The 72089-nt window shown below is 38.0% G+C and overlaps 1 protein-coding gene across 4 annotated transcripts; it reads right to left on the bottom strand.

Annotated features, from left to right (window-relative positions):
- Positions 1–34460: 34460 nt before the first annotated feature.
- On the bottom strand, positions 34461–65457 carry Nmdmc (NAD-dependent methylenetetrahydrofolate dehydrogenase). 4 transcript variants are annotated; one of them, XM_083141524.1, is made up of 10 exons: positions 64630–65457; positions 64224–64265; positions 58341–58531; positions 56096–56205; positions 53648–53813; positions 47904–47996; positions 46017–46124; positions 43907–44032; positions 38270–38441; positions 34461–36995 (listed from the first exon to the last, which is right to left on the bottom strand). In XM_083141524.1, exons 1-9 carry the CDS (start codon positions 64731–64733, stop codon positions 38272–38274), a joined length of 1110 nt encoding a protein of 369 aa, XP_082997650.1. In that variant the 5' UTR covers positions 64734–65457; the 3' UTR covers positions 34461–36995; positions 38270–38271. The 4 variants fall into 4 exon arrangements, with proteins under 4 accessions (XP_082997650.1, XP_082997651.1, XP_082997653.1 ...); XM_083141525.1 differs by having other exon boundaries at positions 58341–58525; XM_083141527.1 differs by lacking the exon at positions 64224–64265 and having other exon boundaries at positions 58341–58525; positions 65198–65456.
- Positions 65458–72089: the final 6632 nt, after the last annotated feature.

Genomic DNA, 72089 nt, shown 5'->3' with positions numbered 1-72089 from the left:
AATCCGATTAAGATTCGTTGGTGAAAACAGACACCGGCGCTTAGGGGCGAGGGGGCTATTTGGCTACTTTTGCCTACGCACTATGCTATACCTTATCTACCAAGGGATATCATAAATTACGCAAACGTTTACAAGAAGTTCATGATACGCTGGATTATATCACAATAATAACAATGATGAAAATTCCATGTTTGTCAACGATAAGGAGGCTCATATCGTGGGCTTCAAAATGATTGATTGGTATATTTTACTTAGTTTTTCTTCCACTTTTGGCTAATCACGAAGTTGAGGATGAGTGATGATATGATAAAAGGATACTCACAAAGAACATCCATGCTCAGGCCGGAATTCAAACCCCGGGACCCCTGGCGTCGAAGGTGTTTCGCAATGAAAATTAATTTAGAAATTGCGTGGAAATTGATACTATAAATGTCGACGGTACAAGCGTTACCCAAAGTTACTTCAATGGATTTTCACAGAACATGGACGAACGAATCAGAATTATTATTTACCTTTGGTTTTCTTTCTTCTTCCACGTAAGCAATCAACAAGTCATTTAAACACAAGGTTGACGAGTGCTCTAAATACAATTAAACTTTTCGCCAGGATTTACATTATGTGATATAGAACAAGTCATTCGTGTCGGTGTGTCTAGTGTTTGGCCCTTGGTTATAATTGAGGGATGCATTTTTAAATCTGTAGCTCTGAGCTGGTGCGTGAAAATTTAACTATTGTATTTAAGCAAGGCATACGGAGAAAATGACTCCCAGATTAGCATCTAAATAGTTTTTGGAAGGAGATTATCTTTGTTGATTTGAAAAGACGTGAAAGTTTTGCTGACAACTTTTGTTCCAGATGCCATATCACGAGCTTTGTGTGACCATGTACTGGAAACTGATATTGACGACAACAGATTCTTCTCCAGAAATGTGATCCAATTTTTCAGGAAGCTCCGTCCACTCTACAGAAACCTATGAGGGATTGTTCTTCTCCAATACACACTAATTAAAGTGTCAAAGCCGGTTTAGTTTGACATTTATATTCGAATCAGAGCAAGAAAATCCACCAAAAAGACATTCATAACAGCTAAAGTGGTAGTATTATCACTTAATCTCGTTGGAATCTCGGTCTGGCTGTTCTTTGTGAGTGCCCCCTTCACCAATTTCATCACATCATCACTCACCCTCATCTTCGCGATTAGCCAAAAGTAGCAGAAACACGAAGTAAAATGAACCTAGACAATCAACCTATCTAAGTGTGAAGTAAACTCAAACGAACAAACGGAATTGATTTCTCCAGAATGCTAATATTCTTGTGAAAGTTTGATGTTGCAGTAATGCACGAAGCGAAAGAAATATTTTCAGCATGTTGCTTGCAGGCGCGAATGGGAGTGGAAAGAAGAGTTTACAGGATTCTTGTTGGCAAACCTGATGGTAAGAGACATGTAAAGGAAGACCAAGATGAGGATGGAGGGATAACGTTGAGATGGACCTAAAGGATATCGGTAAGGATGCAAAGATTGGATTGATCTTGCCCAGGATAGGGACAGATGGAAGATTTGTGTTGCTGCAGCCATAAACCTTCGGGTTCAAAAGGGTTAGAGAGTGAGTTAGTTAGTGCTTACAGGCAACATTAAATGAAAGAAGCAGTATTGCGTCAGACAATGTTCATCTCGTCTCCTTCTCGTAACTCTTCAGCTTACTGGGGAGTAGGACGATGCACAGACAGATAAGGGTATATAAGCCCTTATCTGTGGTACACAGTCAGAATGGGCCTGGTCAAAGCGTGGCAGCACCCCTGTTGTGTCCCCACACTTTTGATGGGCAATTGCTCTCCCATTTAAATACATGGGGAATTTTATGCTGGACGTGGTGCTATTACATTAAATTGCAAGTTTAATTCCATCTTAACCTCAGAAATTATGTCGGAATATCATATATAAATTAATCAGTGCTGTGAAACTAAGGATTTTAAAAAGACGATTTACATTTTTTTTCTTTGTAATTTGGGTAGTTTCTCCGATTCGTACTCCCGCCGTTGAATTGTGAAACTAAGGATTTTAAAAAGACGATTTACATTTTTTTCTTTGTAATTTGGGTAGTTTCTCCGATTCGTACTCCCGCCGTTGAATTGCACATAATCGCAAGAGGAAACATAAAAGCGTAGTGTAAAAATATATTTGTTTTATTATAGACCCACGGCAGCTAGGGACGACCAAAATTACGTCACGTCTAGTGCTCTTTGTGCATAAACATACTATATTTAGCCCATCTGAGCTACCCTGCCGTTCCGCTTTAATATATTCATTTTATTCTCGAGAAAATGTAATTTTCGGAAACTTATTACTTGCTACATAATCTTAAAGGTTTGCCAAAACACATTTTTGTTATCGATTTACACGAGAAATTCTTACCTTCGTTGAAAATAACGTTTGAATAGCCATCCTATCGCGCTCCAATGTAAAGCTTAGAGCAACCAAATGACGAACGAAATTCATTAACGACACAACAGGGGTGGCGCCTCTAGCGGAAAAGATTGGCAGTGAACAGCCCCATTGTAGTGTCATTTGGGTTGCCTACGCACAAGGCGTGGGCGCCCAGATATAGAGGGAGTGGTTCACTTGAACGCTCTTTTAGCATACGCTACAATCCAGAAGTGTCCAAAGGCTGTGCAGTGGTGGAAAAATGTTCTTCCCCATAACACTTTAATGGCAGTAAATAATTCAGAAGGGTAGGCAACACACATTTCACCTTTAGGTGATCGGGTGATTTTGTCTGTCTCAAGAGCAACTCGTCTTTCATGCAAAAGCCAACAGGCACAGGAAACGTAGCAAAGTCACGTGACTTGTCAAGTGAAATGTTGTTCGTCAGAAAATTGCCTGCTCTCAAACCATGTCGCAGAACCGACCAACAAGAGCTACACTTTATAAGTCCGAAAGTGATTCGCTTAAAAACGCTGAACGAAACGTTAAAATAATTCTTGCCTTAATTACAAAGGCTACTATACTACTAAATGTGCGCGGTAGCTCGGTCGTTAGCGCGTTTGATTAGTATGCGAGAGATCTGGGTTCCATCCCCGACTTGATTTACGATTCTTAGACTGCCCTTGTTAGACAGACAGTATGGTCAAGATTCAAGGTTCCTTATAAAACGTTAGGTTAGTATTAGCAGATGTCGAGAGAAATCAATGAGTATAGATTGTTGATTAAAACATTTAATCGGATTGGCCGCTCGAAACCGACGATATTTCATATTCATAGTTCTGAGAATAGTTTATATGTCAATTGTTGATTTTTTTCAATTGTTTCATCTCCACAGACAGTCGGACGTGAAAGCCAAAATAATTTATGTTTCGTTTATCTAGTATTTACTAGGTCTTTATTAGTAGAGAATTTTAGATTATCTTATTTGCTAGTTTCCTTAACATCGACAGATCATAGCCTCTCACAGCTAGATGGACACACTGATTGAGTGGATGTTTATTGCGTTGCGCTATTATTAGGTATGTTTATAAGTTAACAAAAGTTTGTTTTTATCGCTCTTGTAGTTTCCGAGATATTGACGCTTGATAAGAGGAACAAATGGACAGACGGACAGGTGGGGAGAAGGACATACCGTAACGACTAGGCACATAAGAGTACTCTTTTTAGCTTTGGCTGGTCAGTACCCTGAAAGGAGAATAACAACATTTGCGTACATCAAGCAGGGGCGATTTTGGTGCATTGGGAGCGAATTATATTCTCCTCCCGAGCGTAGAAATCTCCAGCGACGACTCTGATTGGAAAATCTACACGAATGATGGATCAATTTGGAAATCAATGAATTAAGAAGACCCAAGCGCCACTAAACGAGACGCCGTGACGGAAGGTTAGGTCAGTTACGTGCCTGAATGGGTTGAAAGGATCCCACCCCCGCTTTGGAGGGAATAGTGGGAAGAGGCTGATGCCATGTGTAAGCGTTGCCTACGAAACCACACACCCATTCCGCGAGTGTCACGTGCGGAGGAATTCCAGCGGCTACGACTTCTTTAACCGAAAGAAAACTAAATTATGCGGGGAAAATAAAGCAGCCTGGAGCGAGGAATTGGAAGCACGCATCAGAGGATAGAAGAACTTAGCAATGTATGTAATAACACAGTACACTGCACAGGTATGCTCGCTGTACTTTTCAGCCATAGCTATTAGAGAAAAGGTTGGTGAAATTCTATTAAGAAATAGCCATTTCATTAAAACAATTTCGTTTAACAAAATGTTAGCAAGTAATTTTCCCCCCCCGAGTCCTTTTTATGGAAATCAGGGCGTCCCGGATATCGCTGTAGTGGCATGATGTCTTGTAATCAATGGATCCCGGCAGTCGTAACAGGTTAACACGCTCTGCGCTCCCCGCAACTTTCAGTTGTGCGCCCCTACTCGTTTTTTTTAAAAAAAATAAAAAGCCTTCCTTTCTAAAATATTAATTCACGCCTAAATTTATATGACAATACAACCCCCTATACGCCTTCATGGCGTGGTGCTATGCACAGGGGAACACTTTTCTTCTTTAATACATGCATGTAATTTGAATCAATATAAAAACTGGTACGAAAGATTAAAACACATTCGGGTCTGGCCTCATAATACAGCATTTTTGCCTCTGGTCTGCGGTTTTTGGTTGTTTTTCAAAAAATCATAGAAAAAATATTTTTAATTTGTTTTTATGTACCACATATTTCTTAAATCTGCAAAACATCCTCTTTTCAATGAACAAAAATTTGTTAAATTTTCTTTTCATTTTCAGACATTTTTGAATATTTTTTCAGCAATGTTTTGTGAAAAAAAGTACAACATTGTAACAAATGTTAATATAGAGATTTTTTAAGTTCGTAATCTGGAAATTCCAATAATTAACTACATAAACTATCAATACATCTTTTCAATCTTGCACAAGAATACTTCTTAAGTGCACATAACAAAAAAATAATTACAAATTACAGGTAATTAGATTTTTTATGAAAAAGTGGCTGCAGGACAGGACCAGACAATGTATCAGTTGGTTCTGCGTCATCTGTAAAAATTAAACATATAAATAAATAAACTAAATAAATAAAATAAATTTTCATTCGGCATACACTATACAAAATAATAAATGTAAAAACTAAAAATACATCAGTGCATGTAGGAGAATCAAGCGAGAGGCAAGATGAATAGACCCAAAAAAAATTACCTCTTCTCACTTCATTCATAAAATACTGGAGTTTGCAACACTGTTTATATTGTCAACAATTAATTATTACGAATATAACCTATACCTTCCAAATCTTCAAATTCATCTGCATCATCAAAATCGTCGTTAACTTCAAACTCTGAGGCGGAATCCTCTAAGCAGTCTGGATCTAACGACGCCATTCTAAACAATGCAACGTACATCAACCCGACAACAAACAGTCACAGGTGCGAGATAAAAATAGCACATGAGTCACTTAGCGGTCGGAATTTCAACATAGGGGCTTGAATGAACACGCGCATGGGACGAAGTACGAGCATAGCCCGTCGTTCAATCGGCAAAGCGATTGCATACCGCAGGACGGGCTATGCCCGTCGTTCGTCCACATTGACTTTAAGTGCACTGCGGGCTACGCCCGTCGTGAGACCCCAATCTCTTTAAGACAACAGACCAACTGTAAAAAAATATGTGAAAATACATGAGTTTTAAGATGTGAGTCATACCTCGCTAACAAGTCTATGATGTCTATGTCTCCTGAGACCCAAACTACAGGTGCAATGGCGGCGATTAGGGGGGCAGTTGCCGCCCCCCACTCTTCTCCACATTTGCCGCCGCACTATGCTAAACCTTATCTACAATGGAAAATATACTGTCTTTGCTCCCCCCAGTTTTGGCACCTTGCCCCCCGGTTATGGAACCCAATCGCCACCACTGTGCATGTGGATAATGTTATTATTATTACATCTAATATTATTTTAATGATTTCGTACCACCCATTCAGACCTTGTTCTTGTTGCAACATTATTTGAATATCTTTATGATTTTCCCAGGCCTTATATTTCATACATGGATTCAAGTGAATTCAGTACATTTCGTGTTCTTCGTTTCTTTTACTTAATCCTTTACAATCATTCATTTTCCGTTTCACCATGCATCATTAAAGTGTTTATTAAACCTATCGGCAAACAACCAGCACGGCTCACAATAAATAGCGCCTAAAATAGATGACTAGCATAACCAAAATATCTCTGATTATAGTGCTAGCGTAATAATAATAACACTGGGGAACAGTGAAATTGCGGCACAGTGTTTGAGAGCTAATTTAGGGCGATTTCATGCTGCTGAATAATGATATAATAATATATTTCCTGAATTGGCTCTAATTTATGAAATAAATGCAACTAAACCAAAATGGCGGAAACATAAGACATACATATGAATGAACTTCCCACAACAATTTAATATTTCTTTTTGTGATTACAATCATTTACATGATTTTTTTGTTTCACTCCATGTCATGGGCACTCTAAATTTGAGTCCCTTTCGTCCGCCTTGGCCCCAATAACGAAGTGATTCCAAACAAGTTTTGCAAACTATATGTGGGACCCATTTTTTATTCTGTTGTCTTAGATGTTTGGCAAAATAAGCCTGATACAAATCTCTCACTACATCCGTGATATTTCTTCTCTGTGATGGTAGACAATATATTCCACATATATAGCAAAAAAATTTGGGTTATTGAAACACTTACTACGTGAGGAACTCATATTTCCAATGTATTCACATTAAACGCATTTCGCTTAGTTATAATACAAAATTCAACATTAAGAGATATATTGCCTATCAATGCTTCATAAGTTGCCTAGCAACAATTTACAAATAAATAAATACGTTTCTTAATGCGAATTTCAGCCCATTATCAAATTTTGATATTACCGAGAAAAGCGAGTTAGTAATTCCTCCTACATTTTCCATGGTGTGTTTATTTTTATAACTGGAGTCAATTCAACTGAACCAATCATACAATTGGCAATCACAGCTGTTTTGTGTGCTGAAATGTTATTAAACTTTATGCCACAATGTGTAATCCGAGGTTGAAATATTCAGTTAATGAAGGTTTTCTTCTAATCTGGTAATTCACTTGCTACTTGTCTGGTGATTTAACATTTTCTGTTTGGAGTTGTAGGGGCATAAAATATGCGTTTGGTTAAAAATATATATAACTTTTTGAACTATCGGTCTATATAATCTATCATTCTTAATGCGCCCTCGAAGCTCGTGCGCCCCCCGCACGAGGACAACCCGCCCTTCAGCAATGGTGTTCATTCTCTGTACAGCCAGCTCAGAAAGAACTCCTGCATCTAATCCGATAATGCAGTGCTACGCAAGGCAGTCCTGGCTAGTAAGAAAACATGTCCGAGGCCTCATTTTCATCCACACTGCCCACCTGCTTATCGCTTGAACACGATTCAAACAAGACCTTGAACGAACTCGATAAACACAACCTACAGGAGGAAGGTGGAGAGGGTGTTTAGATTTGCTGATATTCACTGAGAAGCGTGGATTTCCATTCGACAGCCGAAGGCATTACGTAGTCGATTTTCAATCTTGCCCCCGAAGTTCCCGGGTTCGATTCACGGCCTGCACATTGATGTTTTTTGAGAAGTTCCCTTCGTCAATTTCATTTAATTATTATCCATCCTGATCATCGCGTTAGCCAGAAGTAGTAGAAAAGTGACCCTATATAACCCGAAACACAAATACATTAGTGATGCGGTTGCAGATATATTCACATATACAGGGTGATTTCGAACTCCCATTACAAACTTAGGGAGGTGAATCTAGAAGGAAAAACAAGCCGAAAGTGCCATGTGGCAAAATTACGAAAACGGCACCGTGTGGCTGCCAGAGCGGTGAGAAAATCGGTTCACACCTCTTTCAAAGAGCAATAACGTCTGAACCACGAAAGATACGAAGATCGGCTCTGGCGGAAGTGGAGGAAGTCGTATCCAAACAATATCAGGACGTTGAAATTGCGGCGCTTTTCGTAATGCGCAAGGGGAATCCCCAAAGGAAATGGGGAATCCCCACTGCATGTGAGTGGAAACTCGCGCAAAATGGAGAAAGACGACGAGGGAACATGCTGTCACAGAACGGCCGAAAAGTGAAAGGTGACGGAGCTGGCCACGGAACAGGAACCCCTCTTGCTATCCACCTTTCACGGAACGTCTGACGCAGGCGTTCACGAACAGTACGTTCAAAGTGAGATGGAGCTCCATCATGTTGGAACCACATACTTTGACGAAGATCAAGTGGGATATGTTCCAACAACGCGGGGAGGATGAAGATACGGGCCTATTAGATTTTCGCTTATAACTTTCGACTAAATCGTTTCCGGACCAGGGTTCCTTATCTCAAATTGATACATGTGCCCTTCTCCATCATCCCTGAAGTTTGTATCATCCCGGAAACACCCTGTATATGTTTGTGAGTGTTCCTCCACCCATACCATCTTATAACCATTCATCCTCATCTTCGCAATTAGCCAAAAGTGGCAGAAAAGCGAAGTCAAACTAAAACAATAAATCCAAAATGGGATCTGAACCATTTGTATCAACTTAAATGTTTCTATTTTGACCAACCCAATGCTTCTTACTAGCGAAGATCGTATCATTTTAGAACACCGAGAAATTGTGGTAATGCTACTTAGCCTTAAGATAGAGTGCGAGCAAACGGGTAAGTCTTGCCGGGAATATCCCTCCCACCAGACCCTGGCAATAGAAGCATATTTCCATCTCTGTTAGGGGATGATATCCCTCCTCTTCCAGTAGGAACAGAGGTCGTATTTTGAAAATTCTCAATTGCAAACTTGTTCACGAAACAAGTGCCTTTTTGTGTTTTCAATCGTCATTATTTCAAGCAATGACAAGACTTGGAACGAAAATTATTCATTTTTTTTTTTGTTAGTGATTTACGTGCTCTGGATTTCAAACTCGCGGAACAAAACAAATGACTTCACAAATTTAACAGGGAAAAGACAAAGAAATCCTGAACTATCGCTTTGAGAATCTCTGAGGCTACACTTAATTCATATTTATATAGTATATACTGTATATGATATATCGTTTACGAAAATCTTGTCCCCCCACCCCCAACTGTATTTGAAGTCAGAGATATACGGATGATTCTTTCCATAATAAGCAAAATATATTTTTCGGGAGGGACGAGCCATATCTCCCCCCCCCCTCAGTACAACAGTGTTGTTACACCCAGAAACAGTTTTCAGTTTGAAGCTATCACGTTCCTGCAAGGACCTTATAATAATTAACATACATTAATGTAACTGAAATGAAATTACATGTGTGAAATATACTTTTAGGTTGGCATTAATTTTCTACGTGTGGACCCCTCCCACATTTTCCCCTTTCGGACGTGCATGTTTGAAGTCTATGTCATTTTCGGCTATTTTACGTTGCTTTTCTGCCTCTTAAGTTGAGTGATAAAATGGGCGATGGGACACGCACCATGACACTACCAGTGGTTCGAACCTAGGGCATCTACAGGGTGTCCCACGAACGGCGCAACTGGGAATTAAGAGTGGCGTTACTTTGTAACCGAAACCTGTACATACATAAGTCATACACCAAATGTTAGCCCTGTCCAAGTAGATAGTTTTAAACATAGAAACAACAAACGGGGTGCAGTGTTGTTCATGCAGTGTTGCCAAATGTAAGTGAAAGTGTAAATTTATTTTTCCACAAAGCATGGAAAATTGCATGTCAAACATTCTTACGGAAATTTGGACGTCAATTTCCACCTTGGGTAGGTGGACTATTTCGCCATCTATAGTGCAGAGAAGAAACCCGATCGTTTTCGCGTATAGCCAATCCTGAAATGCCTCGTAAAGGCGTACCGGTCCAAATGGGTGTTTTAAAAAAATTATGAGGTACAGTGGCAACACTGTTGATGTTTGAAGGCAACAAAAGGTGTGTTTAGTGATGGTCTATGACATGGAAATACTGGAAACAGGAAAAAAAGAAAATTAAAATTATGGTGAAAAAAGTGTTACTTACCTACTCCTGGCAACCATGCAATGCGATAAGAGCGCCCACCGCACGAGAACAAAAGAATCAGTTAGTTGTGTACTCAGAATTGTTTGAGCCGTGCATTTCGCATTGTTCGTAGGGGAAGATTAGAATTGTTCTGTGAAATGAAGTACTCTTTGGAAGAGAGGGTGTTCATTGTGGAACATTATTTTTGTACAAAATCGTACGCTAGTGTAAAAACTGTGTTTCGCGAGAAATATCCGAATAACACTGTTCCAGAAAATTCGACGATATATCGACTTGTTTCCAGATTTCGTGAAACAGTATCAGTTAATGACAAACCCTACCACAGACAACCACCAGTTTTGACACAAGGTGTGCTGCAGGATGTGGAGCAGAGAATATCACAATCTCCCAGGAAATCTGTTCGTAAACTTGCTGCACAGTCAGGTGTATCAAAAACAACAACTCACCGAGCGTTAAAACAATTGCACCTACGTGCATATAAGGTACAGGCTGTGCAAGAACTGAAGGAAGCAGACAAAGGTGCACGTGTAAGATACTGCCAGTGGTTTAGAAATTTTATTAGAGACAATGGTGTGAATATTTTGGATAAGGTTTTTTTCACGGATGAAGCATGGTTCCACTTAAATGGATATGTCAACAGTCAAAATTCTCGACACTGGTCAAGTAACAATCCCCATTTGTTACATGAACAATCACTTCATCCACAAAAGATCGATGTGTGGTGCACGATTTCGCGGAGAAAAATAATCGGTCCATTCTTTTTCAACACAACAGTTGACGGAATAGTTTATCGTGACCTTATCACACAGTTTATTTCTCTGTTGGAACGTGATGAACGTGATTGTTGGTTTCAACAAGACTCCGCAACATGTCACACGTCTAATGAAACTTTAGACATGTTGGCAGCGTTTTTTGGCGATCACATTATAAGCAAAAACTTATGGCCCAGTCGCTCCCCGGATCTGACGTCTCCAGATTTTTTCTGTGGGGTTATTTGAAACAAACAGTTTACATTAATAACACAAGAACACTTGATGATCTAAAAATAAACATTTGCACAGCCATTAACAATACAGGGTGGCTCAATAAGTCACTTAACACCCTCAGTACAAGGCCACTGCAGCGCGCAACATGGAAATGGTGATGACCAATCGTTATCAGGCCAAGGGGGAACCACATTGACGCCACCCACACGGTCGGCGGCCATCTTGATGTCCGCCATCTTGAATTCAACTTCAGAATTTTAAATAGGAAGGGGGTCGTGCGACATATCAAAATGGGCTAGAATTTCACGAGAAATGCAACGATGAAGGTTTTTTCGACGTATCTTTAACCAGTAAAACGTTATGACTGAATTCTTGTACCAATTTGCTCCTTTTCGAGGTGTTAGAAAAATGCCTTCAAATTTGTTTAGCGCATCGGTAATGCATCGAGATCAACGTGACGTCTATGGAGAGACGTTCGCATGCCATTGCACATTATTTTAATCGGATGCATCCATGAAGAGCTGTGCATTATGAATGGTTGTCGCGAATAATTTACAGTGTGACGCTTCCATTGAATTAAAAGTCCTTCACAGTGACAAGGCTAATGTTTATGTTCATAAGGAAGTTTATAAACAGAATATGTGACCCTTGTCATCTGATAACTAACTTTGGACAAAAACTGGTTCATAACGTTCCCATAAGTGTTCTGGTGTTCTTCCCTATTGAAAAAACTCTGTAAAAAGTACCTTCTTCCATAAGCAAGGATGAAAAAACTGTTTATTTAACAAATCCAAGTAGCCTTAAGCATTTAAGGTTCCGTTGATGGAAAATTGTCTAACCAATCGTGTTCCACACAGCACGCCACACCATTAACTTACCAACACTAACCATTCAGCTTTGATCTGTCGAAAATGGGTTATCAGATAAAAAACATCGAATATTCTTTTTATGAACTTCCTTATGAACATAAACATTAGCCTTGTCACTGTGAAGGACTTTTAATTCAATGGAAGCGTCACATTGTAAATTGTTCGCGACAACCATTCATAATGCACAGCTCTTCGTGGATGTATCCGATTAAAATAATGTGCAATGGCATGCGAACGTCTCTCCATAGACGTCACTTTGATCTCGATGCATTACCGAAGCGCTAAACAAATTTTAAGGCATTTTTCTAACACCTCGAAAAGGAGCAAATTGGTACAAGAATTCAGTCATAACTTTTTACTTGTTAAAGATACGTCAAACAAACCTTCACCATTGCATTTCTCGTGAAATTCTAGCCCATTTTGATATGTCGCACGACCCCCTTCCCATTTAAAATTCTGAAGTTGAATTCAAGATGGCGGACATCAAGATGGTCGCTGACCGTGTGGGTGGCGTCAATGCGGTTCCCCCTTGGCCAGATAACGATTGGTCATCGCCAATTTCAAATTCCATGCCGCAGTGGCCTTGTACTGAGGGTGTTAAGTGACTTATTGAGCCACCCTGTATAAACCAATCAACCTTGCATGAAGTTGCTTCCAACATGATAAAACGTGTTGATGAATGCCTCAGGGAAAATGGTTGTCATTTTCAACATCTTTTGTAAAGCTACACTGCCTGTTACGCGCATCGCATGGTTGCCAGGAGTAGGTAAGTAACACTTTTTTCACCATAATTTTAATTTTCTTTTTTTCCTGTTTCCAGTATTTCCATGTCATAGACCATCACTAAACACACCTTTTGTTGCCTTCAAACATCAACAGTGTTGCCACTGTACCTCATATTTTTTTTAAAACATCCATTTGAACCGGTACGCCTTTACGAGGCATTTCAGGATTGGCTATACGCGAAAACGATCGGGTTTCTTCTCTGAACTATAGATGGTGGAAATTGACGTCCAAATTTCCGTAAGAATGTTTGACATGCAATTTTCCATGCTTTGTGGAAAAATAAATTTACACTTTCACTTACATTTGGCAACACTGCATGAGCAACACTGCACCCCGTTTGTTGTTTCTATGTTTAAAACTATCTACTTGGACAGGGCTAACATTTGGTGTATGACTTATGTATATACAGGTTTCGGTTACAAAGTAACGCCACTCTTAATTCCCAGTTGCGCCGTTCGTGGGACACCCTGTAGCTTTGTAGCGGATTACGATGACTCGGCCATAAAAGCAGGAGAAATTTCGAAAATAATCGGCAGCTATTCAGTATGAAGAGTTAGTGGAGGTCGACCTAGCAAGCTGTGGAAAATGGAAGATCGGAATGGCCAAAGATAAATCACTTTGGAGTCTTGACCTTGAAACATGTTTATCTCCCTCCGCCCCTTCTCTTTCAACTGATTTAAAACTAATTTTTTGCTCAAGGTGACTTGCAAATACAATTATGGGATTAGAGAGAAAGTTCTTAATTTGCTAATATCGTAAAGCATTATTAAACTAAACTAATAACGATTGTTATAACTTTTAACTTACTACCCAGCTACCCCTGTGCATACGCTTATGAACATTAACTGCTTACGAATTAGCGGAATGTCTCAAGCTTGCTTCTAATAATACTTTCTTAAAGTAACCGAACAATGGGTACATTTACATTACTCAAAGAGTAACTGTTACTTTCAAAATTACTTTGTTGTAAAGATATAACTCGTAGAATCGTGTTGCATGCATGAACAGTAAACGGAATGTTCTTTTTATTACTGATGATGATCTTTAAAAAAAATAGTATAAATATTCATTAGATGATGAACCCAAGGTTGCCAGATGTTTTATATTCCGAATATGTTTTGTAGAAGTTTATATTTTGTATCAATATAATACATGTACTGGACACTGTTTTGTGTTAGTGTAAAATTTGTTCCTGTTGATATATGGCAATCCTAAATAAAATCCAAATATGTTAAAATATGAAAACATTGAGGCAAGAAAATTCACTGAAAACACTCATACTAGAAAGAATCACATTATGTAAAAATTTGATTGTAGCAAATGCATATGGCTATATGAGCATTTACTTATTACTAGAAAACTGTAATTTAGTAACTGTACAGTACGTGTTAATTACGTTACTCGTTATCCGAAAAAAAGTTGTAAAAGCAACTGTATCTTGAACACCAAAAAGGGGAAAACGTTTGCATGGTTGAAGATCATGTTGTTTATGACCATTTCCTGTATTTTAGCTCGCTGAGAAGTGTGATGATGAAGTAAAGTACTTCTGTTACCTTAGCCTGAAGCTGCGGGCTTCGAGCAAGCAAATGTTGCATCCAACACGACAATCCAAAATAACGCCACACGGCATGTTACCTATACTGCTTCATAAAAACAAAATATCAATGACAAAAGTCAATAAATTTACAAAAATATTAACTACTTTACATTTAAACGTATTATAAAATAAAGTAAGTCAAACACGAAGGCCTGAGAACATACGAAACCAAAATAGAAGTGAAACTATCGTTAGGAGTTTTAGATTTATTGGTGTTTATAATTTTACGCTGTTAGGTTAGGGGTTTGACGCTGGTAGCTGTTTTCGACGATTTTGTTCCTTGTGGTGCTATCATTTGCAAGTGTTCATTCCCTATTTGAGTGTGCATACCGATTTTGACGAATAAAAAGCAGCGAAAGTACTCAGAGATAGGTTTCTACTTATGCGGGCTGTACTTTGGGATCAATTATCTTAGTTATTTGTGGTTTCCGCGCCCTCAAATACATGTTGCATTACATAGAACATCAATATATCAATTGAAAGAGAATGCAACATAATTCTGGAGAGGGTACAATCTGTCCAGAGTCCCATCGAATTTGAAATTCCTAAACACAGAGTTCTAACTAGATTCTCGAAAATGCTAAACACTACTTTTACATACATAGTAATAATAGTGCACTGTGCATTACTTTACCTCCAAAAGTTTCCAACAACAACACAAACCCATTCGATGGCAAAACTTCTTGCAAGTTCAAAACACACCAAAAAAAAAGCAGTGAAAATGAAATCGTATAATCTCACTCACCTGTTGCAAGCACAGACAATAAAAACACAGACGAGACGTTCAAGCACATGTTGGTTGTCACTTCACGCGCGCCCTCTGTTAACACGGTTCGAATCACCCCGGACAATGAAACCAACTCGCGGCCGGTTGCTTGCGGACTGAAAATCAACGGAAGTTGTCCTTTTAGACGAGGCGAAAGTGGAATGACACGGACGCAACGATCGTGGTTCAAGTTAGGGCGCATGTCAGAGTCGGAATCATGCGAATCTGTAACATCTCTCTCTCGCTCCCTCTTTTACACCCACGAGGGGAAACTGGAATGACAGCCTGCACTTCACTGTCCCTGTCACAGATTAGAAATAGGTCCCTGTCGTGGAGTTTGTTTTGGCCTTCATAAAACGAGAGCTTGAGTGCAAATGTTGGCCTACCGCAGTCATACGGGACCTGCCTTGGGCCAAAGGTCACAAGGAAATACACTCTTGTAGAAAACCTAGAGTTACCAAACGTCCTCTTTTCTTTTGCCTGGACATGTCCTACATTTTAGCCTTATGTTCGGCGTCCGAGAGGAATTTGAAAGATATCATAAATGCCCTACATTTTGAGCGTCACTTAATATGGATTAGGAAAATAAATGTTCCAGTTGAACAAAGAGAAATCATGCAAGTTACAAGTCTATGAACTGTACTCCCAAACTCAATAGTGAATTTATTTTGATTTAGTCATTTCCCCCCTTCCCCCCCCCCCAAAAAAGAAAAAGACGGATGCAATTAATGAACAAAGTTTTGGGGTAACTGTTCAATGACTGAGAGGAAATTCTTGCTTTGGAATATATACTTATGGAATTAATTATGGAACTTACAAGGTGTTTCCCATACATATTCAATATTTTGATTGTAAAGCGGGGAAGGGGTATACAGAACAAATATATTGAACTAAAAACACCCCAAATGAAACTTCTGGAAACATTCCAAGTTATGTTATTGATTTCCAGGTCATAATGTTAGTGTTGAGAGAGTACTTTCATAAATATCAACACAATAGACTCGTGGTAGAGTCTACTGATTCGGCATTGATTGACTTGGTGTTTTAAGTCCACTTTATGAACGGTAAGGGTAATCGGGACTGAACCTACAGTTTAAAGTGGGATCCGAACCATTAAGAAATCATGAAGTGTGTCAGTTTTACATTGTATTATTTAATACGAATGTTTTGGGTCCTACATTTTGGGACAGCATGTACATCCTAAGTTTCCCTTGTAGCGATCTGCATGGGAACCCTAAGAAAACATCATGGTGGAATATATATTTGTGTCCATGGCCGTATATGAGGGGAGGGTTTAACGGATATTTTGCATTAAATACATAATCAATAGTTCATTATGTATTACTTCGAAGAATTTTGAAAAATGTATTTATTGTTTATTTATAATGGATGGTCACATATTCTTTAATCACAATAATGTTATTTTCTTCATAACGTAAGCACGTTTCAGAATTTGTTATGGGAAAATATAGGCCCTCTTGTAATTGGCAATAATTAATTATAGGTAATCTCAAAATGTTAAAAAAGTTGATAGATTTTTTCAAAAGTTGAAATCAGGAATACGAACATTATGACGAATAAAATGTCGGTAAAAATTGTTTAAAGGTGCGGTTTCGTTTGTGCTATGGTCGCATGCGATGACTGCGTGCAGTCGCTACACACATACACGTCAAAATGGAATTCACCAGAACTGGTTTCGTTTGTGCGTCGAACGCTAGAGAATGCATGCGGCTGCTGCAACGACTCCTCTGGGAGCAGACAGCCTGCAGCGATCGCTTGCGTTTCAGTAAGTTCTTGTGTTCCTCGACTGCGCAACTTGTTTCTATATCTTGGAAGAATGAGTTTCTGCAAAGAGGATGATTCAATACCCATAGAACTGGTTGCAGTTCAACAGGAGTTATGCTATCCCTCTCACAAGGACTGTACAGATGTGGTGCTGAGGGTAGAACATGTGAATAGAAACTACTCTTACAGGGAAACAGTTTAATTAGTGGCCCTGACAGAATTTCCGCAATCTACGAAAATATTATTTTAACATAGTTACACATTTCTACATATTCCGGTGATTTATTTACATATTTTGCAAGATTTGGCTACATAAAAATGCGACCCTTGGAATGAGTGTTGATCGACGAGAAGATGAGGTAGACTTATTTTACAAGAGTCTGGCAACGTCAGTGAAAAAATTGACACGGCATTTAAGTCACAGGCAAAACTTAAATCCCTGCAACATTGGGAAATGAAGCCACTAATGAGACGCCTAGTGTGGAAAATATTGTTTATATCAGAATCCACAAATGAGTCATTCCATATGAAATCAACACAGCCCACAACCTGACCAACTTCGTTTTTCATGAAATTTGGGGAGTTGAAACTATGCATGGAACTTAGTAAGTATGAAAATTTTGAGTCTCGTGCGTCTTGTAATTGTTAAATTATTCAAGGTCAAAGTTAGCAGAAATTGCCCTTTTTGCGCTCGCTTAGCTATACTAAATGTGCTGTAACTCCGTCCCTATGTCGCTTAGAAAGCTCTTATAAAACTTATTGTACAGGGAATTGAACAAGCTTTTTAGTGATTTATAATAAGCCTACCTTTGGATAAAAATGTAATTTTGTCACGTGACCTTAACCTTTGACCTTGAATATCTCAAAACATGTCATCACCAAAAATCGTGAAAAAAATATATTTGGTCCCTCTTGCCATACTCTAAAACATATCAAAAAATCATTCTGGAACTGCCATGGGATCAGAAGATACAAAATAATATGTGTAACTATGTGACTGAGAAAAGCTCCATTACATGAACTATGACGAGTCAAATGTCCCTTAACACCCCCTACAAAATGTAAAAAGTAGTTATCCTGGGTATAATTGGTCATGGAAGAAATAGGTTAGGCACAAGGAGATCCCTAGCCGTGTGTGTCAAGCGCAGGTCCGGAATACTGTTGACCGCCATATTGAATTCAACGCAAAAATTTCAAAGGAAAGGGGGTGATGTGATATATCAAATCAGGCTAGAATTTCACGAGAAATGAAGCGGCGAAGGTTTTCCAAACGTATCTTTAGCCAGCAAAAAGTTATTACTGCATGATTGTAACCATTTTCTCCTTTTCGAGGTGTTAAAAACAAAGCATTAGAATGTTCCTAACGTGTTAGGAACTCATCGAGATCACGCTGACATCTTGGGAGAGAAAGAAGTATACGCACCATTTCATATGACATTTTTGCGACATTCACTAAATAGTTGAATAGTGAAGAATATTGGGAAAAGTATCTCAAACAATGGACATTTCCACTTTGACATGGAAAACGTTTTAAATCCATCCATTTTACAGATAATGACACAAACATGGGATGTGCAAAATATCTCGGCGATATTTGTTTTGGTTCTCGAGAAACACGCCTTCAAACACCGCTGAAATTCACCACCTACGTCACGGATTTGAAAACGTCCTCTCCACAGACACGAGGTCCTCTGACGCCATCACATACAAATGCGTGCAGGCAGAGCTTCTGCCTATGCTTCTGCTCGTCCCGTCAACTTACAAAGCATGAGCCGCGGAATCGACGGCAAACTCACTTGTTAGTGTGTAAAACAAGTATCTTGCAACTTCCAGTGCAAAAATCTGTGCTCCATTTCTTGGAGATGAATTATGCCCTAGCAGTATAGCAGTATTTACTATAATTCAGCCATTCGGTAGAGGGTTTTCCCATTAGGGTGACAAAGCAAACCTTGTAACAGTCAATGGCTGAACACGTGAACAGCCTTGTTCATTGCGAATACATAGGTTGGTTCTGACTGGCAAGAACTTAATGTTATAGGAATGCCTTTTCTGGAATTACAATTATTTTCGTCATAATATTTTCTTCGCAAATTTTAAGATAATACTTTCAGAACACTGGTTTACACGCCAATTTCTGCAATATAAGAGGTGATACGGTATAAAAAGGTACGGTGTTTTTTAATTTCCTGCAGTAAATGACAGTTTTCTTCAGTTAATATATATTTTGCAAATTTTTGTATTTAGCCTAAGCCCCGCGAGAGGTTAACCTTGCAGCAACTTTTCACATATATAGACCCAAACGTGCGCGCAGAAAATAGTTCCGCTGCAATACTGCGGATTTTCTCACTGTCTGTGATATGAACAGCTCGGCGGTTAAGGTGAGACTGGCACGGGGATGCTGAGTGCCGCTCTACAGTGGATTAATACATAAAACCTGCTGCAAACTTAACCTGTCGCGGGGCTTACTTTTACGTCGCTTTTCCGTTCACTTTGTTTAACCGCAACGATGAGAACGCATGGTTAATTTAGTATGTATCTTCTCTAACATCACATTTCTTCCCACTTTTGGCTAATCGCTCCAATGAAGATGAATGACTACAAGAGTATTCGAAGTCGGGGTGCAGTAGTACACCCCCCCCCCCCACACACACACACACACTACCACCAACTGCACAATCTAAGTATCACCCAACCTGCCACGATACGAGACGAACTTTTTCTTCTGTCCCATCTCATTTCGAAAACATTCACTTGTCCCATCTCCTTTTATGAGACGAGACGGAAAATGTCTCGTCTCGTGAGCAACACTAACATTAAGAATAGAAGCATCCCCTCTGCTGTCCCCAAAGTCTCGAGCAAACATCCTCCCATGTAACAATTTCCAGTTCAATGAAATGTCACTCACAACGAAACAGTCATGCCCAGGTCGAGAGTTAAACCTGGAACATGCGACTTCCTCAGATAAATCATGAATTTTGTGTATAATCATTACAACGCCAGTTCATTCCTGGTAATTCTGAATCTGCAGTTTGGTTTGCATATATAAGCAGGATAATATTCAGTTTTCGAGGGCTCGTACCGTCGAAACGAGGAGTCAAAAAAAAATTAAGAAAGTTTTTTTTTTGTATTTATAATGATGCATACGTTGTTAATTCTATATTTTTCGAGACTTGAGACGAGAACGAGAATTGCCCTTCCAAACCGAGACGGATGTTTATAAATCGAGACGAGACTGTCAATGAGATATTTACAAATAAACACGAGACAGACATTTACAACTCTCAACGAGAACGAGACCATGTCTCGTCTCGATAGGATCCTTAGTGGTGAAGTTGTGAACCAACTAATTAATGCGTTCGGGGTAACGAGATGAGGCGGCTTTTTTCGCAGAACAAAATTCAAAATATATCGTACCATTTCAGTATGGGATATTGTTATACACATGGGCCTATATATAGTTCACGGTGGGGGGGGGGGGGGTGGATCAACTTTTGGTATGATTAGGGTTGCTTTATTTCGTAAGTAAAAATCCAGGACACTGCTGGCTGGAAGCTTGTTGGGGAGCATGGGGGGAGGGGGTGCTGGACCCGACAAAGTTGTGTTTGTAGTCACGAAGTCATGCTACTTAGTATTGATACTTTTCTGTTCATCTTGTGTCACTACGTTTTTAAGAACCAAATATCTTTAAGATGACTCGAGGGGGGAAAAATTACTGATTTGACAGTCTCAACGCAGTTTCTTATCGCAGAAATTACGAAACTTTCAGGAAATTGCAGACATTGGTCTGCAGTCCCATCTGGTGTGTGGAATTACGAAATTTCCTTCCCATCCGTATCCCGTCCTATTCGTCTCTAATTTAAGAGAATGAAATAAGTACGAAGAAATTTTTATGAACAAGCGGATAGAACAGGTAAATCTGGTAATTTTATTGAACCAAAAAAGAGGGGGGTTGGACCCGTTGAATCCCCCTTAAATACGCCCATGGTTATACATATTATTTCCTTGTAATAATTATATATAGACTAAGTATAGATATGTACTGTGCAACTAATGTAATCTTCTCAGTGTATTTTCTCTTATCTGCACAAAAATATTTGATCATAATTTGCGCAACAGAAATGGAACACAAACTGAAATTGCTTTATGGAAAAGAAAGTTAAATAGGCTTTATAAATAAAGTGAAGAATGTGAAAATTCTTATTTTGCACTACGTAGGTTACGGTAAATTTCGATAAATATAAGTTTAAAAAATATTTTTGAGTGTCTGGTCAGCAACCAATTTTATAAGCAATATTTTTCGCATGGCCTGAGAATACACACGCAGCTGAACCCTTTCATTTATCTTGCACGTGAGCAGCACTGATATTTCATAGAAGAATGACCATTACAAAGCATAGCTTTCCTTTCTCCTATCGCTCCTTCTTCCATTATTTAAATCGGTACAGATTTGTAAAACTGCTGCACGTGTTCTCTCACCGTGGGCTACCCATCCGGAACTGGACGCTCGAAGCAGACGACAAACGAGCCCTCTCTAAGGCGTGACGTATTAACATGGCGGCGGCGTGTTTTCAGCGCAACGCTAGCCTCGCAACTTTGAAAGTCTCGTTTCTGCCTAAAACTGGACGCAGAGAAACGCGAGAACTTGCAGGGTTCATTTTTCCAGGGTGTAGTTTTTAAAATTGTTGTAAAAAAAATTGAGTGGAAATGTCCATTACGTGACACTTCCTTTCACATGAAAAATTCTTGAGTGACGAGGCTAACTTTTATGTTCACAGTGAAGTTAATAAAAAGAATATGCAATACCTGTGATTTGATAATCTACAGTAGACAGATCCCAGCCGAATGTTTTTTGCTGGTAAGCTAATGATGATGTGGTATAGTGTATGGAGAATGGGAAAAGTTGGTCCATATTCAACAACGGAACCTTAAATGGTGAGGGCTTCTTTGATTTGTTAAAAGAACAGGTTTTTCATCCTTGCTTATGGGATATGGCACTTTTCCAGAGTTTTGAAACAGGATAGAGTATGACCACACTATGTGGACATTGTTTCAAATTCTTCATGGTAAATTTCTAGGTAGATTGATGGGCAGACGGGGATCTATTAAAAAGCCTGCACATTTGAAGAGAATGGTGCATGCACTATAAGTCCGTGATATTGACCATCTGAGAGAAGGCATAGTTGCTGCTTGCGATGATGTTACACCTGCTACATTGCCAAATGTTCTGTGTGAATGTGAGAGACGTCAACGACTGTGCTCACAGAAACATTGACAACATTATAATGTGCATATATCGTAAGTGAAAGATATGCCTATAACTTTTTGCCGGATAAATATACGTTGGAAAAACCTTCGCCGCTTCAATTCTCGTGAAATTCTAGCCTGATTTGATATATCTCATCATCCCCTTTCCTTTGAAATTTTTGCGTTGAATTCAGTGGCGTGGCGTGGGATTTTTAAAAGTGTTTCCGGTTATCAGTAGGACATTTAAGGGAGGAGCCGTAAGACTTGGGCGCCTCCCCACCTCATCCCCCTCCCCCCAATGTCTTCCAAGTAGTTCATATAATATTAATCTGGTACGTCTGCAATTCAGTACTAGATTTTGGTAAAGTTATTAATCAGGAAATAAAAATGTTGACATAAGGACTGAAGTGAAATCGTAAACATTGGTTGTTGACACAATAATACGTAATTTGATACTTACAGAAACATCGAAGGCTACTTATAGAGCAGATCAATCCGACGACTCTTCTTTGAAAATAGTTATATGATGCTGTGGTCCAAGGTTCGAATCCTTGCTTGGACATGGGCGTTTGTGATGTCTATTCATCAAATTTCATCATATCATCACTCATCCCCATCTTCGCAAATTAGCCAAAAGTGGCACAAGCGAAGTTTGATTTTGATTTGATTTTAGTTTATTTTACTTCGCGTTTTGTGCCTCTTGGCTAATTTGCGAAGATGGGGATGAGTGATGAAATGATGAAATTGATGAATGGACATTCACAAACAACCAAGCCCGACCGGGATTCAAACCCGGGACCCTTGGCGTCGCAGCGCGATGTGCTAACCACTCGGCCACAGGGCCGAGCACACAAGCGAAGTAAAATCAATCAAATCAAATCAAAAAAGTTCTATGATGCTGTCATAAAGTGAAGTTTTTCATTTGAATTTTAATTTTTGGGTGCGTCATGGTCATGGTCCATGTTATCCACACCTTTTTTCACCCGAAAATAGAGTACATGGCCAACAAAAGAGTTTCGACAACTGCGCACATCCACATAACCACGGAAAGTCGTTATACCACGAAACATTGAAATGTCGGTCATATCCAGCAGACGACTTGGTTTTTAAATCGTTCAAAATAGGCTTTGGCCTCCCTTTCGCCACAATTTCGCTTTTTTCTGCAAAAGAACGAACCAAAAGATCGCTTCAAAATATCTTCTATCGCACAATTACACACACTGTTCAGATAGGATGAACCCGCCACCTCGGAACTCGGAGCAAGCTCCATTCCGCTTGTTAATTAATTGACAATGCCCGAAAACAGCATAAAGACGAAAGACACCACTCACAAAACTCGCACTGCACAGTCCCTCCCGCAAACCGTTGTTTACTTTTGTAACACGTGAAGCACCCTCCTTGCCCCCTCCCCTCTCAGCATCGGCGCTTCCCCAATATTTCCTTCGGAACCTGCAAGAACTCCAGTTCTACTAATGTTGCCATCTTAGTTCTTTTGAAACCAGATTTGCCCAAATGGCGAAACTTTTCGTTTCAAATAAGACGTATGTATGTAGAGTAGATGTAGTCTTCATCTGTTTCCTAACTACTCCCACTCCCATGTTTCGCTAAATCCACTGAAATCTCATTTCTGACACCACTACTATTTCGTATATTTTACGTCCCTTGCTACCTTTAAGGCTTTCGCTTTATAGGATAATCGTGACGATGAGGATGCATGGTGAATTATTGAAATAAAATTATTATTTCTTTGTGTATGTAATTATTAATTTTTATAATTATGTAAGTAAAATAATAACAACAAACATTGAAATAACAATTTCTTGCTGAGGATTCGAACCTGCGACACCTGACACTTCAGAGCGTGCTGAGATAACAATCGGGAAATTATGCTTGTAAGTAATGTTTTCACCCAAAAACAGTTCTACCACCTCAAAAACATTGCTTCAATCCGAAATTATCGCATTCCTGCGACAACGTATGTCAATCTCAAGCGACCCTTTCAACAATTATTACAAATTCCTGTAATCGAAATAATATTATATGTGTGAAATATAGAATTCTAGGTTGACATTTTAGAAGGACAGCAGACCCCTTGATCATGCCCATCTCTCTCCTCTCCTTCTCGCCCATGATGTCGAAGAAGGACAAAGAGGACTTTCGTAATCGCTGATATTTAGAGTAAATACAAAATATCACTTGGTAGTTTGATTTTTTTAAATTTTGATTTGGCGATTTAAGTCCACTCATGCACAGTAATGTTAATCGGGACAGTTTAAAGTGGGATCCGAACCACTTGTGCCTCCACCGGGTATCGAACCCGGGATCCCTTGATTACAAGGCGGCGACGCTATCACTGCGGCATCGTTCCCCAGTGTGACTGGACACCTTCAGAGTAAGATAGACCCGATTAGGTGACTTAGCTCTTTTCTGTCAATTGAATATGGCAACACTGATCTGTTTCCGGTAAGTATCACCGGCAACTGCGGCGGCTAAACAGTCATGCCATTAACCCGCCTCCTCCTCCCGCCGAAACAGTCTTTGCCGCGACGGAAAGTCTTCCTTGCGTGGGCTCAGGACCCTTTCCTCATGTTGCTGTGGAGGGTACCGGATCAGTCCTCCTGTTCGCTTTTGCCGGTGTCAGAAAAAATGTCAGTCTGCAATGTTTACTTTACGACAATATTACCAGTTTATGTACGTAATAATATAGACGGTGTTAAAGGTGGAGCTACTGCGGAGCATGCGCACTCGTCTGGTCCCCCTCGAACATCCGGTTACGCTTAGGATGCTATGGACGTTAATATGAAAGGGCAAAGTGGAGATTCGTTTACATGGAAATAGGGTGTCAGCTGTGTAGCATATGGTTGCACAGTTCGATCGGGAACAAATTTATTGAGTCAAGTATCACTTCGTAGGTTTCTGAAGGACGTAGAGACACGAAACCTGTTGATACAAGCAGAACGAGAAAGGACTGGTACCCGGAAAGGATTTTTAGGACTTGCATTTTGTTACAAACATGTTGATCGTTTATCTGCATATTGTGTTGTGGTGAAAAACACGCCTGTTAGTGAGGTTTCAAACCGAAGCGACACGCAACAACAGTGGTTCGTACGGAAGTGACAAGCGACACAGGCCCATTTAGTCTATAAATAAGCATTTACCGCTCATGGGAAATCAAGTCTCAGGCGGCACAATACACGCCATTGAGAATCTGAGCGACACGTGCAGCTTGTCGTGTCGCTTCGGTTCGAAAAATGTCATTGATCACTGAGGATTCACTTTATTGTAAGTGGCACGGAGATTACACACCGAAGCGACAAGCAACAGTCCCTTTACTCTAAATGAAACAATTCATCTTGCATACGAGTACAGCAGAGCGAAGCGACACGATGTATGGTACTGAGGAAACAACAGTCCAGTCCAAGCGACACGTAAGGAAGCTTTCAGACTGCAGCGATACGTGTCTCTTGGAAATCAATATTAAAAAATAAACAATACCTTCCGAACGACAAATTACAGGTGTCGCTTGTCGCTCGGACTGGGAACGCTTTATCAATACCGTGCATTGTGTTGCCCTGGCCTGTTATTTGCGCAAGCGTGACTTGTGAATGGTTTGCTATAGATCGAATGCTTCTGTGCGAAACCCCGATATCACTTGTCGCTTCAATCTGAAAACTCCCTTGTTGCTTGAAGTAAATTCATGCAAGTGAAAGTGGCATGCCATATCATAGGTTTTCCCTAAATCGCTCAGGCGGAAAGACCACGTTGAAAGCACATATATTTACTAGCATTTGTTATGTGTCATTTCATTAGTTCTGCAGATATGTTGGCAAAGTTTCACTTAAGCATATTTTATAATATAATAATATCACTTGTTTTATAGAATTATATTTCCCTCACTTTTCCATTTAGAAAATAATTCAATATATCTAAACGTTCGTCGTGCGTGTACATGAGATACTTGTATCATATGCTTGTATGTACGTAGATTCTGTGATACGTAGTGTGCTATACAACTGGCGGCCACAAAGAGACGTCATATTTTAATAATCTGCTCTGCAGTTGATCATCCGACGGATTCTAGACTTCCACTCCTTCATAGTAGAACTTTAACAAATACCTTTCTTGACTATCGTCGCATAACTAATGAAAACAAGTGCTCATTTCTTACTTCGTATGCTGGTGAATCTGCACTGGCAACAACGGGGACTGGCCTAAACCGGAAGTTCCGGGGGGACCGGGCAAGACCTCACCAATGTTTATGTTTACATTTTTAACACGGTCTATTTTAAGACAGGTTCTTCAATTCTTTATATTTTGGTGTTACCTGCGGTAACAGCGGCTACATGCACGCCACGCCTCTGGTTGAATTCAATATGGTGGTCAACAATATTCCGGACCTGCGCTTGACACACACAACTAGGGATCTCCCTGTGTCTAACCTATTTCTTTCATGACCAATTATACCCAGGATAACTCCTTTACATTTTGTAGGGGGGTGTTAAGGGACATTTGACATGTTTCACATAGTTACACATATTATTTTGTATCTTCTGATCCCATGGCAGTCCCAGAATGATTTTTTGATATGTTTTAGAGTATGGCAAGAGGGACCAAATATATTTTTTCACGATTTTTGGTGATGACATGTTTTGAGATATTCAAGGTCAAATGTTAAGGTCACATGACAAAATTATATTTTTATCCAAAGCTAGGCTTGTTATAGGTATATCACTGAAAGGCTTGTTCAATTCCCTGTACAATAAGTTTTATGAGAGCTTTCTAGGCGAAATAGGGACGGAGTTACTTTGACCTTGAATAATTTAACAATTACAAGACAAACGAAACCAAAATTTTCATAGTTACTAAGTTCCATGCATAATTTCAACTCCCCAAATTTCATGAAAATCGGAGATGGTCAGGTTGGAAATTGCACATATCTGTGTTGATTTGGCATGGAATGACTCAAATTCGATTTAAATATTCAGGAAATATCGATGAATTGTAACAATAAAACATTCGTCTCTTTTTGCTGATTGTATTCATCCAATTATTAGAACCCACTAGGCTAGTACCACAGAGAAGATAAAATATTGATTGGAAACAAGAATTTTCTTTACTGCTTTTTAAGGTTAGAATCAGCAGCTAAAGAAAGTATAGGATACCATAAACCAAGAAAAAGTAAGCCATGGTTTGTTAATGAATGAATATCATAATCTAATAGAAATAAGAAATCATGCTAGACTTAGGTGGTTAAATAACTCTGATGATACAAATCTAAGCAATTATAATAGAATAAAGCGAGAAGTTAACTGCACGTTTAGAAGTAAAAAAAGATATTACTTGAAAAGCAAAATTAACGAAATTGAAACAAACAGCAAAAACAAAAATATCAGAGATTTATATAAAGGTGTAAATGAAATTAGAAAGGGGTGGCATCCTAAAGTAAACTTGATAAAAGATAAAGACGGTGATTTTCTAGCTGACCCGAACGATATTCTAAATACATGGAAGAACTACTTTAATGACCTTTTAAATGTTCATGTAGGAGATAAATCAGAAGTAAATGAAGTACACACAGCAGAACCTAACTTGACTGAAGTTAAAGATGCTATTAAAAGGCTAAAGAATAACAAAGCACCTGGCATTGATTTAATATGTCAAATTCATAAATTAATTTGTTTAATATGGAATAAAGAAGAAATCCCTCAACAGTGGAAAGAATCCATAATTGTTCCTGTGTTTAAAAAATGGTGATAAAATGAAATGCAATAATTACCGTGGAATTTCTCTACTCTCAACAACATATAAAATATTATCTAACATTCTTTTAACAAGACTAACCCCATATGCTAATGAAATTATAGATGATTATCAATGTTGATTTAAATGTAACAGATCAACTACAGATCAAATTTTTCACATCAAATAGACACTTGAGAAAAAGTGGGAATATAACCAAAATGTCCATCAGCTATTCATTGATTTCAAAAAAGCATATGATTCGGTCAAAAGAGATAAATTATATAATATATTAGTCGAGTTTGGAATACCTAAGAAGCTTGTTAGTATGATAGAAGTATGCACCAGTGAAACAGAAAGTAAAATTCGTGTGGGTATTAATGTGTCTGATAAATTTACAATTCATGATGGATTAAAACAAGGAGATGCATTATCTCCATTGCTCTTTAATTTTGCCTTAGAATATGCTGTTAGGAAGGTAAAAGAAACTAACGAAGGACTAGAATTAAACGGTGTGACTCAGTTGTTAGCATATGCAGATGATGTAGATTTATTAGGGGATGATATAAATACGCAATTAAGAATAATGCTAAAATATTTTTCAAAACTGCTAAAAAGATAGGTTTGGAAGTTAACAAAGAGAAAACTCAATATATGCTTACAGGCCGAAACCAAGTGTTAGGTAATAATCAAAATCTAATTATTGATAACAACTCGTTTCAACCAGTTCAAATACTTAGGAGTGATATTAACAAATGAAAATTATATTAAAGAGGAAATAAAAAGTAGGCTTAATTCAGGAAATGCAAGTTACTTCTCTCTTCATAAACTTTTGTCTTCTTGTTTAATATCTAAGAAACTAAAAGTTAAAATATACAAAACAGTAATTTTGCCTGTAGTATTATATGGGTGTGAAACTTGGTTCCTTACATTGAAAGAGGAACATAATTTGAGATTATTTGAAAATAAGATCCTTAGGAAAATATTTGAACCTAAAAGGGACGAGGAGACAGGTGAGTGGAGAAGGTTACATAATTTAGAACTACATAATTTATATTCATGTCCAGATATTATTAGAATGATTAAATCAAGAAGACTTAGGTGGGCAGGCCATGTGGCACGAATGGGAGAGGAAAGAGGAGTTTACAGGATTCTTGTTGGGAAACCTGATGGTAAGAGACCTGTAGGAAGGCCAAGACGAAGATGGAGGGACAACGTTAAGATGGACCTAAGGGAAATCGGTAGGGATGGAAAAAGAGTATATAGATCTTGCTCAAGATAGGGACAGATGGAAGGCCTGTGTTGCTGCAGCCATGAACCTTTGGGTTTAAGAAGGCTAGAGAGTTAGTTAGTTAGTTAGTTTTTTAAGGTAATTTCTGAATGTCTTCCTTAATAGTACCCAAAACAAAATTAAAATGATTTATTCTTAAACGAAAAAATATGTGGAACTTCATTTCATTGCGAGATATTTTGTTATTAAGTTGTAATGGTATCTCCTTCATTTATCCTTTTGTACATCTCATCTGTTCTCTTTCTTCATTTCTATTTGTTTTAAAATATACAAACACATCTGTCTCTGGACGTGATCTATTGTAGATAGCTCCAGCTGCCACCGTCACAACGTCTGCCACATAAACGAAACTTCTCCATCCATGCGTCAGTCGCAAGCAATCACTGCACGCAGCAAATCACATGCCACCATCACACAAATGAAACTGTACCTTAAAGAGATAATATAGTATTGATTAATTCAATCTATATGATGATTATGATAATATAGTGCAGGAGGCCTTAGAAAGAGCGTTTCGCGGGCTAACAGCAGACGTCACTCGCACAGTATTGCCGATACTCTCGTGTCGTCTGCTCCTCAGCTGAACAAACAGGCTGAGGTAGAAAGAGGCAGAGGTCACTCACCCTTCCAGAAGGGTGCAGCGAGCTAGCTGTGGCAACCGGGCTCGCTCATTCGCGGACCTGATTGGTTCTCGCACACACCCCCATATTGTCGTCTGCTGCAAGCCCGCGTAGCGATCTTTCTAAGGCCTCCTGCACTATAATAATTTCCCTTTAAAATATAATCATTAACATTATGCAATAGTTATTACAATTATTAATGGTCTATAATATTAATAGTTAATTATTAGTTAATAATTTTGAATTTTATATTTTTATATATATATATATAATTTATTTAATAATTAATATAATGTTAATAGTTATTAACTATTAATATTTTACTATTTTTGGGCTGCTGAAAGTTGAAACCGTCTCATTATTTCTCTCTATATATGCAGCCATGTTTGTGCTATAATTCCTTACACCACTTGCTGACAGGCAGCCCCAAATTATTACACTCCCACCACCATTTTTAACTTAAGTTGTTCTTCCCTTTTAATTATTCAAGTTACAAAAATTGCAGAAAGCTTTTATTTTCATCGTTAATAACTAGGGAAAGGATTTCTAGTTCCATACCTATTTTATGTGCTATGTCCTAGATGTATTCTATTTCGAGATCTGTGCATTTAAAGAACACAGCATCCCTCTACTGAAATTCTATAGGACCTGAATGAACCATAAGTTCCAATAAATATCGTAACGAACCTTAAAGTTCGTGGGATCTTATGAATACCTAAACTGTTAACCAATTAATCAATGGGTGATGTAAATAACTCATCATTCATCCTCTGATGAGACCACTCGTCATTGGCATGACGAGTTATCGCTTGGCAATGCAAAAGGTACAAAATCACACTAAGGAACTAGACTACAGAAAAGACAATGGTCACTCGTTGGGTTTTGTGAACCGTTGAACCTGAATCATGGTTGGGTGTTAGGATAATTACCTGTCTATCTGAAGTCTTTAGCTGAATCAAATAAGCGAAGTCCTCTGTAAGCTTCTCCAATTCGTCGACCAAAGCGTCGTTCCACTTCTGACCTACTGCCTTGCTGACCACCTCTTCTCTCTCAACTCAATCCCAAAAGACAGTCCCCTCTCAGCTTGTCTCACCTCTATATTACTAGGCCATCGAGCTCTTCCTCTATGCCGAATCGTGTTATTTAATTGCTACCATGCAAACCGCTGACTCTATAACCAGAAGTATTACCTGTTTCCTGAATGCTCGGGAGGTTTGCATGGCACAACACAATGCATTGTAAACATGCCTCAGAGGTTGAGACAACTGAGAAAAACAAGTGAATGCCCTGGTCAACGTGAAGCGTTCAGAGAGACTTTAATAAAAATAAACATACAATCTTAGGGATTGATATGATATCTAAAAGTACTGTTTGTGACTGAAAAACGCCTTTTAAACCTATCGTGCAGGTCTAAAGATAACTTTTTTAGAGGAACGGCCCTTAATTTCCACCACAAAGATTTGAGACCTTGAACGAATCCAAGCAGTAAAAGCAGCAATGCAACAGCAAGGGGTGTCAACGTCCCATCAAATTTCCGCCAACTTCCAGCCTGCATTACAAAATTGAAAAAAATGTGGAGTGACACAGACTGGATGAGGCATCCTCCGTTGATGAATGCTGTACTTCCAAGGTGATTAAACGGGCATTAGGTGCAGCTTCCCACAAATTCAGACTGTTTTGGGACAGCACCCTAGCTACAAAATCATTCAGTTGTTGAAGCACGGCTGGCATTATTCCCTTCAATACCAATAAAATATTATTTTTGTTATTTTTCCTACTATTAGAGTTTTATCAACAGCCTAATCCCCCTACAAAAATTTCTGGTGATGCCATCGACAGCACCCACTGACTTCTTGTCAGGATACGAGTTAACAAGAGGATGACAGCACGTATAATTTCATCCATCCTCTGCCATAAATAATAAGTGTCTGGAAACACTTTCAAAAATGTATTGCAAAGAAACTATTAGCATTAGTAAGTGACACAGTATATTAGTTGAACAAGTAAAAGTAGTAGGTTTATTTTTGGATTGCAGGTGTTCCCTGTAGTTCCATTTTTTGCTGCTAGATGGTGGCAAATTCAAGATGGTGCTTTCTGAATCTGAAAAATTGTGCACGCTACATTTTGATAAATCAAAGTGTGCTAAAGATGTCCAATGGAAATTTAGAAGCAAATACGGGAAAGAAGAACCAAGCAGGAAGGTAATCTACGATTGGCATCGGAAATTTGTTACAACCGGGTGCTTGTGTGCGAAGGAAAGAAGTGGTCAGCCAGGCATGAGTTAACGTGGCATTGAATGAGTGAGGGAAGCACTCACAAAGAGCCCAAGGAAATCTGCATGCAGAGCTTCACGTGGGCTGAGTATGCCACCAATGACTGTGTGGAGTATTTTGTGTAAAAAATTATGTATGAAACCATACCGACTGCAGTTAGTGCAGATGTTACATCACCAAGACAAAGAAAGGTAGTACCAGTTTTACTGCAAATTGCAGCAGAAATGTTAATTTTCAGTAATGAACCAACATTACATTGCCTTCCTGCTTTGTGCTTCTTTCCTGTATTTGCTCCTAAATTTCCGTTGGACATATGTAGCACTCTTTATCAAGATGTAGAACACAATTTTTTTCCCCCTCCAGAAGCACTATCTTGAATTTGCCACCATATAGCGGCAAGAAATGGAACTACAGGGAACACCTGCAATACCCAAAAAGCTTACGACTTTACTCGTTCGACTTAGTAATGTTAAAAGTTTCTTTACAATAAATTTTTGAGTGTTACTGGACTTTATATTCACCCTGTATATTTGACGAATGGGATTACTGAGGATAACAAATAACTATTACATTCATATTACTTTAATTAGGAAGTAATTTTATGTAAGGTAAGACTATTTAAATCCTTAGTATTTGTCAGTCATGGTGGAGTAGTTTCACAGTGGTTCCTGGTTCAAATATCAGCCTGAACACGGGTGTTCTTTGTGAGTATCCCCAATTTCATCATCCATCACTACTCACTATCACGATTAGCCAAAAGTGGCAGAATAGAGAGGCTAAACAACAAAAATCAAAGTATAGTACTGGTCACTTTCATAAATTGCATCACTATTCCGTCCCATTAGGTTAACGACAACAATGAGGATGACTGACAATATCATGAGATTGATGAACTGACAAAGGTCTACTCTCAGGCCAGGACTGGAACCCAGATTCTGCTACGGAGAGGACATGAGTTAAGTTCTCAACATTCTTGGACACCAAGATAAATCTTAATTTTCTGACTCTTTTAAATAAATGTTTTAAAGTTATTAAATATTTAACCCTTAAACAGAAACATACGAGGTGTGGCTAGAAAAAAACTGGACCGTTGCTACAAAATCTTTTATTTGTTATTTTGTACAATACGAACATTATACCCTTCAAAGTACTCCCCTGCACTAACGATACACCACTCCAAATGAATCTTCCATTGCTGGAAGCAGTGCTGGAAATAATTTTCTCTAAAACCATGTTCATGACCTCCGTCGCTTTCGTTTTCACAGATTGTACAGTCGTAAATCTGGTTCCTTTCAGTGCTGATTTGACCTTTGGGTATAAAAAAAAAAGTTGCACAGACTGATATCCGGCGAATAGGGTGGATGTTATTTATAACACTGGGATCCCATGCTTGGCCAAAACAGCCTTTACTGACAATGCCGTGTGGACAGGAGCATTGTCCTGATGAAGAATCCATGACTTGCTTTTTCACAAATCTTACTCGCTCACGAAGAGTCGTCAGGACCATAATGTAATAATGTTGGTTGTTTTGCAATAACTCAAATACTCAAGCGACGATCTTTCTGAATCAATTCACCGACATTTGCAATGTGCAAGGCCGTTCAGAACGCAAGTCATCCGTGATCAGTTCTCGTTCCTCTTTAAACCTTTGAAACCACTCAAACACTTGCATGCGTGATAAACACTCATCTCCGTATACTTCCTTCAACAAACCATAAGTTTCTGTGGCGGATTTTCCGAGTTTCATAAGAAACTTCAAATTGATATGCTGTTCCACTTTCACACTTCAACATTTTTCCGACGGAGCACAGATGTACGGTTCACTTCGTCCAGAAGCTACAGCAGAACTGAGTGCCGCGCAACTTGGAAAATCACACAGTCGATAGCAGGATATCACGTTATACACTCATGCACCGCTTGACGTTACCGCGCTTGTCGTTTGTTGACAGCAACATCAATCCAGTTATTTTCTAGCCACACCTCGTAGGTCTTTACTTCATAATTAGAAACATCCGGACTGACACACCATATTTTTTTATATTTGTTATTACATTTTTTTAAAGTTTTTTTAGACAATGAAAGAGCAAAATCATGATCAATGACTCACACTTATTGAAAACTAAAATTACATGGGATCAAAACTAAGAGAATGTATTATGTAAATCACTTCCAACTTTTACTCACTTGATCATACCTTGGCATTGAATACGTAATGCGAAACACCCGGTCTGTTAGACCTGTACGTTGTTAAACACCAATAAATGTCTCTAACAAACAGTCACAAACTAAGCAGTAACATGTGCAGTGTGTAGGCAAGCGGTTGATAATAAGGTACTGTGAAGGGGGGAGACGCATCTCGATCTACAAACTACAAAACACTAAAGGTCTGACAGGGATTCAGAGCACAAGTTGTATAACTCCTCTTTTCATGAAAATGGAGTTACATGTATACCTGAGAACTGTGAAGTATCAACATTTCAGTGCTAGAAGTAAGTATATCCTAAGTTTCAAATTCTTGTTCATAGAGGCAGGCACCACTATGTTTGTGATCTAACAGCTGAACATAATAATTAGTTAGTTGTAAAGCTTTCCTGGCGACGAATGATGACAAGAGTCTCTCGGTTTTTGACCAGGTGAGTTGTCTCCAAGCTCACCTGGTCGATAGCCCGAGAGAATCTTTTCATGATAAATTATCTAAATATGCATCTTTCTCAAAACTGTCTTCAACTTGCACTCTGGACCCCTCATAAATAATATATTACATATGAATACTTTAAAATAAAAGGTGAATATTCCAAAAAATGTGTAATCTCTATAGCAAAAACAACACCATCTATTATTCAACTTCTTTATTATGAATAACCATATTTAGTGCAACTCGTAAGTACATTACCATAAATTTGTGTACCATACACACACATTGCATTAAAGGCACTTTCTTCAGTATTTTGCCAAGAAAATAAAATAAGTATATAAGATGATAGAATATACAATCTGCAACAAAAAAGACTCATAAAACACATACATACTCAAAGTATATATGCATGTAGAGAGTCTATATGGGCATGTATCAATTTAGAAAAAAAAACTGAACACTCTACCTGCATACACATATTTTTGATTATCTGATTATCACAAGATAATAGCACAGTATTTGCATAAATTTATGATTCAACACAAATTAAATTGCTGACAGCGAACACAAATCATAATATGTAAAGAACACTTTCATCATATAATATGTAAAGAACACTATCATCATAAAACTGCATCGAAAAAACAAATTATATTCACGAAAAAGAATCATTTCTCTGGGCCACATTGTAAATACCAGGACTGGTTGTGGTATTAATATTGTAACATTAATAAAAATTATAATTAAGAATAATTAACAAGCTACAAACTTTCACCAATACTATTCCTCCTGTGTTATTGATAATATCGCAGACACCAAATTTAACATGACTGGGAAATAAAACACAGATAATGGCAACTGTACTTATCACACTTACAAAAATGTAATTAATTTCTCAACCTCGAATTAGTAACAATAAAAAATCACATTTATAACAATGTGTTATAACAGAAAGCAAAAATTATAAATACAAATAAAAGCAATAGCATAAATGGAGCAATTAACAGAATCTGAAACCAGATTGTTGTTAAATATTCATTTGATTAATAGAGATATAATCTATTATCCAGATTTTGAGATTAAATTATATATCCTAAACAATGCAATTAAAATTATTGTATCTTACATAAGTTAAAAGTTAATGTACTAAACAATTAAAAGTTATTACAAGGTGCGTACATGTATGTACCTTTGTGCCTATTTTACTGCTAACATTACATTAAAAAAAATTTCTGTACTTGTGAAGATTATAAAGTAATCAACATTTTTCTGATAATCAATAACCCAAAGCATGTCAAAAGCAAGCAGTTAACATTCAGAAATTTAACATATTTTTCACCTCTTTAGAGAACGTTAACGGTAAAGAGGTAAAGCCGTGAAGGCATGTGGGGGTTGTGGCTCCACAAATTCACAATCTCAGCTATTTGTGACGGTGATGTAATCAGCATCATGCTGCCTTTATCACCCAGGCTTGCCTCCAGGTACCCATTCATTAGAGGCTGGGTGAAACCGAGAGACACTATGACGGGACATTTCTGGGAACATTCTAACCAGAAATCACCCATCCTAGGAATCGAACCAGAGTCTCTAGCATGGCAGTCAGACTCCCTGCTGACTTAACCACAGTGGCTCTTCTTTAAACAATGTTAACTAACTAGCCCCTTGGTGCAATAGCAATCATGGGGTGATGCATGGTCAGCGCAGAGTCCCATCGCCGCTGTTTTCTGACTTTCAAGTCTTAGCTCGCTACTTCTTTTCAAGTAGCTCCCTAATTGTCCTCACAACATTGAGTCAATGCTGAAATTTTGGGGACTCCTACCGGGAATAGAACATGGGACCGCTCTCACCAAAGATGAGAATGCTAACTATTTTACTACAGATGTTGATGAGCAAAAAAGTTTGATAACCCCTGGCTGCTGGCACTAGCGATTAACTGTGCATTGATACTTTCTGATAACTATTACTGATGCTCAATCTAGTCACAATCTTGGCTCACGCCACATCATTGCTTCAAAATCTATCCCAGCAGAAGCCAAGAGAAGTTGGTGAATATTACAACATGCCAAGGCGAGTACATTTTATTATACTGTCAAAATATTATAAAATATATTAAAAATTCCATAAATACACTTTGTATAACAGATAAATTGTGACTATTTCAGTACACAATGTGTGACAGTACTGACACAATCTTAATCTTAAAAAATAATACAACAACCATGAAAATATAATAATACTGATGACAACACGGTTCAAGCACCATAAGACAGAATACATCCATAAATTAATCAAGAATACAAAAAACCTATGAGGCTTCAAAATATATTTTGGAAAAGTCATCCACTTCCTCCTGTAAAGACATAGAAGTAGTAAATATCGATTTGTTAACATGTTTCAATCTAAATATTGAAAATTATATATATATGTACTTATATCAAATCTATTCACAGATTAATTAGCTAACTGAAGTAGACGAGATGAATAGTTTTTGGGACATGCTTTGATGCTATGCATAATTTATATGAACATATACATGTAGGGAAATTTTAAATTTACAATTACTATCGTTCACTGATATATAGTTAATGCTATGTACGTTTTCATTAATAGTCTTCTGAAAATTTAAAAATACTCTTCCATGTACATTTTGATTGCACTGTAGAATTGTTCTAATTTATTGTATGTATCAAAACTTCATTATCTTTCTTTTTTTGTGAAATTTCTCCTATTATTATAATCGTTACATTGTTCAAATTACAAATAAATGTCTGAAGAAGGGAGCATTGAGTTCTCCTGAAACATTACATCAAAAAGTAAGTTTACTTGCTTGCAAAAACCATAAATTGGAAAGCAAAAGCATTTTAAAAGTAACAATTATAGTTACTGCACTTAATTGAAAAGTACAATTTAGTTAATTTACCCTTACTTAAAATGTATTTTAACATTTACTTTATACTAGTGGTGGCATAGACTAAAAAATTCTTATTTTAAAGGTGCACTGTGCCTAACATTTCTCACCGACAAAAAAATGTTAATGTATAGTTAGTTATTCAAATGAAAAACTAAAGCAACCAACGCTCTCCAATTGAACATTCTGTTTCATCCTCTGTATAGTCCAGACTTAGTTCTCACAGACCATCATTTGTTTGAAACGTTGAGACTTTTCTTGTAATTAGAAATTCATGACTAATAAATAGTGTCATTAGAGCAGTGTCTGGTTGGATCTATGGAACGTTCTTCAAAAGTGTTTTAACAAGCTTCTAGACACACAGTGAAAGCACATTACAGCCATGGAAATCCTATGTTACTGTACGTGTTTTAATTGTAATGTCAATAAAAGTGTTCACGTAACTTCTGCTTCTTATTTGAAAGTTCCATCTTTGCAAATATTTTCAAATAGTTAATTCAGTATGAATGTATCATTGTGTGAGAACCAGAGGGACATAACTCAACTCCAATTTATCAAACTTACAGAAGAGAGGAAATGACATTTAGGAATATGTCTGACTCTTAAAAAGAGTCAGTACATTGAAGATATATGACTCCACCTTACTGCTAAGGGGATCAGAAGTGGAGATATGTCGATCTGATATGACGATATTTAGCACAAAAATGCCAAATTACCTCTAAGGAGTTAATTGTGATGCCTTTTTCTGTACAACAGCACCAGGAGCTAAAATGTTGTACTCTACATCCTTCTTAGCTGCTATAAACGTGTTCTTCATTAGCATTGTTACGGTCATTGGACCAACACCACCAGGCACTGGAGTTATGTATCCTGCTACTTCGCTAACACCTGTAAAAATGAATAACTGCAGTGAGATATAATTGCAAAAATAAGCCAACACTTCACAATTATAATTTCTTCCAACTTGATTCTAAATGTTATGTCTAAAACACATGTCTGCATCGGTATCAGAGCTTACAATTTAATCACCAATACCAGCAGACACTTTTCCAGGGCCCGGGTGTTTCATGGGGTCTGCAAAAATGTCACACTGCACTTTTGAGGAATCTAAATATCATGGAAATTGTGCAAAATGCACAATTTTCATTATTTTTACAACATTGTGGGGAGATGTGGATTTTGTGATTAAAACCCATTAACGCCAATGGGGACCACACATATATTGCTTCACCGAGAATAATATATTTACATTTTTTTTCTTCTGCACACATGGACACATCATTCAAGGTTTTTCTTGCATGACAAAACAAAAAATGTAATATTTTCATCACTCAATTTTTCTCATTTTAAAAATAATTTTTAATGTAGTTGTATAAAGTTTCTGAGTTTGATTTTTATAGCATAGCATGTTTATTCTGTCTATATTTCACCTTCATCAAGATCTTCATGTATATGAGACGCCATTTTGTTCTACAGTGTAATTTGTCATGAACCCCAATTTTTACTTTTGTGTAACAATAAGAGTCTGGTCTTTTATTTCAATCAAGAAAAAACTACCTAGCAACATGAACATTTCTCCCCACAGTAACTATAATGGACTCTTTCGTAAAATCAGCTTATCTCTGGAGCAAGGCCGAGAAGAGGTGGGAAAACCTAGTGGGCAGAACAAAGCGGTACACGCTGCTGCGAAGACTGGTAACTGCAGTTGCTTTCCTCCCCTCCATGCAATCCCATTCCCTTTAATGTGTTCATTGGTGAAGCCGTCTCGCATCACTACTTGTGCAGAGACTTGTTTTTGTTCGCTTCCTCCAGAGATAACCATAGAATTGCGCAATCACACTATAAATCAACAAATGCAACAATGGTGTTTCTCGCCTGAGTCATGTTAGATGCAACAATGAGTCGGCACATGTGTCTCATCTTGAATCAAGCTTTAGATCTTTTGGAAGACCCTGACTTTGGTGTTAGTGGCAGTGATTCAGATGAAGAACATTGTGGTACAATAGGTATTGTGGAAATTCCGCCAGAAGATGTGAAAATTTTTTCAACTGAAACAAATGGGAATATGTGCAGCAGCAACTGTTCGCATCAATCAAATGAGTAAGTTGCCAGTAAAAAAACAGACAAAATAATGAAGAAAAAACCTCATTGTACACATGATTTTAGATTTGGCATTAGCAATGAGGTCCTCGCTATCACATGGAAAGGCAACAACATAGTGAAAGTGATGTCAATTCATCAGACACTGCATTCATTTCTGCAAATGAAAAGATTTTGTCAAAGCCAGGAAAGAAATATGTGGCCATTCCCCAACCAAAAGAATAGCAAGCATATGGGCAGAGTTGACATGCTTGATTGGTCTATTCAGAAATATCGCACAAACGTACGTTCAGTCAGAATTTATATGCTGAACAATTTTTTTATTAACTGAACCACACAGTGCCATTTCAATGATTTTCATAGTGCTTTGGCTGTAAGTCTGACACCATTTACAAGCTTATCTTCCATGCCTAGTTTGAGGGGAAAAGTGTTATTTTTCCTTTGATAACAAATCCAATTGACGTAGCTGTGGTCAGTAGACATGTACTGTATTTATTAGTTCAAGGCAAACTGCCACTTCTCACCTTCCATCGGATGATTACTTGAGCGTATCATCAGCCGACATTTTAAACTGACATCAAAATCCCAGGGAGACCATCTTATCATAAAGGAGCAAAATATGTTCTCCAGAATATTCAAAAAGATCTCTTTGGATACTTCATTCAAAGGACTCAAGAGGGAAAGAAAAGAAAATGTGGAGTTTGCAAGAAAAATGTTCCCAAAGAGTGCAAGAAATGCAATGTTGGTTGTTTCCAAAGTCAAAAACTTAGCATGTTGACTGTTTTAACATGTGAAACAAATAAACACTTCTGTAAATACAAGAACATTACTTACTGCGTGTTCATAATAATATAACTGTGTTATTTATCATTGTCAGTGGCGACGATTTGGTTCCAAAACTGGGGGGGACAAGGACAGTTTACTTTCCCTTGGTAGATAATGTTTATCATAGTGCAGGCATGAAAGTGACAAAAAGTGGTGGGGCAACTACTCCCCCATGCCCCCTAATTGCTGCAACTGAACGTTGTTATACATCTATGTTATATATTATTAGTTGTGTAAATGGAAATTGAAATGTGTTACTACGTAATTTACATCCCCAGATGGGGATCAGCCAATGGGATGCTTTTATGAACAAACTATGACATTTTCCGTTTTCTCATAATAACATTCACGCTCAGGTGACCAAATGCAAACTTTTTTAACAAAAAAATCTGAGAAAAAAATTGGGCAATAATGGGTTAATTTAATTGAGTTGGTGTTTTAAGTCCACTTTATGCACGGTAAAGCTAATCGGGACTGGACCTACAGTTTAAAGTGGGATCCAAATAGGGTGACCAGACACATACATTCGAAAAAGAGGACAGAGCATGGTGAAAAAGGAGGACAAAGCCCAAAAAAAGAGGACACCGCAAAAAAATCGCAACACATTTGCCATTATTACTCTTAACCCTAGCTAACCCAAGGTAGGTGGAAAAGGGGGGACTCTGAGACCCACCACCTCTTCATAAAGACATAAATATAACGTACATAGAGAGATACCTAGCGATCGAAATGGACCGGAGCTGACCGGAATGGTGTTCCGGTTTCATAAGTTTCTGGGACCTTCCTATTCCGTGTCGTCACTGTTGTAATCAGAGATAAAAAACAGACAGCAGCATGATAACGAAAGTAAAGGGTTCCGTTTTGTGCAATTTTCCATTTTGAACTCTAGGCTGTGTCAGACAGAAATGTTTTGGTCAGGTTGGGATCAGCACGGGAAAGGTTTTTTAAATCTCAGAGTTCGGGATGGGAAAATTTTGCAATTTCAGGATGGAAAATATTCAAAATTTCCCGACACTGCGGAAATCTCGATTTCTACATGTCATTTCCCATTGAGTGATTTTTTATTTTTTATTTTTAAATTCCAAAAAGTTTTAGACACAATGCAGAAAACACCAAGAATTTCTCACTTTTTAAAATGTCCATTTGGAATCCTGACTGTTAGGGATCGTTTAACTTATTTCCAAAACTGAACTAATATTTTATGAAGTTTAGGTTGGGACAAAAAATATAATTTTATTGCCGTGAACATTTCTGGCACTCTTTCAACAACAGGGGAAAGTGACTGACTACTTTACACCCTGCCCCATGTTAGTTTCTCACATCCTTAAAACTTTAGTATCCCGTATGCATGACTCATAACGGAAATGCAGAGACTGTATAACAGTATGCTCTCTTATGATACTGATGGCACATTTCAAAAGTGATGGTAGATCAGCTCTCAGATGCTCAGCGAGCATTGCTTCTATATTTAACGTGCTCCAAGCAATGTAAAACATCCAAGCTCTTGATGTGAAATAAGAAATGATGATCATTATGAATGGATACATTCTTTGTGCAGCACAGTATACTCTTTCCAAAAAAGGAGGACACTTTCTAAAAAATCCGCCCGGGCACCGGACAGACACCTAAAAAGGAGGACATGTCCGGATAAAAGAGGACGTCTGGTCACCCTAGATCTGAACCACTATGTGCCTCTTCCGGGTATCGAACGCGGAACTCCTTGATTACAAGACAACAACGCTACCACTGCACCATCGAGGAGTGAATGGGTTAAGTGAATATCTCATGTGAAATTATAAATACTTTAAAGCAAAACTATGGCAAATGGAAAACATATGTATTAAAATTTTATAATCTTTAAAGTTCTTCTTACGAGGGCCACTATTTATATTTTGAGCCTTGGCAACACTGATTGAAGTTAGGCGCGATTTGACGTTTGCACAGAATCGTCTGGCATTATTGACCATAACGTACTTCAAATGTTTTGTCAATAGCTTCATTTGTGCTGTTTATGTTGCCTTGGAGATTGCGCGACAACAATAAAATGGAATTAACTCGTGAACATTTTCATGCGATGATTTTTTTACGATTTTCGACGTGCATTATCAAGGCAAGAGTGCATCGATCAACTTACTTCCACATTTGGCGATGAAGCCCCATCCTTTGCCACTGTGAAACGCTGGTATAATGAATTTAATCGTGGCCGCCATTCGCTCACCAATGAGATTCGCGAAGGTTGTCCAAAATCAGTTGTTGTTCAAGAAAACATTGATGCTGTGCAAAACCTAATACTGCAAGATCGTCATGTGACATACTGTGAGATTGAGGCAACCATAGGCATTAGTTCCACCAGCATATATAAAATATTACATGATCATTTAGATGTGATAAAGGTATGTTCTCGTTGGATCCCACACAATTTGACAAAAAACTCAAAAAGACGCTCGCGTGAATTCGTGCAAACAAATGCTCAATAAATACAATCGTGGTGCTTTAAAAGACGTATATAAGATTGTAACAGGTGACGAATCATGGATATATGCATATGAGCCGGAACGTAAACAGCAGTCGACTGTATGGGTGTTTCAAGATGAACCCAATTCAACAAAAGTTGTTCGCGCTCGAAGCACATCGAAACAAATGGTCGCCTGTCTTTTCGGGAAAACTGGTCATGTGGCAACTGTGCCTTTAGAGGAACGAAGAACGGTCAACTCTGAATGGTACACAACAATTTGTTTGCCAGAGGTCTTCGGTCAAATACGGAAAACAAACAAACGCCGTAGGATCATTCTTCATCAAGACAATGCCAGCTGTCGCACATCTCGTCTAACAACCGACTTTATGAACAGTCAAAAAATCAAATTGATGGGTCATCCGCCGTACAGTCCTGATTTGGCACCCAATGACTTCTTCTTGTTCCCGAATGTCAAGAATAAATTGCGTGGACAACGACGAAAGACGCCGTTGATGCGTTCAAAAACCATATTATGGAGGTGTCTCAAGAAGATTGGTAAAACTGCTTTGACAAATGGTTTGAACGAATGCAAAAGTGTATTGACCATAAAGGAGAATACTTCGAAAAACAATAAAGCAGTTTTCAATGCCAAATTCCTGTTTTTTCATTGTTAGGCTCAAAATATAAATAGTGACCCTCGTAATGTCCATTTCAGGCATATATATAAAACATGAGCCATGGAATTTTTGGTGCCGCCAGAAGTTGGTTTGGTAGCTGAGTGGAAGAGCTAAATCCCAAGATTCAATTCCTGCTTTAGTCACAATTTCACATCATAATTTGGGAAGTTATAATGTATAAGCTACTTCGTACATGTCATGTACAGTAGCATTCCTTGTGGAATTCCTATGTTAGAATAACGAAGTTTTTTTTTTTTTTTTCAACGTTGCTAAGGAAAATAAGGAAAATATCTTACCTTCAAAGTCAACATCACCTACAAGGTAGGATTTTCCAGTTGCAGGATCTTTTATCCTGTTGATCCCTACATCAATAATACAGGCACCTTCTTTCACCATGTCTGCTGTAATAAGATTTGGCACACCTGGAAAACAAGTTTAAGGGTTTGATTTTATTTCGAGAAGGAATAAAATGGCATTGTTGCGGATAGCGAAATAAAATTTACTGATAACAATAACCAATCAACCTCATAGAAAATTGCAATTAGTTCATGCAAAACTTCAGCAGGTCATTCACCTTTTTAATGTATACAAACAGAAAAATAAACTGTTTTTGGACAGAGTATGTGAATTATGCAATTAAATTACAGATAAACCGATATGAAACTTTTGCTAATACTGATAAAATCATTAATTAGAGGCATGCATATATTTCACTTTTGACCTAAACACAAAATGTAAAATAACACACTGTAATGTTCATTTTTCATGTTTTTGAAGAGAGTCAGGTGCATTTTCCTACAATGTCTTGTCACAAATTGATGTGAAATGAAATGCAAAATAAACTCTTAAACATGAAACTTAGCTTATTTACTGATGCAACACTTTGTGAATTATCCTGTGAGCTATGTGGAAATTGATTAATTCTGCTGTAAATATTTGAGAAATGGCTGCCGTGATGTAGTCGCTATACCCAGGTTCGATTCCCGGGGTGAGTGATATAAGGTCAGAATTTTTCCAACCTTGTCCCTACATAAAATGGCTTTGGGGTTCATCCAGCCTCAAATCAATGGGTGCCTGTGGGGTAAAGGCTGCCAGAGCATGGTACTGATCACATCACCTCCAAAATGGCCGAGATCAAGAATGTGTGGAGCCCTACCCCCACATCTCCTAAATGTGCCTTCATGGCATGATGCTATAACCGCTTAGACCTTTACCTAGTAAATGCAGGATGATTATAAATTCTCTATACATTTTAGTGATATCATGGCAAAACACATTTCTTCTGGAGGTGATGTGAAGCAATGCTAACAGTAGAAGAAAGTACAGCTGTTGTTATGCTGGTGCGGACAGGCATCAGCCAGAAATTAAGAAAACCAGGCCCCACAAGGCTAGGTATCAAGAACCTGGTCAACAAATTAAAGCGAACCGGTAATGTTGTGGATGAAGAACATCCTGGTAGGCGAGCCATAAGACCACAAATTTTGCCAAGTGTACAGGATGCGATTAAACGTAGCCCCACCAAATCGACCAGGAGACTTAGTATCCATAATCCCATCAGCTACCAACTGTGGCTGATGGAACGGTGGATTGGGGAACACCAAGCTCCCTACTGTGTACCAACTGGATGGGGCACAGCCTCATTTTGCCATCATCGTTCGGGATCACCTAAACGATAACTCCGATAGATGGATTGGTCATGCCTTCCAATGGCCCCCCGCTCACCCGACCTGACCCCCTTATTAGGGGGTTATCAAGTCTAAGATGTACAAATCAAAGATCCACATCATTGCCGAGTTGAAAACTCATTCCGGCCGCAGTTGCTGAGATTACACCAGCCATGTTGGAGAAGCTGTTTCGAGCTGTGGTAGGGCGCTGGCATCTGTGCCTAGACTTGAGGGGTGGTCACGTTGGGATATACTGATTTTGTGTCCTACTGTGATTTCAGTACATATTGTATTTTGGGCAATAAGTCCTGTTCATACAGAAATGTAGTGACTTTATAATCACCCTGTATTTGAGAAGCAAAAATGGACTACTTTACACACAAATAACCTTAACTCTGATAACTACATAAATGTACTGTTAGAAGGGAAATGTTTATTTTGTGTAATAAGTTAGTTTTCAAAATCAAATTTCAGGGTTATATTCACCATTTTAACACTGAAATGACATTTGATGCTGCATATTTATACATCTTCGCAAAACCATGGCATATGATTTACCCATTTATAGTCAGAAAAAAAAAAATGTCATACTTTTGCATTATATTGCAAGCTATTTACAGATATATCCAATCAGTAAAATTATCGGTAATTTTTCAGATACAGCTGTGTATTATTTTCATTTTTGGGCACAATGAAACTTTAAGAAAGAAGAGATAATAAGATTGATGAAAACATAACTTACCAGCTGCTGAGACAATGATGTCAGCACATTTAGTAAAAATAGCCAACTGATCTTTAGGAGTGTATCTATGGCATATTGTTGTAGTGGCATCCATGGCATGTGTTTCACCTGAATCAAAAAGAGAAATACATAATTTCAGAGATCACTATCAATTTCATTTATGAGTTTACATTTGTGTATGGAAAAACGATCGACATTGGGCTTCAACCTTTGTGTGTCCTTTTGCACACAATTTATCATATCTAGGTACTAAAACTAAAATATGGTGACCAAATTTTGCTAAAAAAATATAAAAGCCAGTAATAAAAATAATAATATATTTAAAACTTATGTCCTTCATTGAGTTTTGCTATGACATGTATTGAATGTTTCTTAAACAAAATTTAACTCTGAGAAAGGCATTGTACATTCTTCGATAGCCTCATTATAACACCCAATCAATCATAAATGAAGAAAAGTCAAAATTATTTTTAACTGTAACGTTTGAGCTTTAGTCATAAAAATTTCATCAGGTAAAATTGCATTACAAAGGTGGAAAAGTTAATTCATTACTGTGACAGGGTGGCTATTTTAGGACCTTCATAAAATTCAAGTATAATTCCTGGTTTTCAAGGGTACAAGCAGATGCTTTATCTATTTCAGCCTTACGTATTACCTCCTCTCACCACTCACACAAATATAAAGGGTCTGTGCGATTCCAATTTATGCAAATATTCTAATTCAATTTTATTAAACGGTATATATATATTGAAAATATTTAATTTAATCTGCGGAGTTTACATTTGTCATTTCACATACTCAGACTCGAAATACATCTACAAACACAAGTCACAAATGTAAGGGGATATACTCATGAACGAACAATTGTTAATTGTTAGAGGCATCCAAATTTAGTTTTTGACGAAAACACGAAATATGAATTAACATGCTGTAATGTTCATTTCTCATGTTTCTGAAAGGTGTGAGGTGCATTTTTCTACCCTGTTTTGTCACGAAATAATGCGAAACGAACTGCAAAATGCAAAATATACTCTTAAACACGAAATTTACCATTTATATACAGACGCGACACTTTCTGGAAGTCTGAAGTATCCTGTGAGTTATGCAATTCACGGATAATTGATTAATTCTGCTGTAAATATTTGAGAAGCAAAATTGAACCACTTTACACAGGAATAAACTTAATACTCTGGTAACTACATAAATGTGCTATTAGAAGGGGTAAGTTTATTTTGTGTAATAAGTGCACTTTTCAAATCAAATTTTGGATTATATTCACAATTTTGAAACCAAAACGTCATTTTATATAGCACTTTTGATGTGATTATTCACCGCCATAACACCGAAATTTTATTTTATTTACCGCTTTTGAACCCGAAATCGACTCTGTTTTTGTACCGAAATTTTGCTTATTTATTTACCAAAAATATGTGCCTCTATTAATTGTACTTAATTGTATAAGAATTTCAAACTCGAATTTACCTATCAACTTCAAGATATCTTGCAATAATCTTCCGTCTGTCAGATTGTTCTGCAAAGGACACTAACAAAGCAAACAAACTGAGAGAATCCTGTTTTATTTTCCATGCAGTTTTATTTTATTTTCCTTCCTCAATAAAACTAAACTGCGAAAAACTTGACTCAGGTCATTGTATAAATAAATATGTATAAATTTGATGGGATTTGAAATAATAAAGCTTGCAATTTTCACATCTACAGAGAAAAATTCATGTACAATTCATGCATAATTCCCGGAGCCAATAATTCACGCATAATTCCTGGTAAGTAGCCACCCTGTGAAATAAAACTGAAATATTTCAGTTCTAAGAGAGATTGATATTAACATGTTTATAATTTACATACAGTTTTTATTGATGTAAGACGTACCAATTCCATCAGCATGCAAAAGCATAGCAATCGGCATGCCAACATTTTTTGATCTTCCGCACACCACAGCATTCTTTCCAAATGTTTCTATGCCTGTGAATGAAACAAATACAGGTAATTAAAAACACTGTACTGTTCACTGTATGCACAGAAAGATAGTTATGCAAAAATAATAGATGTGGGAGACCATGAGTTCGATTTCCAGGGTAAAAAATCTCAGACGGAACTTATCTGACAATGTCCCTGTAAGAGCAGCTCTGGGGCTCACCAAGCCTCTGAATCAATGGTTAGAGAGAGGAGGAAGTGGCTGGAGCATGGTGTATATCACATCACCTCCATCCAGTATGACCATACCTTCACATGTCCCTATGTGACTTCACTGACATGGTGCAATGCTCAAAATATATTTCATATATTTTTTTTCTTAAATATATACATATCTCTAACTACATTCTCCCTGAGATTTCCCCGAGTCTTCCAGAATCAGCACATTTTTTCAGAGTGCTGAATACCCAGTACATTACTATTCTAAATATATTTTACAATAGCCTACGGTGCATCTGTTTAATAAGCAATATTACCGACTGATATATAGGGTGTCCCAACAAAAGCGACAGATTTAATATGATTAATATAATACTTTTTTAAAAAAGAATGACAAGTATTTTTAATTCATTACAATGGGTAAATGTTCCGATTTATATGTCAAGTTTGATTTGCGCAACATCTTGTGTGGTTGGGATGGTAACACTGTTCTTACAAGTGGCTTTATCAGTGATTGTTCCAGCTTAGTTGACATGGTGCATTACACAAAGGAACAACAAGTTTTGATTACAAAAATGGCGAGTGTTATGCAGAGACTGTTAGGAAACTTAGTGCAATCCTCGGATGTGAAAGTGCACCTAGTTGAGAGTACAGTTCACAAGTTGATCAAGAAATTTGAGGAAACAGGTTCAACAGCAGACATTAAAACACCATGCTCTCGATCTAGCCGGTCTGTTCATTTGAATTTGAATTAAAATTTTTTGGATGCGTCAGAACTGAGGTTATTTTGTACCCGTCACACTATATGGGGTCCAGCCGCTTATAACAACAAAAATAAAAGCGTGTCTGAAAACTAAAATTTCCTTACCTTGGTTAATAGCTGAGGCTAAAAAGGGTGGCCAGCACAAATAAGGACAATACACAGGACGACACAGAATTATACTGGCCACGAGGCCAGTCGTCAGAGCCTCGTTAGTCTGCAGTCCAGGGTGTGCTATGTGGAAGTGAGGTTGACTATTGGGTGCACTATGTGGAAGGAGCACCCCTTACACCCCTCGGTCTGTTCAGAACATCACTATTGTGTGTGACAGTGATATTGCGAGTCAAAAAAAAATCTTTCATTCTTAAATCGGAACATTTACCTGTTGTAATGAATAAAACATTAAACATTTACAATTATGTAAATATACAGTATTTTCTTAAGCATATTAAATCCGTCGCTTTTATTGGGACACCCTTTATTTATAAACTATCTATAATTTAGTGCAGTATTCTGCCATCTTGTTATTTATTTTATGAAAAAAAACATGAAATTAATGTCATGGTTTTGCAAAGTAAATGTCTAAATACGCAGCTCCTTCTCAAAGGCAAAACCCATCATGATCACCTGGTTATATATACTAATTAAGGAGGTGAATGAACCATCGAACATTCAAGCAGCACTTGCAATTTTACATCAGATCCATATGCCTATTAGTAAATTTCGTGTAGTACTTTATCAGTATCAGCCAATAAGGAAACAAATTAAAGAATAAAATGATATCTTTATGCACTTAATTAAGGAGTAAGGTGTTTTTGGGGAATTTTCACACTCTTTCACAGCACACAAAATCAATTCCAAACACCCTGTTCAAAGTCAATGGTAATTGACCTACAGAAGTGATAGAACATTTTGTCTTTAGCTTTCATAATAGAATGAGGCAGGCGGTTACGAAAACCATGTGGCTGTTTAGCAGCCTGTAAGATAGGGAAGTCAGCTAAAATTTTCAAGATTCTCTAGAACCTTCAAATCTCCCAAGTAATTCAAGTATCATACTGTCCAGCATTTCAGTGACAAGTGGAAAAGTGAAAGACTGGCCCAGCCAGGAACAGCTACGTACTATAAGGACTGTACAACTGAAAAAAATCAGTGTACGGAAGCATCAGTGATGGTCTGTGCACTGACCAGTTCCAAAATATTCATGCCTCGTATGCTGCAAAGTGACCTAGGACTGAAAGCTTTCAGTGAACAACAGCCGACAATGTTGTGGTTATGCTTTGGCTATCAGTCTTTACAAGGGAACCAGAGAAAAAGGAGTCCCGGTTGTGGTATCCACTGCAAACAATTTATCTGTGTTACAGAAGTGTGCAGCTTCGTCATTTTGTTGTTTCTGCCTAACAAGACAATGGGGAGGAAGAAGTTGATAATGGAAGAGAAGACTCGTGCCTTGACTTTGCTTAAACAAGGTATGTCTGCGATTCATGTTGCAGCTGATTTGCAAGTTTCAAGACAGGCTATTTACGACCTTAAAAAAGCAGCTGCATGTCTACCACTTGGCGTGGTAACACCTAAACAGAAAGTAGACTCTTGGGGTATCAGAAAAATGTCGCCATGAACCGACAAGATTTTGAAATGTCAAGTTATATCCTATCCATCGATTAAGGCCACACAGTTGAAGAAGAAGCATCCAGATCTGCTAAATGAATCCATCCGCACCATACAACATCGACTACAGAAAGACCTTCACTTACAAGCTCGTCGTGCTGCCAAGAAACCGCTTGTAACCTCAACTATGAAGTCGAAAAGGCTAAATTTCTGCAGAAAATATCGACACTGGACATCAGAAGACTGGTGAAATGTAATGTTTTCTGACGAAAGTACGTTTACACTTGTTACATCAGTATCAAAAATTGTGAGAAGACCGAAAAATGTGCCGTTTGTATGATCCGAGGTACACTGTGAAAACTGTTAAACATCCGGCTAGTGTGATGGTATGGTAGAGGGGGACAATATTTTCTCCCCAAGAATGTAATCATGACAGGGGAACACATGTTGACATTCTGGACAATTCATGAATGTCGGTACTTTATGCATGATGATGCGCCAGCTCACAGAAAGAAATCGGTTACAAAGTGGTTGAATGACAATAACATACCAGTTCTTGACTAGCCTGGTAACTCACCTGACTTAAACCCAATTGGGAATGCATGGAATCAATTAAAGAAAGAGGTTCAAGAAAAACAACCATCTCCCATCGCAGAGTTACAAGAGCTGCTGAAGAAGGTGTGGGTGACAATTTTGAAAATTTGGCAGATTCAATGTCCAAAAGATTACAAGAAGTTGTACTTGCTCGTGAAAATACGACAAAATATTGATACTAAAAAATTGTGAAATTTTGAAAGCTATAAAACATAGATTTCCATTGTGGCCACTATATTATTACCATTTTCCTTAATTTTGTTACTATTATTATTTTCCTTGTTATTATTATCTTCTGAATATGTCGAGAACTTTATAATTTTCGCTAACAGTTCTATGTAGCACCCGGGTTCGAGTCCTGGTCGAGCCTGCATTTTTCACTAACAGTTCTACGTAGATTAAACATGTTCCAATATTTTCAAGGAAGATGTATATTATTATTAATGCTGTAATGCTAGGTTCTTCATTCTTGAAATGTTTCTAAAAACAGTGAACACAAATAAAACAATAGGACAATTTAATCAACATTCATTATAAAGCGGCCATCCACCGAAACCTAAAAAAACCTACTGGCTAAGTGACTTGAACAGCCGATCAAAAAGTCAGACTGAGTTTATGAGGACAAACCCCTAACCAACTCCTCCAGCTCTCACCCTTCTATAATGTCTTCTGGGTTTGCTAGGTACGTTCTTAAGTTTCGTCCTACCACTTGTTGGAACTTTACACTTTGATAGGCCTATTGTATTTATCTCCATAAATCATAGTTTGTGTCCATCAAAATATTTATATATTTTGTATATGATTATTTTTGGAACATAAGCAGCTGCTCTCAAAACCTCCCACAAGCCAAAAGCTGAGTCAGGAAGACTGCCACGATTTGATTGCAGATGACTGACAGTGCTGCAAACTGTGAAGAACTTCCTTCAAGTCATCTGCACCAATAGCAATTTTGACATACGAAGCAGGAGCAAAAATGTTTTAGTAAAATGTATTGATAGAAAGTTATTTAATTATTTGTAATTATAAGTCAAAAATAAGAAAATGCACAAATTACATATCTGTTACATCACTAAAACTTCGACGTACTCGTGATGATACTTTCTTGTGCATAAGGCTGCTATACTGCCATGCTTTGTTGTCACATCATGCAGATTTCGACTTTCAAATTTACAAGGGTAGGCTTTTTTTTCACTCACAGGTGAACATATGTCATATTTGACTATAATACCATGTCAAAAAAAGGGCCGATAATTTTTTTACATGGGGTTGGCAACACTGATGAAGTTGAGCATGCCCTAGTTTTCTGTGCTTGCAACAGAGATAGAATCGTCAGAGTGGGGTTGGTACGTGTGGGTAGCAGTAAGGTGAAATGGCTGCCGTACTACAAAATCCAGCCAAATGTGAAGTGAGATCTGTCATACGATTTCTGAACGCTAAAGGACAAAATGCAGCTGACATCCATCGGGAATTGTGTGCCATTATGGACCGATAGTGATGAGTGAAGGGAAGGTCAGGCAATGGTGCAGAGAGTTTTGGGAAGGGAGTTCAATGTCCATGACGATGAGCGTAGCGGAAGGCCTAGTGTTCAGACAGACGATCTGGTGGAACGCGTTAACGAGAAAGTGCGTTCCAATCGCCGGTTCACAATATCTGAACTCGCCAAAGAGTTTCCAGAAGTGTCTGCAAAAACAGTGCATCGAATTGTGACTGACAACCTTGGGTATCACAAACTGTGTGCGAGGTGGGTACCAAAAATGCTGACAGACGCTCACAAAGAGCAAAGAAGGACAGCTGCGCGTGATTTTTTGGCCCGCTGGGGGAGGATGGGGATGACCTCTTTTCGCACATAGTGACGGGAGATGAAACGTGGATATCGTACGCCACTGGGGAGTTGAAGCAGCAGTCAATGCAATGGTGACACTCTGGTTTACCTAAAGCAAAGAAATTCAAACAAACACCATCAGTTCACAAAATCATGGCAACCGTGTTTTGGGGCCAAAATGGTGTGATTTTTGTGGAATTCTTGGAACCAGGACGAACAATTACAGCAGAGCTGTATTGCGAAACACTGAATAATATGCGACGTGCCATCCAAAATCGGCAGAGAGGAATGCTACGCTCTGGAATTTTTCTGATCCATGACAACAACCGCCCACACACAGCTGCACGTACTGTTGAGACAATTCAAAGATTTCCATGGGAACTATTCAATCATCCCCCTTACAGCTCCGACCCTGCCCCCAGCGATTTCTTTTCATTTCTTCTCCTGAAAAAGTGGCTTGCATCGAAGCATTTCAATGACAGTGATGTGCTCAAGACATCAGTTCTGGACTGGCTGCACTCTCAGGCGGCAAACTTTTACGCAGAGGGTATACGGAAGCTTGAGCCACGCTATCAGAAATGTCTGAAGGTTAATGGTGACTACGTCGAAAAATAGCCAAGGTATGTACTTGTTTATCAATCACAATAAATTTCTTCTCCTATCATTTTCTTGTCTTTTAAAAAACAGAACTATATTCACCTGATCTCCTTATTAACTCCTGAACACCTAGAGGAGTGCATGGTATTAGAGTTTTCATGTCCAAGCAGAACCTCCCTACGTTAACTATATGGAAACCATCCACGTCTTTATGTGGAGCTATGGCATTGCAGATGGCTCTCTCTGTTATGTGCTGGGGAAGAGGAAGCTGCAAAAGTGGAGAAAAATAATGAAGACTTTAGTTTCCTACAATATTATGCTAATATCAATATCTTGCACAGACATATTTTAGCATAGAGTTCTAATACTAATATTTTGTTGTGTTGGAGCTAGAAGAACTCCATGATGAACAGCTCTTTAAGGACTAAGTCCTGCCAAAGTGGCTTTTTTCCATTGGATGACAAGTGGTCAGCACATCGAGTCCCATTGCCACTGTTTTCTGGCTTTTGAGACAGGAGACCGCTACATTTTCATTTCAAACAGTGCCCCAATCACGATGCTGGGTCAACACCAAAATTCTCGGGACTCCCACTGGAAATCGAACCTGTGACCACTTGCACCAAAGGTGAGAGTGCTAACCATTTGTTGGAGCCAGAAGAGTTACGTGTATAATGTAGGAAAACGTAAAACCCAAGAGGGTAACACCAATGCTGTAGTTTGAAAACAATGGCGTAAAAAATATTTCCTTCAAAAATTATTTGAAATTAAAGAGAGATATCAAAGTTCTATTTGCCACCCTCCCCTTTCTTATAATTTAATACTTTTAAGATATTTCTTTATTATTTTGAAAAATATCTCTTTCAATACTTTATGCAAATCATGTGCCACACAAAAAATTTGAATTCTTTTACAAAATTAAAACTTAATTATGTACAATATATAATATAGTTCCAAAGCAATCCTTCTGCCAGCATATGTGGTAGAGTTGCTAGCATAGTGTGCTAAAACACCGGGGGGTTCTGGGTTCGAATCCCAGCCTGGGCATATGAGTTTTCTTTCATCAATTCATCACATCATCACTCATCCTCATGATTGACCAGAAGTGGCAGAAAATCGGAGTAAAATAAACCAAATAAACAATGAATAAATTAATCAAGAAATGCTTCTCTGAATACACTCAAAACCAAAGGAACATACATGGAGAAAAATAAACATGCTATTAAAATTTTAATTAAAGTTTGGGTCGCACTACATGCTAGCACCATAATATAATACAAATAAGAAATAGGTAATAATATTTGGTGAAATATAGGATTACAATTTACAATGTTACAAGGTGAGAACCTTTCTTAATGTAAAACTTTTATTAGAAAGTGTTCCAAAATTTCCTGATAGGTGTGATGATGGTGCAAAAGTATTCTACACAACCAGACCAAGTGCTGCTTGTGAAAGAAAAGTGAGAATGATGGTATACATAATACCTGTGTCAGATTCATCTTTTATTGGATTGTCTTACTTGGGTCTAAACTCCGTACCAGCTAACTGTAGACCAGGCAAACGATAACAAGTGTCTCTGTGCAAGTAGTGACGTGAGACGGCTCCACCAATGAACAGTGAGAGAAACGGGATTGTGTAAAGGACGACGGGAATTACCCGATTTCCTCCTTCTCTCTCTAAGCGTTGCAAACTTTTGAAAAGGATAATACCGAATGCACATAGCAAATGGACGTATTTTTGTCACCAGGTCCGTACGATTGGTTTAAGAATTTCTTAGGATAATATTAGGGATAAAACTGCAACAACAAATTTTGACAAGCCGTGCATTTAGCGTACAAACTAACATCAGGAGCATACGTCCATACATGCCATGAAATTTCCATACATGTACAGTCAGGACCGTACGGTTAGCAACGCTGCACTTTCACCACTCGAGTTTCCTCCTCCTCCTCTGCCGAAATGCACGGCCCTGCTCTACAGCTAGCTGGGACAGGGTATAGGTTACTGCATTCCTTGAGTCCTGCTGAAGCGTGTACACTTTCCTCAACAAGGTTGTAAACAAATGTCATGATTGAGATAAAAGCAAACATACAGTGCAGAGAAATATGAATTCTTACTAGCATGCAATTTTCATTGGATATTATCTATTGTCTACATTTTGGTTGGTTGATTAGTATACAGGATCAATCACAGCATAAGTTCAATCCCCACTATGGGCAAAAATAAATTTGTTCACCTGTACATGAAAGAAAAGGCACTCACTCGAAACATAGTGATATATACAGTAGGTAACGAATGGATAATGCGTGTTCACTTCAGATTTGCATACTAAAAGTACAGAATCTTGTCACTAACATTCAGACAAATACAGTGATGTTTTCTTACTTGTGAATATATAAAAAAGGCTGAAACTTTAAACCCCCCCCCCCCCACATACACACACAATAAACAAGAGAAACACTAAGAAAACTGTTAACGTCACATTGATTATAATCCAATAATGCAATAATGGATGTAATATCGTAGAAAACCACATATTAATGATATCTGTACCTGTACTAATATTCCATCTACGTTAGGATCTTCATTCAAGGCATGTACAGTGTCCAGCAACTGATGTTCTGTAACAGCAGCAGGCAGCCTCACAGTTCTGCTATCTATGCCTAAAACAATGGACAAAGCCAATTTACAATCACATGAAAGCTATAATGTTAACAAAACTAACAATAAAAGAACTGTAATAATTCCACAATGCAATAACTTTGAAGTTAAATCTACAAGGAATGTCTGCTTCAAAAGATAACATAAGTTTATCAATTTGATGTTTTGACTGTACCGATAGTGCTGATATAAAATTCAAGGCGTGGTGCATGGCACAGGGGAGCACTTTACCTTTTACTTTACTTCAAAACACACCATGGTAGTTCTGCACAATTTAAAACTTTTCTGAAGCCCACAGTTACTTGTGGGTGAGCACTGCACTCACTTCCATTTTCGAATGCTTGTATCCCCTTCAATAAAATACCGCAATCCGAAATATGAGTCGTCAGTAAGGTTTTCTGAGTCATCTTTTTTTTAGATGTGTTGGAAGTGAGAGAAGAAGGTAGCACAGTGCTCACCCGCAAGCAACTGTATTTTTGCATGGCAATGAGTTACAGTAGATTTTATTTTATTCTTAAATAAATTAAGTGAAGCATTCATAAACAAAATATACATATATTGCATAAACTTCCTGATCTGAGTCAAATTTAGCAACCAAAATCATTACAAATAAGAAAATACTTGGGGAAAGCATGGCACGCTCATCTGTGAGTAACAGCGTGACATATCAGACTGCGAGTAGTGCCAGGTTAAATGCTATCTCTCAAAGTCTGGAAGTACTTCAAGTTAAGTTACTTTCATAGTCAATTGTCTTAAGTGTTTGACTTGCATCCAGAAGTTTTGGATTAAACTTCAAGTTCAGGCATGAGCAAACTTTTAGATTTGCTCTTTCATCATTTCATTCACTGTTCACAATTAACATAAATAGAAAGAAAAGTTACATTAAATAATAAAAAAAATATAGTGCAATCATTTCCAGAAATTATCTGGTTGATAACTTGATCTTCACAATTAGAGTTAAATTATATGTAGAAACATATGAGGTGTTGCGGATACAAAGGTCGAACTCAACAAATGTACATTGTGAGGGAAATGCGTTTCAAGTTGTCAGGCACAGTGCGAATTCCACAAAAACTTGGTAACAGTAGACTGGAATCTTTCATGCGTGATTTCCAAAGTTTTTTGTGCAGTTTGCACTATGCTTGACAACTTGAAACATATTTTCCTCACAATGCACGTTTGTTGAGTTAGCCCTTCGTATCTGCAACGCCTCATATAAGAATAACTTCAAAAGACTATTTTATTGATGGAAAATTATAGTTCAGCTAACTGGTTCATTATGGGTTCAAGTCTAATCACCGGTATTTCTCTGGAACTTAGGTGGATGATATTCAATCTGACCTCAAACGTTTCAGCCTATGAATTGGTGTTCTTTGAGTGTGTCCATTCATCAACTTCATCTAATCATCACTCAACCTCAATGTCAGTGAAGAGTGGCAGAAAAGCAATGCAAAATAACAAAAATACAAATACATCGCAGAAGTCTAAATAACATGGAAGTTATGAAGAATAAGAAACTATTTATTATTATTGTGAAAATAATGTTCAACAAAAGTTAAATTACATTACAGTTATTTTAATATTTTGATTATGTCACATATGTTAAACTTTTCCGGCAAAACTGTAGTATATTCATGTATTAAAGTTCCAATGAAATTCTTATAAGTCGATCTCCACGACAGAGTGGTTAGCACAGCATGGTATGATGCCAGGGATAGTGGATTCGAATCCTGGGCATGGATGTTCTTTGTGAACGCCCAGCATCAATTTCATATCATCACTTATCGTTGCAATTAGCCAAAAGTTGTACAGAAGCTACACTAAATAACAACAATTAAAATAATAAAAAACTTATATGTTAACATTCATTAAAACTCTGAACAAGTTCATTGTTACAGTTTTCAATTATATGTACTGGCAGTTATTGCTAAACTCCTCTTCACTTTATAGATTTGAACAGTTGAAAAATGTGGCTCTTTAGCTGAACTTGAGTGTACAAGAATATCAACTTCAGTATCAGCTCAGCCCTACATCTGATATTCATGTTCACGAACATGAACATATTATAATTAATAACATAAATTAGTATGAAACTTTTCCTTGCCATGTTAATTCCTTAAAAAATAACACCACTAACCTACAACATCAGCTGCCTTCATTTTATTTCTAACGTAAGTGGCGCTTGCAGGATCCTCACCAACAAGAACCGCTGTGAGCTGAGGTCTTCTATTGCCAGCCGCAACCCATTCATTGATCTCAACATTCATTTCTTGCTGAATGTCCTTTGCTATCTTCTTTCCATCTATTATCTTTGCTTTCAATCTACAGCAAAAGCAAAAAGGAAAAATTGTTCTAAAAATTGTGTGAAAATAAGTTCAATGTTGTAGCAATAGTATTCTTGCCTAGCACAAAAATAAACTGCTGAAACTTATTTATTCATTAAGAAAAAAATATTTTTTTTTATTCAAAGCTGTACAGAGGTTGTTTCTGATCTATGGTGACGATTTCAAACTGCACCTACTTTAAGAGAAACCATGTCGCCACCATCGAGAGTGCTCTGTTTGGTGTCCCTGCATCTTGGCAATTGCCCGACAGCCAAGTTTCCACAGTAGGAGACTGGCACGAAGTGTAATCATGCCCAGCCTCAACCACTCCTCCTGACAGGCTTTCTATAGCCCTTCAATGGTGCGGGGTCTCCTGTGAGACAAGGCTCGTTTCAGTAGGCTGAAGGCGCAAAAGTCCATCGGTGAGGCATCAGGTGACTTCACTGGAATGTCTGTGAAACGAATGGCACGAATTCCAGTTTCATCTGCCATTTTTTGGAGGAAGGGGCAGGTTGAGCGAGATGTGTGACTTGACTCCTTGTTTTGAGCTTATGAACATGCCCTTTGTGTCGCTTTTCCAAACCCAAATCGCGGTCAATGACGGTGTGCACTGTCTTCAGTGATGTTTGTTGCCGGATCGCGATACTTCTCTGTGTGGTTGGATTCTCCCTGATGACCAGCGCCCGGACGTCCCGAATTGTAGCTGGTGTGCGGCTAGTGGCAGGCCGGTGGTTGGCCTGTTTCTGCCCCATAGGAATCATCCCACGCCTCGCCTTACCTGCCCCTTCCAACACCCGTGATATGCCATTTTTGGACACAGTGAATCCACATTCCTTGCACAGTTTTATAATGGCACTATCACTGTAGTTTACGTCGGAAAGTGCAGATATGTAACCCTCCCAATATGTACTGATTTTCGGCGGCATTCTTCCCGATACGCACTGACCACACCTGTCACGCACAGTCAATGGTCCAACGTGCCCACACGACTGGCAGCTTCGGTCTCTTCCCGCTTGGTGGTGCTGCAAGAGGTGTGCAATTTCGTCACCATAGATCGGAAACAACCTCTGTATAATAGATCTCTTAAAAATAATAAAATGTACAATGTATTATGAAACCCATTTGGAATCTTCATTAGGCAAGGGAAAAGGATGAAATGTGCATGAATTAAAATAAGGTAAAGTTATGGAAAGATAACATGGCTGATCACAATCTCCTATCAACAATTGTTATTCACTTGGACTTGAAAATTTGGAAATATTTAAAAGATACGTTTGAGTTTCTTAACTGGACCGAGAGTTTAAAATGGGATATGTAGCACTATATGCCTCCATTAGGTATCAAACCCTGAATCCTTGATTGCAAGCTGATGACGTGTCAATAGGGCTGTTTAGAAGAAATAGAAAAACCTCCAGAAAATATTTTTAACGTAGAAACTGACTATAGAGCAGCAAACTTCCATCAGAGCTGCCTGCAGGTTGTTTACTATGCCACTGGGGAGGCCCTTTAAAATACACATGCCTAGACAACAGGTCTTGTACATTTTTATGATATTAATGATACATGATGTAAGATTTTACCTTTTTTATGATTTTAATCCATGATCTCAATGTAGTAGGTGCTATATGATAGTATAATGATATAATATAATAATAATAACCTGTTATTCAACAGCCCTGGAAGGGCCTTGGCCTATGTCCTCCCACAACCCTACCTAGAGTTGAGGAGATCTTCAACCAGTAATTGGGTGACTTGGGCTTAGCATTTCAAACCCCCAGCCCTTATAGGAGATATCCGTGACCAGGTTACGCTACTCACTCGTAGCTCCCCAATTTCCTAACGATGGTGGGTTGCCATCGGCCCTATACACAGGCCGAGATCCCAGGGACTGAAACCAGGCAGACTCAAACCAATGCCGTCCCACACAAAGCACAGTGCCTTAGACCGCATGGTCACAGAGGAGGATGATAGTATAATGATACCACCTTGGAATCAAGGCATCCTGGATTCACATTGCTTTCAATCACATTTTAAACTTTAGGCTGAGTTCTGATTAACCTATCTGAGCGTAAAGTGACCTTAAAATAAACTTTGATGAAGGAATTAATCCATTAAATGCCACAAACATTTAGATGTAATACATTCCATTATGTTACCTGACAAATGTCAATACTTTTAACATAAGCTACTGTAAAATTTTGGTGGTCGTAATAAGAAATTATTTGCCTAAAGAAGTACTTCAATTAAACATTATTCATGTCATGTAATATTTAGCTTGCCTTTTACGACCATTGTCCTCAATGCCATTACCCAATCAGTTAAAGCACTCATGGCGAGCCATGCTTGTAAACTCACCTGATTTTTCTTGTAGTTAAAGTATAAGGAGACAAAAAAGTGATGCAAAATAACTTTATATAAAAAACACTAAGAAGATAGCACTATAACACAGCATTATAACGATAATTTTTTGTCTACCTCTCATGGATATTATGCAAGTGAATTAGAAAATTTGAAGTGGGGTGCCGTGTAGGGCAAGGATATTCATAATGCCATCTTGTTCATACAACAGTACATTGGCTAACCAACATAAAGAAGTTCCTTCTTCCAATGACTACATTGCAGTCCACCTACATATTTTCCATAAAAAGTGAACAAAGAATAAGCATTTTAACATGTGAATATGTTATTTGTATTGTAATTTTATCAAAAAGTATATGTTTTTAGAGCTAAGCTGTTAATTAGACTGGAAATTATGCAAAACTTGAAGTCAATTAATATTGTTCCCGCCTCAATGGTGGAGTGGTCATCGCAATGTGCTCCGACATCATGGGTCATGGGTTCAAGTCTTAGCCTGGGCATGGGTGTTCTTTGTTGAGTGTTCCTTCCTCAATTTCATCATCTCATCACTCATCCTCATTTTTGTGATTTGAAAAATGTGGCAGAAAAGCAAAGTAAAATAAATTAATCAATCATTTATTTTGCAACAGCATTGAGGGAAAAATTACTTTTAGGTTACTATTCATTTTAATATTTTGAGTAATACTCGAATATTTTAAACCAAGTTGGTGCAGATAATGGAGTGGAATACTTACACAATATAATTAATCAACTTTTGTTACAAATCTCAAGCAACAGTATCTGTGGGAATCAGTACGAATATCAGTATCAGTTTGAAGTTATAGTTTTGGGTATCAGTTCGTTATATCGGAGACACTTTAAAATCGGATATTTTGTGTTTCGTATGGTTCGTACTTACCAATTGTGTATTGCGGAACATATTTGAAGGTGCCATTAAGGTTTTCACACAATTAGAAACATTTTTTACACTAAAATAAGCCATTTCTTGAAGTGTTACGGAACGCACGTCATGGTGCGAGCCCCACAAACCATTCACGGATAGCCCCAAAAACCATTTGGGATCGTATAACCATCCACGAATAGCCCCACGGACCATTCACAGAAGGTTAGGTTAGGTTAACATAGTTAAAAAAATGGCGCGGTTACTTTTTCACTTAAATTGAAGCAACGGGAATTGATTTCCGGCTGAAATAGATTGAAAGATGAAAGAAAATACCTCGAAGAACTTCGACACTGATACAGAAACTGATTTCCTTAAGTAGTTTCTCCTGTAAATTTGAAGAAAAGTGTCTCCGATATAACGAACTGTTACCTAGTTTTGCACGAACATGGTGTTCAGTAATGTTTGATTCATTGTTGCTGATCTCATTCATAGATGAATAATTTATAATAATATCAAAATATATATGTAGGCTACATAATTCCCACACAAAGTATTTATTCTAAGTAACTTTAAATGGTACTTTAGTATTATACGGACTACCTGGTTAGCTTAGGAGTATTAGCCCCAGTTTCAGGATCGACCTAAACTAACCAGGTAGTCTGTATAATACTAAAGTACCCTTTAAACTTTCCCCATGCACAATTTTGAACAGAACTCACAAATAACAAATTACTATTTGGACTAACACATAGTTCAACATGTATACTGTCATGCGAAACATGTACAAATGTTGAATGATTTTCCTCTTGAAAGTATTATATGTAATAGTAATATTTCCACAAAATATTAAAAGTTTAGTATCCCCGAAACGTCTGAAATTCCTTTATTTTCTTGTTTTTCACATTAGTACTTACGTATTCTGCATTCCTAAGGATTCTTGAAGGTGCCATTTCGTTTTTTTCACGCAAATAATCAAAATTTTCGACATATCGAGTAATTCTTGATTGTTTGTTTTCGCTTGCGTTATACACAATATGACGAAGAAAACTTGACCAGTGTTGTTGATGATCAGTGGTTATGCAGTGTTGCAACCTTTTTAATTGAAAAACACCTACTTTCGTGTTACTGATTTTGTATTTTTTACAGGTTTGAAAACCCCATGAACCATGCACAGCAAGGTTAGGTTAGGTTCGGTTAGGCAAACATAGTTAAAATTGTCATCTTCAAAATTGTCATGTTCTTGGAAAACAACGGTGTGGTTGGAAACACTGGCCGGGGGTTACATCATCGAACGCACGCAACATTTGATTCACGTAGTGGAAGGACATAGAGGCAACAGCTTTCGTGCAGTGAAGAGACATTAATCTTCAAAAATACAAGATTTAAATGTTAAACACATGTTTACAGTAATCATGCATTGGTCTAATTCCCACATGTGTTACATCAAGCAAAAGAACTTTATTATATTTTTCGCAATGTGAAAAACCATTTTTTATGTTTTTGACATCACACACTTGCCCGAAATTTGCTGTTGTAATAGAACAGAACAACAAATACATGAACACACCAGGAATATGTTTTACACAGCCATGAATATTTCACCACATGTTCTATTTCTTGATGAATAAAAGATGTTATTCAAAGTGTTGTATGTGGAAATTACCACAACAAAGTCCCTTACTAATGTCAAGCATGCTTAGTTTAGATATCACCATCAACGAACATTAAATTCATCAAATGTCTGGCAATAATAGACTATCTCGGCAGGACGACAGGAAATATTGGTAGTAGTTTACTATCCTTCGGACACATTTATTTATTTTTACAGAAGAAACTACTTACCGTAATAAGTTCCTGTAGCATTGTCGAACATCGGGAAGGTGTTTTGTGTGATGTGGGAGTGTTTCATAGCTGAAATTCATGTTGTTCGTTGAAAATTAATTCTCCAACGGAGAATAGCTAGCCTCACGATCCATTGGCACGTGGATAGGTTAGTTCTGTTAGGTTAGGAAACATAGTTAAAATTTGGTGTCGTGTTAGTATCAGTATCTAGAAATTGGAAATAATTGCGAACCATTGGCGCTAGCCCCACGAACCATTGGCACGTGGTTAGGTTAGTTCTGTTAGGTTAGGAAACATAGTTCATATTTCATGAAAACAATGTTGATACACCTTCAGGAATGTTCCGCGAAGCAGATACCTAAGTACGAATGTCAAAAATTGACGAAACGAAAAAATTAGAGGTTCACTTTGTTGCCAATCATAACAAATGAGGCAAATAATCATGAGTTTTGCAGAAATCATTCATACATGGAAGTATTCTCAGTATCAAATCCAATTTCCCACAGACATGCAACTATAGTTTCTCATTTACAGATTTTTTCAGAAGATAATGTGACGACACAAGCGAGCAGTAACAATATCCCCATTTTGCAAAATGCATCCAATTACTTACTCACGATTCCTTGGTAAAGGTTGTGGAAATGCAGATAGACAGCTGAAATAACGATCATAATTATTACTTCTAAAGAATGATTATTTTTTATGTAGATGTAATGAAAAATTTAGTACCATTAGAACATACTACTTCACAGTATTGTTTTGCTAAGTTTTAATCATATATCTAAATATGAGGTCTTTAGTGAAAAGTTGTTTTCATGTACAAGGGAGATATTTCAGCACAGGTAAATCTGCGCTCTTGACATTGTACGAAAATGCATCTGCATAACAAACTCACGAAACACAAAGTTTGCTAAAAAATACAGAAATTACATGGAAAATAAGATTTTTTAAAATTGAAGCCATTAAACATACATTATAGGACCCTGACAACTGTCAGATTCATATGTGTGCATACTTACCGGGAAAATGTTGTGTGAAAATGTTGCTGTCTTTCCGTTTTACCGGCAGCTGCTGCAAACAAGTTACGAAATGAATGCAACGTGCAACGAACTGAAGTGCTCATTGTTGATTTACTTCTTGCACCGGACTTCTGAATAATTTCTCCAAATGAGTACCACGACGTTTAAATACACTTCCCTATCATTTTATTATGGTTCGAAGTTCGTTGATGTGTTTCCAATTATGTTACTTCCTCTTATTAGACGAAATTAATATCAGTCAGTTTTCTGGCACGTATCACATTCATGGCTATTAAGATAATATAACTGGACACTTTTCACAGTCAAGGTCAAGTCGTTCTGTGCCGAAGAATAGATTAGATTTAAGATTCATGCAGCAATTTAACACCATTCTTCGTTCGCTGCTCTTGTTTCCTCTGGGGGGTTCATCCTTACATGCAGAAGATTATGATTATTGCCTAATATCTCGATTCGGCATGAAGGAAACTCATCAAAGCACTATTCATATTCCGCATTCTATGAAAGATTAACGAAAAGAGTTAATAATACTAAATAAAACAGGACATACAACCGGCATTCCATACACTTCCATGTGTTTACATTTGATCAGCTGTTCGATGGCCAGTAGGGTTGCCACCTTTCCCGTGTCTCTTTCGTAATCTGTGGTCTCTTTTGTGTCTTCTACCAAGCTTCGAGTTCGTAGGGTCCGTTGACGTTCCGAAAGTAAAAGTGATTCGCCTGTACCTTGTCGTTTCCGTAAGTTGTTGTCTAGACAGTGAAAGTTGCGGAGAAAGCAGCAAATACCAGATCAGTTCATAATTCAAGCTTGTGCCGTGCGGAAGAGGAAATTCTCCAGTTTATTTTACATGTCCCGTATCTGGACTCTAGTCATAGCTCTAGTTCACCCTATACGCTCTGGTTCACCGTTCAGATGTGAAACAGGGTGAACGCTCCCCTATACAACCCCTCCCTTCCAGTGAAGACTTCAGATAAAAATGAGTGAAGCGTGAGAGGAAAGGAAGCACATTTAATGTACCCATTCTAAAATTATATATTTTGGCTAAAAGGCCTGAAGGCGCTCGCAGAGGGGGTGGGAAGCTCTTGCACTTGCCCCCGAGATATCTGGAAAACAATGTAATTCGAATGGTACAATTGTGGCGATATTTTATTACAAGTAATATTGTTTTCTGCAATTCTGCAACAAATTAACGACAGGACGTTTTCACGAGAGACATTAAAATCATGTCGACTCAGGGTACGAAATCATTGAAAACTGGTGGGGGAGAAAGTTCTTCATCTACAAACTCCCTCCTCCACAAACATATGTGTAAATTATACGATATACATATTTGTAGTGTTATTAAAAGTAAAAAAATACTCAATGAAAATATATTATTATTATTATTAATTACATAAAGGAAATTAATTTGTTAGTTATTATTTTCTTGCATTCTTCTTTTACTTTTATTGTGCGCATTGATGTAGATTTGTTAATCTCTTGAGAGAGAATTCATTCATTACTCACAACTATACTAATTTGTGTGTATTTTTGATATTATTCTTAGTAAAGTATATTTGAAATTAAAAGTAACTGCTTATATATTGTTTGTTATAATAAAAACTCTCCCCCCCGGAATCTTTTGATCTTTGAGGACAAGATTGTTGGTGTGGGGAATCCTCTCCGTCCCCTCCAGGATTTCGCACCCCTCGTCGACTGTCGTAACTGTAGGGATCGGCGAAAAGTCACTTGGGACACACACACACAGGAGACGTACTACGTAGAATTTTCAGCGCTAATGCCAGTTCGACTAGGACACCTGGGTCTCTGGCATACCGTGTCATTACTCTACCTGACGGGTGACGGCCTGACTTCGCCTGATTTTTCGCTGTCGCTGTTTTACCAAAGAGGTTTTGCCTACCTGAATGGAGACCGTGTGGAATCGTCTCCGTCAATGCTCGGGATTGCGAGGAATGTAAATTACATAAGGTCAGTGGCGGCTCGTGGTCTGACTTTATGGGTGTGCACTTCAGACTCGTGTCCAGAAGAAGTGTTATCAACCCTCCAAAATACTCGCACCCGTTTTTGCGTACATAATGATGCTAAATGTGTTGGCAAACCAAGTTATGCACTTACACATATATTGAAATAATAAGCACTGAAAATGAGGCTATGAGAGAGTTTTATTTCATGAAAAATATCACGCACGCTTGTAGCTAACTTCCCTCCAAAAATTCAACAATGTTAACTATTACGTATCTGCTTTAGCTATGTACATTTTTTTCCTTTCATTATGAAAGCAAACACTTTCCTCTGACTGAAACAGGAGCGAGCTTTTGACAGTGCAACAATTTTGCAACACCCATTCCATCCTCCCTTCTTTCTTGCCCCTGTCATGATAGGAACAGTGTGGGCGAAGATACCATAGAAATTCCCTTTTCCAAAAAAAAAAAAAAAAAAAAAAAAAACAACGCTCGATTTACGGCGATGTGTGGGTTGCATCTACTCCGCTACACGATGTCGAAGATCTCGAATGAAACGGGATTGCAACACTGCTGTATCGCGAGCACAACGCTAGCAGTGTGCGTGGAGCGCGAATCCCTTGTCTTTTCTTGCATGCTGCAAACAGCGGCAAACGAGCACAGGGCGACTTGTGTTCCGAGTGAACGTTTCTCAGCGGTAGGCGCTGGTAATACGAACGCGACGGGGCGAATGGCCTTCGGAACTTTCGATGTTTTGAAGGAGATAGTGTACAGTGAATAAGTATAATAAAAATTAATTGCATTGCAGACTTATTTGGGTGTGTACGTGCGAATGTGCGAATATGCAAAAGCCGCTACTGCATGAGGATGAGGTAGAGCAATGGCACGGTATGCCAGAGACCCGGTTTGAGTCCTGGGCGAGCCTACATTTTCCGCTGAAATTTCTACGTAAAATGACGCATGTTTGTGGAAAGGAAGCAAGGCGAATCAATAATCTATTTAAAAAGTGTACTCAGGTCTGAACTAGGGAGGGCCAAACGGATCCGGATCCGAGAGTTTGGTATCTCAATCCCATTATAATATTACCACACCTTAAAAGGTATTATGATCTTCGATTACAAAGAAATTTTTCATTAGTTAGTCCTTCAAGATTTTTTTCAAGTGTTGTTCCTAAAATACGCATCGGCTAACACACTCGTGCATAAAAATAATCTTACTTGTTTAACATAAAATGTCAGAGGTGATTTTGTAAATGCCATTGAAACGAATGTATCGGAAATGGAAACACACATAAATGTAAGACATTCCATTCCAGGATGAAACCTTTAACACATTTAACAAGATATAAATGTTATACAAAAATTTACAATTGTTCTACAGTTACAGTTTTTACAAATTAAAATAAAACATTATAATATATGAAGTGTTATATTATTACAAAGTGTAAGACTAACAAGGGAGGTTATCTAAGTGTCCCCCTCCGATTTCCATGAAACTTTGCAGGTGTATAAAGGGAACCAAAGGAAGAAATACGTGTTTTTTTGTTTCGGCTAAAAAACTGTTTTCGGGGCAAACCCCCTCAAATGTCAAAATGAGGACAAATTGACGTGGGGATCTGACCCCTGTGTCCCCTCCGATTTCCATAAAATTTGGCAGTTGTATAGAGGGGCCCTATGCGCCCTGTTTCTTCCTATGCCATATTTACGTGGTTTCGGGGTCAGATCTCCACTTTAATTTCTCCTCATCTTGACATTTGAGGGGGGGGGGGGCTTGCCCCCTAAAACAGTTTTTTTTTAGCTGAATCATAAAAACACGTGCCAAGTTTCATGGAAATCGGAGGGGGACACAGGGGTCAATTCCCACTTCAATTTGTCCTCATCTTAACATTTGAGAGGGGGGTTGCCCCCTAAAACAGTTTTTTTAGCCGAAACAAAAAAAAAAGTATTTCTTCCTTTGGGTTCCTCTATACACCTGCCAAGTTTCATGGAAATCGGAGTGGCACACAGGGGTCAGATTCCCGCGTCAATTTGTCTTCATTTTGATATTTGAGGGACGTTTTGCCCCCTAAAACAGCTTTTTAGCTGAAACACAAAAACACGTATTTCTTCCTTTGGGTCCCTCTATACACCTACCAAGTTTCATGGAAATCGGAGGGGGACACAGGGGTCAATTCCCACTTCAATTTGTCCTCATCTTAACATTTGAAGGGGGGGGGGGTTGCCCCGTAAAACAGTTTTTTAGCCGAAACAAAAAAACGTATTTTTTCCTTTGGGCCCCTCTATACACGTGCCAAGTTTCATGGTAATCGCAGTGGCACACAGGGGTCAGATTCCCGCGTCAATTTGTCTTCATCTTGACATTTGAGGGGTGTCTTACCCCCTAAAACAGTTTTTTTTAGCTGAAACACAAAAACACGTTTTTCTTCCTTTGGGTCCCTCTATACACGTGCCAAGTTTCATGGAAATCGGAGGGGGACACAGGGGTCAATTCCCACTTCAATTTGTCTTCATTTTGACATTTGAGGGACGTTTTGCCCCCTAAAACAGCTTTTTAGCTGAAACACAAAAACACGTATTTCTTCCTTTGGGTCCCTCTATACACCTACCAAGTTTCATGGAAATCGGAGGGGGACACAGGGGTCAATTCCCACTTCAATTTGTCCTCATCTTAACATTTGAAAGGGGGGGGGGGTTGCCCCGTAAAACAGTTTTTTAGCCGAAACAAAAAAACGTATTTTTTCCTTTGGGCCCCTCTATACACGTGCCAAGTTTCATGGTAATCGCAGTGGCACACAGAGGTCAGATTCCCGCGTCAATTTGTCTTCATCTTGACATTTGAGGGGTGTTTTACCCCCTAAAAAGTTTTTTTTAGCTGAAACACAAAAACACGTATTTCTTCCTTTGGGTCCCTCTATACACGTGCCAAGTTTCATGGAAATCGGAGGGGGACACAGGAGTCAATTCCCACTTCAATTTGTCTTCATCTTGACATTTGAGGGGTGTTTTACCCCCTAAAACAGTTTTTTTTAGCTGAAACAAAAAAACACGTATTTCTTCCTTTGGGCTCCTCTATACACCTGCCAAGTTTCATGGAAATCGGAGGAAGAGACTTAGACCTCCCTTGTAAGTGTATTAATTACAAATCGCGCACGCGCGCACACACACATTATATATATATATATATATATATATATATATATATATATATATATATATATATATATTGTGTTTGTGTGTGTGTGTCTGTGTATGTATGTATATTAGCAGGTAACAATATGTTATAAACACATTCTTACTTTTCAAAGAAGCGCTCATGTGGGATGGCAAAACGGACCCGTATCCGGAGCCGAAAGTTCTGGATCCGAAAAAATTTAGGATCCGGAACCAACCGGATCCGGATTTTGGATCCGCCAAGATCCGGCTCTGGCCATCTCTAGTCTGAACTTGTCGGCAACGCCAAAGTATTTTCAAGTCAATTTCAATTTTATTATTTGTAAAATAATAAGATATGAAATCTCAACGTGACGGCATGGCATTATATGAAACTGTTCGAGTTAGTGTTTTCGGTTGAACATGGGTTTTGAAAAAGGGGTGTGGAAGGGGCTGATGAAGAAACCTAAGGGTTGCGCGAGCACCCCTTCGCACACCCTGACCACAAGCATACATTACATTTTTAAAAAAATGTTTAAAATATGTCCCAATGTATTCCACAAATTTGTTAAAACGCCGTTTTTAAGATTTATTAAAACAGAAATTTGTCCAGAATACCTATTCCATATGTACGGGAGTGTGTAAGGTATTTTATTGTAATTTAGACAATACAAAAGAAATACAGGGAATGTAGAGATGCAATAAATTAAATTAATTTCATCAATTTATAATATCAATTTGAATCCCAGGTAAGTCAAATATCCGTTTCATCAATTCGTTTAAGATATGTTATTTATCGTGATTAACATATAGAGGTAAAAAAGAAGAGCCATAATAACCGATTCTGACAAACAAATACGACATGTTGAATCTCTTTCCGATGATTTATATTTTAGAAAACATGTCCATTTGTATTTACGTGTCTCAGCTGTGAATTAGAGGTGGGCGTCCAAGCAGGGGTGCCCACAGGGGATTTATGGCGCAGGTTGCGCCATCGAAATTTTTAGGGGGATTTTTTCTCTTCAAATAATATAAAATTCAACATTATATATTTTTCCAAAATGTATGTAAAGATTTTACACCTTAAATGCACCATACTTAATCCATTAGATGAAGGAAAGAAAGTGTTTAAAGGTATTATCGAAGGTGAGGAGGGGAAGATATCAAGGCCTTAATTGACATGTGGGTTCCGGGGGTGGATGATTCTGAATTAAATTTTGGGGGAGGGACAGTATCCAACTCTAGGTCTTAGATTATGGCGGGTATTTTAGTTAGAGGGGGATTCAGTATTAAATTGAGGGGATATCCAATTCTTGTCTTAGACTGTTGCGGAAATTCTGGTGTGGATACTGAGTATTAATTTTTTGGAGGCGGCAATATCTACTCTTCAATATCAACAGTAAGTCTAAAATTGATTGAGTATTAAATTTAAAGGGGGAGATAGAAAGCTCTTGATAAAGTGTTAAATCTTAGATTGTCAAGGGATTTCTGTAGTGGAGGAGAACATTAAATTTTGGAGACTGTATTTAGCGATATGGTATCCACACGTTTTCGACCCCGAACGTGCCAGAGAAGAAGCTGGACAAGACTAAGAAAGTATTGGTATCCTATTAAAGTAATATTCTTGAAAGCCTGCAAAGAAATGGATGTAAAATTTTTCTTGCTCGCTTCGCTCGCATTATTGTTTTCTGGGATACGTGTTTGGTCGTTTTAATGAGGTGAATGTGAATATGACGACGGGAAGTAATAAGAATCAGTTTCCTTGACTTACTCTTTATTCAATACGAACACGTAATTACAGGCATTACAGGCATTACACCCCGTACAAACGTCAAGGCACTGCTCGATTCCCAGTCCGACGTCAAGCGATCTGCCGTTTCAACTACTAGCACCGCCCCCTTTCCACCTCGCTCGAGCCACGAGGCATGAGGAGCTCTGAGGTAGTCTACCACGTCACAGCGACGATCCTACCTCAATACACTCGAGTACAAAATTAATCAAATGATACAACTGTCATAACTCCCCTCTCTTAGGAGAAAAATTTCCTTCAAGTGAAATTTTTACAAAATAAAATACCCATTTATAATTTACACATTGTTATCATATCTACACTCATACTTTGTGTAGTTACAGTTAAACTGGTATACATCATGATCAAATATACTGGATATAATCAATACAACAACATTTATGTTAAAGAAAATATAAAAATAGCAAATAAATATAAATAATTTGAAACAAAATCTAAATCTTTCTTTGATCTACCCAAAACAAATGTTTGTACAATTTTGGATTTAGTTTTTCCAATTGGCTTAAATAACAACTTCTCTT

The sequence above is a fragment of the Lepisma saccharinum genome, chromosome 20 (genome assembly GCF_977018435.1).
Source record: "Lepisma saccharinum chromosome 20, izLepSacc3.1, whole genome shotgun sequence".
Taxonomy (NCBI): domain Eukaryota; kingdom Metazoa; phylum Arthropoda; class Insecta; order Zygentoma; family Lepismatidae; genus Lepisma; species Lepisma saccharinum.
This window is presented reverse-complemented; position numbering and strand designations above follow the sequence as displayed.

Excerpts from the sequence above, each read along its gene's own strand:
- Nmdmc (XM_083141524.1), bottom strand. The coding sequence starts at position 64,733 with ATGAGCACTTCAGTTCGTTGCACGTTGCATTCATTTCGTAACTTGTTT. Across the intron at positions 47,997-53,647 it reads GGAGTTAATAAGGAGATCAG|GCATAGAAACATTTGGAAAG; the intron begins GTGAATATAGTT and ends TTTCATTCACAG. Across the intron at positions 46,125-47,903 it reads TTTGCATGCTGATGGAATTG|GTGAAACACATGCCATGGAT; the intron begins GTACGTCTTACA and ends TTTTTGATTCAG.